This window comes from Procambarus clarkii, unplaced genomic scaffold, assembly GCF_040958095.1.
Source record: "Procambarus clarkii isolate CNS0578487 unplaced genomic scaffold, FALCON_Pclarkii_2.0 HiC_scaffold_357, whole genome shotgun sequence".
Classification (NCBI taxonomy): Eukaryota; Metazoa; Arthropoda; class Malacostraca; order Decapoda; family Cambaridae; genus Procambarus; species Procambarus clarkii.
In genome coordinates this window covers 6,406-78,494 of record NW_027189390.1, presented here as the reverse complement: position 1 = coordinate 78,494, position 72,089 = coordinate 6,406, and the positions used below count along the sequence as shown (strand labels likewise).

At 44.6% G+C, this 72,089-nt stretch overlaps 1 protein-coding gene and 1 non-coding gene across 2 annotated transcripts; one reads left to right on the top strand and one right to left on the bottom strand.

Moving 5' to 3' along the window:
• Positions 1-19,528: 19,528 nt before the first annotated feature.
• LOC138361408 (uncharacterized) lies at positions 19,529-41,160 on the bottom strand. Its single transcript, XM_069320744.1, has 9 exons — positions 41,130-41,160; positions 23,044-23,157; positions 22,793-22,921; positions 22,564-22,685; positions 21,266-22,413; positions 20,900-21,138; positions 20,575-20,752; positions 19,804-20,452; positions 19,529-19,633 (listed from the first exon to the last, which is right to left on the bottom strand). The coding sequence occupies exons 1-9, from the start codon at positions 41,158-41,160 to the stop codon at positions 19,529-19,531; spliced, it is 2,715 nt and encodes a 904-aa protein (XP_069176845.1).
• On the top strand, positions 31,439-31,557 carry LOC138361410 (5S ribosomal RNA). The gene has a single exon (XR_011226960.1). It is a non-coding gene; the product is annotated as a 5S ribosomal RNA (ribosomal RNA).
• Positions 41,161-72,089: the final 30,929 nt, after the last annotated feature.

Sequence of the window (72,089 nt, the reverse complement as noted above, 5' to 3'; positions counted from 1 at the left end):
GCATATATCCCACCCCCCTTCGGGTGCCCGCTCTCATATATCACACCCCTGTGCGGGTGCCCACCCTCATATATCCCAACGCTGGATGGGTGATCACCCTCATATATCCCACCCCGTATATGTATCCCACCCCTTTACGGGTGCCGGGCCTCATATATCCCACCCCTTGTACTGGTGCCCGCCCGCATATATCCCATCCCTGAACGGGTGCCCGCCCTTATGTATCCCACCCCTGTACGGGTGCCGGCCTGCATATATTCCTCCTCTATATGGGTGCCCGCCCGCATGTATCCCACCCCTGTTCGGGTGCCCGCTCTCATATATCCAACCCTCGTGCGGGTGCCCACCCTCATATATCCCACCTCTGGATGTGTGACCACCCTCATATATCCCACCCCATATATGTATCCCACCCCTGTACGGGTGCCTGCCCTCATATATCCCACCCCTGTACGGGTGCTCGCCCTCATATATCCCACCCCAGTACGGGTGCCCGCCCGCATAAATCCCACCCCTGTACGGGTGCCCGCCCTCATATATCCCACTCCAGTACGGGTGCCCGCTCTCATATATCCCACCTTTGTACGGGTTCCCGCCCGCATATATCCCACCCCAGTACGGTTGCCCGCTCTCATATATCCCAGCCCAGTACGGGTGCCCGCCCACATATATCCCACCCCTGTACGGGTGCCCGCCCTCATATATCCCACCCCTGTACGGGTGCCCGCCCGCATATATCCCACCCCAGTACGGTTACCCGCTCTCATATATCCCACCCCTGTACGTGTGCCCGCCCTCATATATCCCACCCCTGTACGGGTGCCCACCTGCATGTATCCCACCCTCGTACGGGTGCCCGCCTTCAAATATCCCACCCCTGTACGGGTGTCCGCCAGCATGTATCCCACCCCTGTACGGGTGCCGGCCCTCATACATCCCACCCCTGTACGGGTGCCCGCCCGCATGTATCCCACCACTGTACGGGTGCCCACTCTCCTATATCCCACCCCTGAACGGGTACCCGCCCGCATATATCCCACCCCTGTTCGGGTGCCCGCTCTCATATATCCAACCCCTGTGCGGGTGCCCACCCTCATATATCCCACCTCTGGATGGGTGACCACCCTCATATATCTCACCCCGTATATGTATCCCACCCCTTTACGGGTGCCTGGCCTCATATATCCCACCCCTTGTACTCGGGCCCGCCCACATATAACCCATCCATTGTACTGGTGCCTGCCCTCATATATCCCACACCCTTTCCGGGTTCCAGCCCTCATATATTCCAACCCTGTATGGGTGCCCGCCCTCATATATACCACCCCTGTACGGGTGCCCGCCCTCATATATACCACCCCTGTACGGGTGCCCGCCTGCATGTATCCCACCCCTGTACAGGTGCCCACCCTCATATATCCCACCCCTGTTTGGGTGCCCACCCTCATATATCCCACCCCTGTACGAGTGCCGAACCTCATATATCCCACACCTGTATCCCGCCCTCTTATATCCTACCCCCTGTATGGGTGCCCGCCATTAAATATCCCACCGCCTGTATGGGTGCCTGCCCTAATATATCCCACCACATGTACTGTGCCCGCACGTATATGTATCTCACCTCTTGTACTGGCGCCCGCCCTCATATATCCCATTCCTCTACGGGTGCCCGCCCTCATATATCCCACCCCTGTACGGGGGCCCGCCCTCATATATCCCACCCCTGTACGGGTGCCCGCCCTCATATATCCCACACCTGTTTGGGTACCCGCCCTCATATATCCCACCCCAGTATGGGTGCCCGCCCTCATATATCCCGCCCCTGTATGGGTGCCCGCCCTCATATAACCCAACCCTGAATGGGTGCTCTCCCGCATATATCCCATCCCTGAACGGGTGCCCGCCCTCATATATCCCACCCCTGTACGGGTCCTCGCCTTCATATATCCCACCCCAGAACGGGTGCCCGCCCGCATTTTATCCCACCCCTGTACGGTTGGCCGCCCTCATATATCCCACCCCAGTACGGGTGCCCGCTCTCATATATCACACCCCTGTATTGGTTCCCACCCGCATATATCTCACCCCAGTACGGTTGCCCGCTCTCATATATCCCAGCCCAGTACGGGTGCCCGCCCACATATATCCCACCCCTGTACGGGAGCTCGCCCTCATATATCCCACCTCAGTACGGGTGCCCGCCCTCATATATCCCACCCCAGTACGGTTGCCCGCTCTCTTATATCCCAGCCCAGTACGGGTGACTGCCCTCATATATCCCACCCCTGTACGTGTGCCCGCCCTCATATATCCCACCCCTGTACGGGTGCCCACCTGCATGTATCCCACCCTTGTACGGGTGCCCGCCCTCATATATCCCACCCCAGTACGGTTGCCCGCTCTCTTATATCCCAGCCCAGTACGGGTGACTGCCCGCATATATCCCTCCCCTGTACGGGTGTCCGCCCTCATATATCCCACTCTGTACGGGTGCTCGCCTGCATATAACCCACCCTTGTACAGGTGCCCGCCCGCATATATCCCACCCCTGTATGGGTGTCCCCCTCATATATTCTACCCATGTACGGGTGCCCGCCTACATATATCCCATCACTGTACCTGTGCCCGCCCTCATATATCTCACCCCTGTACGGGTGCCAGCCTGCATGTATCCCACCCCTGTACGGGTGCCCGCCCTCATATATCCCACCCCCTTTACGGGCGCCCGCTCTCATATATCCCACCCCTGTACGGGTGCCCGCCTGCATGTATCCCACCCCTGTACGGGTGCCCGCCCTCATATATCCCACCCCCTGTACGGGATGCCCGCCCTCATATATCCCACCCTTGTACGGGTGCCCGCCCTCATATATCCCACCCATGTACTGGTGCCCGGTCCTCATATATCCCACCTATGTATGGGTGTCCGCCCTCATATATCCCACCCCTGTACGCGTGCCCGCCCTCATATATACAACCCCTTTACGGGTGCCCGCCCTCGTATATCCTACCCCTGTACGGATGCCCGCCCTCATATATCCCTCCCTTGCACGTGTGCCCGCCTTCATATATCCCACCCCTGAACGGTTGCCCGACCTCATATAACCCACCCCGGTACGGATGCCCGGCCTCATATATACCACCCCTGTACGGGTGCCCGCCATCATATATACAACCCCGTTACGGGTGCCTGCCCGCATATATCCCACGCCTGTACGGGTTCCTGCCCTCATATACCCCACCCCTGTACGGATGCCCGGCCTCATATATACCACCCCTGTTCGGGTGCCCGCCGACATATATATCAACCCTGTACGGGTGCCCGCCCTCATATATCCCACCCCTGTACGTGTGCCCGCCCTCATATATCCAACCCATATGCGTGTGTCCGCCCGTATATATCCCACCCCTGTACAGGTGCCCGCCCTCATATATCGCACCCCTGTTCGGGTGCCCGCTCTCATATATCCCACCCCCTATACGGGTTCCCGCCATCATATATCCCACCCCTGTACGGGTCCCTGCCATCATATATCCGAACCCTATACATGTCCCAGCCATCATATATCCCACCAATATACGGGTGTCTGCCCATATATAGGCCACACCTGTACAGGTCCCCGCCCTAATAGATCCCACCCCTATACGAGTACCCGCCCTCATATCCCACCCCTATACGAGTACCCACCCCTCATATATCACACCCATATAGTAGTGCACGCTCTCATATATCCCATCCCTGTATGGGTGCCCGCCCTCATATGTCCCACCCCTGTACGGGTGCCTGCTCTCATATATACAACCCCTTTACGGGTTCCCGCCCTCATATATCCCACCCCTGCACGGGTGCCCGCCTTCATATATCCCACCCCTGTACGGATGCCCGGCCTCACATATACCACCCTTGTACGGGTGCCCGCCAACATACATATCACCCCTGCACGGGTGCCCGCCCTCATATATCCCACCCCTGTACGGATGCCCGGCCTCACATATACCACCCTTGTACGGGTGCCCGCCGACATACATATCACCCCTGTACGGGTGCCCGCCTGCATATGTCCCACCCCTGTACAGATGGCCGCCCTCATGTATCCCACCCCTGTACGGGCGCCCGCCTGCATGTATCCCACCCGTGTACGGGTGCCCGCCCTAATATATCGCACCCCTGTATGGATGCCCGCCTTAATATATCCCACCCCTCTACGGTGCCCGCCCATATATAGCCCACCCCGGTACGGGAACCCCCCCTCATATATCCGACCCCTGTACGGGCGCCCGCCCTCATATACCCCACCCCTATACGGGTTCCTGCTCTCATATATCCCAACCCTATACGGGTTCCAGCCCTCATATATCCCACCAATATACGGGTGCCTGCCCATATATAGCCCACACCTCTACAGGTCCCCGCCCTAATAGATCCCACCCCTATACGAGTATCCGCCCTCATATATCCAACCCGTGTACGGGTTCCCGCCCTCATATATCCAGTCCATATGGGTGACGGCCCCTAATATATCCCACCCTTGTACGGGTGGCCCCCTACATATATCACACCCCTTTACGGGTGTCCGGCCTCATATATCCCACCCCTGTACAGGTGTCTGCCCTCTTATATCCCACCCGTGTATGGGTGTCCGCCCTCATATATCCCACCCATGAACGGGTGTTCGCCCTTATATATCCTACCCCTGTACGTTTGCCCGTTTTCATATATCACACCCCTGTACGGGTGCCCGCCCACATATATGCCACCCCTTTACGGGTTTCCGCCCGCATATATCCCACCCCTTTACGGGTGCCCGCTCTCATATATCCCAACCCTAAACGGGTGCCCGCCCTCATATATCCCACTCCTGTACTGGTGCCCGCCCATATATATCCCACCACTCTACAGGTGCACGCCCTCATATATCCGACTTCTGAACGGGTGCCCGCCCTCATATATCCCACCCCTGTACAGGTCCTAGCCTTCATATATCCCACCCCTGTATGGGTGCCCGACCTCATATATCCCACCCCTGTACGGGTGCCCACCCGCATATATGCCACCCCTGTACGGGTGTCCTCCTGCATATATCCCACCCCTGTACGAGAGGCCGCCAGAATGTACCCCACCCCTGTAAGGGTGTCCGCCCTCATATATCCCACCCCTTTACGGGTGCCCTCCAACATATATCCCATCACTGTATGGGTGCCCGCCCTCATATATCCCACCCCTGTACGAATACCTGCCCTCATATATCCAGTAGTAGAAAGTGCGACGTAGACCGGCCGTTTTGGTTTTTTCCGGGGCCGGTCTACGCAACCCCGGTTTAACGAACTTAAAGTGCGACGTAGACCGGCCGTTTTGCTTTTTCCCACGGCCGGTCTATGGCGCCGGGCTATTTTCAACTTTTAGACCGGCCGTTTTGTTTTTTTCCCGGGCCGGTCTACGCACCCCTGGTTTCACGAACTTTTTTCAGGGGCCGGTCTACGCACCTTGGGTTTCACGAACTTTTTTCAAGGCTGGTCTACGCACCCCCGGTTTCACAAAGATTTTTTTCGAGGCCGGTCTACGCACCCCCCGGTTTCACGAAGTTTTTTCAATGCCGGTCATAAAATAATAAAATAAGTCTTAAAATAAGGCCTTCTGCAGTTACCTTATTTGTGAAGGTAACTGCAGAAGGAAGGAAGGAAGGAGGAAGGGGGGTCTAGGGAGGGCGGCGCATGTGGGCTGCCGCCGGTAAAGCTGAGGGAGCCACCGTGGGTAAGGCTGAGGGAGCCACCGTGGGTAAGGCTGAGGGAGCCACCGTGGGTAAGGCTGAGGGAGCCATCGTGGGCGAGGCTGAGGGAGCCACCGTGGGCGAGGCTGAGGGAGCCACCGTGGGCGAGGCTGAGGGAGCCACCGTGGGTAAGGCTGAGGGAGCCATCGTGGGCGAGGCTGAGGGAGCCACCGTGGGTAAGGCTGAGGGAGCCACCGTGGGCGAGCGAGACGCACTAGAAAGCGTCGACTGTGGTGCGGGAGGCGGAGGCATCATCCCTAATACGGCGCGAAGCGGCAACGCAATAAATGCGGATCCCAGGGGGTTCACACATAAGTGTGAACTCTTAATCTGGCTTAATACCTCAACTGTACTCTGTGCTTCATCAAAGTCGATATTCAGCTACAATAGCTCGTATTTTCGCTCATTGCTTATATTTTCTGTTATTCGTCAACCCGATCAAACCATCCTAATCTAACTTATTATATATAGCAAACAAATACATTCTACAGACCAGTTATTGTTGTTGTTTAGTGACATCGTGAAAAGCGACCTCAGGTATAGGGATAAGGTATTGCTGGCCATTAGCACATAGGTGTCATGGTATTACAGCACCTGACTGGTCAGCTATGTATTAATGCTGCCTTCAGCGTCCTACTAGCATGTGTATTTGATGTTATTATTCAAAAATGACTAGACTATCCATCCCCTACCTAACCTAATCAGAGGTTTAAGAATATACATTGTATAGGTTTCTATTATTTTATTGGTAATAAAAGTTTACATTCTAGTCTTAACAGTAAAATTGTAATGGGGAACAAGCATAATATTTCAGGTGTTGGTCATAGCAATCCCAGATCCTGGTAATTTTTTGTGAGACCTGTTCCTCTGCCACATCAAATCTGGAAGAATAAATAGAAACCATATTAGCAACACAGAATAATAATAATAATAATAATAAATCAGCAATAATATGAAAGACAGTATATAGCAAACATCTAGAAATATACTTACAGCTCAGTAATATGAGGAGTCATCACACAGCGATAGACATTTATCCTGTCCATCTATGCAAAATGTCTTTTTGCAGTTGGGCATTACAAAATTAGAATATGCAAATTGAATTATCTCCCTATCGTTCATATCATATTCCCCATATTCAAATAAAGTTTCAAATTTATGTAGTGCAGCTCTCAAGTTAAGGTTGCATAATTGATAGACGAAAAACATGGCATAGACTCTACAATAATAGGAGTCCATACTCTGTATGCGTTTTGTGAACATGTATACTCTATAATCTTCAAAATAAGAGAGGAAGTCTTGTAAATAACGTGAATGGGATTCCATCTTCACCCCAAAACTGTCCAACAGGGCGATAATGGCTCCTGAAGGTTTATTGTGTACATACACAGTCATCCAATGACCCATCATCGTTTCAGGGGATTTCTCATCTAAAGTATTTAAAATAAATACCACTGGCTCTTTATTTAATTTCTTGAAGATTCTCCGTACATCGTTCGCTAAATAACATCCGATATATATGGCTTCTTCCCCTAAATATATATTTTTCAACCCATTGTTTATTTCTAAACAATTCATGTTTCTTAGGCTCTCGTTTCACAAATAATACGTCGGTCAGCATTAATTTTCATAACCCCAGTAGTAGGACCTAACAGCAGTATAACTTTATTTCCCACTATGGCTGTATTGAATTCCAATGTAATTCTCAAATTCCCTGTCACTTCCAAGGAAACTGTATCCTTTATTTCTTCTGGTAATAAATTAAAGACCAGCAGAGTTTGACCTTTAACGAACGATTCGTAGGACAAAATATTATCTACATTAAATCCTACTGCATTCAGGACCGTATAATATAATTTCGAACATTTATGGGGGAAATCACACGCTATATTAAATAAACTCGTGCCGTTCACCAAAATATATACGTTGCTCAAGGCGGAATTGTTGAAATATAATGGGTTTAAGGTATAATCTCCAGAAATGGCTTCCATATCAATAATGGCCATGTATAATTTCTCAGGGATCACTCCACCCCAGGGCTGGTCCATAGTTAATGATTTTTGGCCCTGACCTAGAATATAGGTTTTAAATAGGGTTTTATCAAATATATACGTTACTGCTCCATTATTTTGGGCGAGTGCTCTGTTAATAGCTAGTAGCCCAGAAGGGAATGGGGTTAATCTATCTATCCATAAGCGGGCCATATTTATATTATATTTATAATTAGCAGTTGCTGTATCACTGCCAATAACCCATTTATCACTATTTAACTCCAAACGTATTCTTACATCTACGTTATCCAGTAAATATTCGCTAATAGATGCAATATCCAGCAGTAATTTAAAGCACGTATAAATGCCCTGTTCTTTCATATTAGCCATTTTCTCATCCTGATCTATCGTGGTCGTAGCAAAATACTGCGTATCAATTTTATTGGGTATCGTTAGCGCCTCTTCTTTATAAAAATGCGCTAGATGCTTAAAACCATCAATTTTACTTCTGGAAAGAGTCGTTAGCAGCTTTATATACGCCCAATAAGAAAATAAAGAATTACTTTCAACTACTTGTTCGTTGAAATACACCACCACTGTTTTAAAAAAGTGTTTGTGATAAACCATTGGCGACAGTCACTTTTTTGCCCGAATCTATTGCGGCGTCAGCTTCTGTTAATTCTATGCCCACTTCTAGGGCTAGTGATGACATATCCAGGAAATGACCAGGAATGCCAGGGATTCTAAATTCTATATACGAGTCCTTAAGTTTATTAATTCCTAAATTAACAGGTAAAATATCAATATTTTTCCTGCTGGCTATAGTGGACTCAATCATACATGCTGAATTAAGTTTGGGAAATCCATCTGTTACAGCCACTGTATAACTTTCCAAAGGGGATTGTAGCCCCGCTCCTAGTGTAGTAGTAGTATTCATGCTGGATGCTATGAAAGGAATGAATTGTAATTTATGCAAACACGTCATTATATCTCTTATTCTTCTTATTCTGTTTTGTGAAACTGCGAATAAGTGCTAATTTGGTGGCCTTAGCCTTTCTCTTAGACTTTTTCCGCCTTTTACCACCACCTAAAATCTGACGCCCTACTGCCTTCAATGATTCGATCCCATGCTTCTTCATTGACATTTTAAAATAATGTTCGCCTGTTTGCATGTCTTGCAATACATTCTGACCCATACTTAAGACGGCAGGAGCGAGGGTTCTCATTAAAAATGGCGCTGCTTTACGGGCTAAACCAGTGAGGAAACTGAATATACCACCTCCTCTTATATGACTCCTATTGAATATTCTAATATCACTCAGCCCACCTCCTTTATTTGAGGCAGGTGGGCTAATTAAGAATAATATTTAGTCTACAGACGGAGGGATGAAATTGACGCGCATTTTGTAGCTTGCAGATGAGTAATGAGGCTCGGAACTGTAATGTCCTTATTATATAGACCCAATTCGGGGTCGTATATGTAAAACAGCTGTTGTGCTTCCGCGTTTATCGAAATAAATAGGGGTCCCAATAGGATCTGTTACTGCAATACTTATACTATCCAGTACATTTGTATTTAGAGGTTTATATAGTTTCCTATTCGTGCTTTCACCACCCTGCAAAGACACTACGTCCAATATATTCACTAATAAATTTCCGTACATCGTAGGAGCAATTTTATCGCAATAAACACACAAGTAATCCATCATGCCCCTGGGTTGTGGAGGGTAGGGGCACGTGTCTGATATGGGTGTTTCATCCAAATAATTCTTGTGCACGTATATATCATAATTTTTATGCTGTTCAGTTCCTAAAACCTTGCCAATACTCGCCCCAAAAGATAGGGAAATCCTGCATATTGCTCGATTATCGTCATAATACAATACATTCTCATCGCTGCTCGCGGTATTGAACTTTACTCTATTGGAAATAGATCCATATTTAATATATGCATCAGCATATCTTGGGAAATGCGTCTTATAGACATCAGACACAAAACTCAAATCGTTCTGTGAAAATATATGGTTTTTTTCATTATTGATGGCGTATATAATTTCCTTTATGCCGCCAGCTAAAATATTAGTTTTCGGTAGAAATTTGGAATGTTTGTAACTAATTCCTTTAACATCTAGGTACATAATTCTCACGCGGATATAACTCTCCAGATCATCCGATCTTATTATGTAATATGACGAAGGCAATAATATATTCTGGAGACACATTTCGTAGGAACGTCTAGAATCCAGCACGAGTTGATTATACAGTCTGTTTTCAAAAGCACTAGGTACATTATTAGGAAATAAATCTGTATTAGAAACACTAGTAGCGTAAATAACGTGGGAATCCATTGCTGGACTAAGAATGAATAAACTATAAACAAAACAGCACATCTATTTATACACTCACCTTTAGTAAGCTAGCCAAGTTGCTCCTCCGCCAACTTTAGGGCGTTTAGTTTCTCCAGCAGCTGTAGTAGGAGCATACACCCGTTTTCTTCTTAGTACCACGTCATCATTAAATACTTGTTTACGAGATTCTGTATTCCTAAACATTTCTCGTGGAGTTGAGGTTAAAGAGATGAATAATTTAACCAGCGATAATTTTTCTCGTGGGAATACAGAGCGGTGAATTGTCATTTTAGTTAAAATATCATCAATTATGTTTATTCCAGTCACTGGCATTTGCAGATTCCCATTGACGTCCCATTGCACCATCTTGCTTTCATCAAAATAATTCAACAGCGAAGTAGCATAATCATGATCTTTAGCTTTCAATTTTAAATGTACCAAATGTACTATTGAAGGATTAGCTCGTACTGAAACTGGTGCTACTGGAGTAGTTGTTGCTGGTGTTGGAGCTAGTGATGGCGCTACTTCTGCTTTTTTTACTACTGGTACTTTAGCAGGGCCCTCATGGATGGATTTACGAGGTACTAGACAATATTCTTTCATTTTTATTTATTAAATAACCTGGAAATTAAACTAGCAGCTATGGGTAATAATATACCGAGGATACTGCCTCCTTTACCAGTCAATAAAATACGCTTTTTGTTTGAAATTGAGGGTTTCTTGCAAGCCAGCGAATGCAAGGTGTCTCTGTATTTCTTCAATTTGACTATAACTTTCTTCTTAACCGGAAGCCTATTTTACAGAAAATTGTTGAAAATCTCTGACAAGCAATGAATATGTGGTTTTTTAAACTGAGCAATCAATTTTTTAAACTGAGCAATTTTTTCCTGGCTGAGGAATTGAGTTTGCTCAGCAAGGTCACCAAGTCTCTGTACTTGTATACTAATGGCTTCTTCATATCTTCAACAAATCATCAGCATCAATCCACTGATCAAATGAAGAATCGTAGCCTTCGTACCTTACTTTATACTGTAATTTATTATTGGGTAATGTACGTTTGCGTAGGACCTTCTCAATATTAAATGCAGCTGGTAAATGGGTTAGGGTTAATTCTTCCTTATAAAACCCTCCGTCAATGGGCTTGTTATTCAAATCTTGTAAAAAATATAATGGGATAGGCTGGCTTTTATCTATACGAATAATTCTGAAAATTTCTTCCGTGTTTTGTCTAGCAAAACCTTTCTTGAATGTCGAAATTCTGTTGGAGAGAGTAATGCGAACTGTGTCCCCGACAGCTAGTAGAGAACTAAGACCTGCTTTAGGTTTGTCCTTACTTTTATACATGAGATTGAACTGTTTCTTTATATCTTGTGGACGAGATAAAGCATGAACGTCAACTGGAGTACGACCACCTAACCCTCGGTGGGGTGTTGTGTTATACGCCTTTATGATATCAGGCAATATGGGCAGATATCTCGAGGTATGGTGCGCAGTCATATATTTATAAATCTTGGTTTTTATGGTACGTATAAAGCGTTCGGCGATAGCGGCTTTTGTTTCTTGAGAAAATACGCTATATAGTTTAATATTTTTAGCTGCAAGCATTCGTTGCATATGAGAATTATAAAATTCACCTCCTCGATCTGTATTTATTTTACGTATTCCTTGGAAATATGAGGATTCCAATATGTTTTTCAGAGCCTTACTCACAGTCTGTCTATCTTTGCATATCAGAGGTGCTACTTGCGCATACCGTGAAAAAATATCGACATAGACGAGAATGTATTTAATATCATCATTGTGTTTAGCTATTAATCCCATTTCTGCTAAATCACAAGCTAAATATATACGGGGTTTAGGACTCAGCACCTTTCTTCGTTGAAATTTGCGAGGTTTTAATGCGTGCAAAGTGTAGGCTTTAGACGATTTTAAGTATTCTTTGACATCTGATAAAGTAATATCTGGCTTTATGGTTTTAGCTGCTTTATACAACCTATTGACCCCCCTAACCCTCCTGTCGATGCGGGATTATAATAAATTTTATCTAGTACGTGCTCCATCTTCAAATATAGTGATATCGGGTTGTATGGTTTTAGTTGTTTTATACATCCAATATTCCAACCCCCCTAACCTCCCCTTGTGGTTGTTGTTGTTGTTGTTGTGGGGAACACATCTGTGGTGTTTGTGTGTTACTGAGGAAGTCTTGGTTGTAGGGTTGATGTAAAGTCATGACTTGGTTACTGACTTTAATACTTAATATGATTACATGACTAGTAGCTACCAAGCTTGGCGGGCGTCCTGTACGCTCTATTGTTTACCTTCTCTCTCTCTCTGGCGTCTCAGCCGCCGCACATAGAAAACGGATGGTACCATTTTCTGTGAACATGACATCCCTCCTTTTCTTTAAAAAGAATGAATACAGGATGTCTACCATGCTTGTAGCACAAAGCAAAGTTATTGACACAAAGTAAGTTATTACCATATCAAGAGATACTGCATACATTTAACATTAATTAAGCACACAAAGAATTTAAACAACTTAATCTTTTCCACAAAGGATTTCAATGTTAAAAATACATATGCAATGTTAAACAAACATGAAAGAAACTGTACTACAAAGTTACAAAATATTGAATGAGATATCTGCATTATTCAAACAATATTAAATTTAGTTTAGCACAATAAGTAAATACTTTTCATTACATAGGAACACAATTAATCATCAAATCGTGTAGGGCGTTTAACATGACGTTTAGGACGAGAGTCCCCTAATACAATAATATCCCTTGATGAATTGTTTGTCGGGTTATAACTATTTTTTTCTTTTTCTTTTGCACGACTTTGCACTTCATCATTTTCTACACTAGTTGGAATCACTTTGAAATAAGCCATATTACGTGTTATACTATGATCTCTATTACTAGCTGTTACCATAGTTCCTTTTACACTAATCACTTTATATGGTTTTGTATCATACGTCATATCTAACTTTCCCTCTTTTTTCTTTTTAACGAGAACAGTGTCACCAACCTTTATGAACTGTTCCTTTGCACGTTGATCATGAGCAATTTTCATTTTGCCCTTGGCTAGTGCATCCTTTTGAGCGAGACGTTTATCCGTTACCTCGGCTGGCATGACGGGTAGTGCGATTCTCATAGGACGTCCAAATAAAAGTTCGCCAGGCGATTTGCCCAGTGTTCCATGTGGTGTTGCACGGTAGTTCCTGAGAAAAGCATACATAGCTTGTTTCCAGGATCGTCCTTCGGCATGAGCACAGCGTACCACTTTCATGAGAGGTTGCATGAATCTCTCAACTTCTCCATTTGCTTGAGGATGTAGTGGCATCACACGGCGGTGTTTGAATCCAATATGCTCAGCAAAGTTGACAAAGTCTTGTCCATTGAATGGCGGACCATTGTCCGTCTTGACAACTTCAGGAATGCCAAAGTTTGAAAAGATCTTGTCAAGTTTCGGGATGACAGCCTTTGCAGATGTGGAATTGATGATTTCTACTTCTGGATAACGTGAGTGATCATCAATGACTACCATCAAGTACTCTCCAGTGGGTAGTGGTCCGCAGAAGTCCATTGATACTTCCGTCCATGGTGCAGCAGGTAGTGATGAAGGTTGTAGAGGTGTTGGTCTTGAAGTATCCACTGCAGCTTGGCAAGGGACACAGGCATCATGCATATCCTTTGCTTGACGATCAATGCCAGGAAACCACACCTTTTCTCGTAGCAGCTGTTTCGTCCTAACAAGACCTTGGTGTCCTTGATGTGCAAGCTTCAGAGCACGTTGCTGGAGAACAGCTGGAATCACGATACGAGTACCTCGCAGCACAGTGTCGCGTTGTTGCGTAACACTTAATTCTGTCTGGATGCGTTCAAGTGCTTTGAATGCATCTTGGTCAACTCCTGAGGGTGGGATGCGTGGAAACTTTTTCTTAGTCAATGCATCCACTGTTGCTTGCAGAGTTGGGTCCTCTAGGGTTGCAGTACGGATTTCATCAAGAGTAAGAGCCTTAGGGACTGCATCACAGGTTACAGAGTGTACATATTCCTCGGCAACTTGCTGATGCTTGGTGATGGTGAAACTGTTGGCAGGATGTCGACTGATGTAATCAGCGGGATTGCCTGCACCCGGCTTGTATTTCACCGTAAAGTTGTATGGTTGCAGACGAAGAGCCCATCTCTCAATGCGAGCTGGTGGTTTCGACTTTGGATTATTGAAGATGGTCTCCAACGGTTTGTGGTCAGTGACTATCGTGGTGAAGGGTGCACCAAGCAGATACACATTGAAGTGTTCACAGCCCCATACAAGAGCAAGAGCTTCCTTCTCTGTCTGACTGTATCGTTGCTCAATATCTGTGAGAGAACGGCTGGCGTAGGCAATTACTACTCTGGAATCTGGTTGACCAGGTTTGTGTTGGGCTAAAACAGCACCTAATCCAACAGGACTAGCATCCACCGTTAACTCAGTGTCCATTGATGGATCAAAGTATGCAGCAGTCGCATTCTCTACTAGTGCATCTTTCACAGCATCAAATGCATTTTGCTCGATATCGCTCCAGTACCATGATGCATTTTTCTTCAGGAGCTCACGTAGAGGCTTCGTAATGGTAGCAAAATCTGGAATGAAGCGAGAACAGTAGTTTGCCATTCCCAGAAAACTATGTACTTCAGTGGACGTTGAAGGAGGTGCAGCATTCTTGATATCTGCAACTTTCTTAGGATCTGGAGACAGACCTTTGTCACTAAGTACATGTCCAAAGAATTCAATTTTATGTTGATTGAACTCACACTTTGCTCGGCTTAACGTCAGATTCTTTTCTCGTAAGAGTTGCAATGTTGCACGAAGAGCTTTGTCGTGTTCAGCTTGGGTACGGCCATAAACAATGATGTCATCAGACATGTTGTCAGCATTAGGTATGTCTTGCAATACCTGGCTGATGATGTGCTGGAATACCTCGGCAGCACTGTTGATACCAAAACTCAGGCGCTTGTACCTATACAGACCTCGATGTGTCATAAACGTTGTGATGAAGCGACTCTCATCATCAAGTTCAAGCTGATGATAGCCCTTGTTTAAATCTAACTTGCTGAATACAGTTGCACCTTTCAAGCGGTAGATCATATCATCTACAGTGGGTGTAGGATGGCGTTCACGCATTATTGCCTTGTTGGGAACACGCATGTCCACACAAATGCGTATCTCATCTGGATTCTTCGGCTTTGGTGGAGTGACAATTGGGCTTACCCATGGTGTTGGGCCTGTTACTGGTTCAATGATATCTAGTTCTATCAGCCTATCTAGTTCGGCATCGACTTTCTTGCGAGTATGGAATGGTTGTCGGCGATGTGGTTGGGCATATGGAATTACATCTGGGTTGATATGCAGATGTACTTTGCTATCAGTATAACAACCTATGGATTTAAATCGATCAAAAAATTCAGCAACAATACCATCAACATTGTTTGCAGATTCCACTGCTACAGCATTAGAAAGCTGAAGTAGCCCCAATTTGGTTGAAGTCTTGTAACTGAGTAAAGACTCCTTTGCATTCCTAACAACATGGAATGTAGTAATGAGCATTGCATTCTTTGACTTAATCTCTGCAGTGAAAGTTCCAATCACTGGCAAGGCTACCTTTGAAGCATAGGCAGTGGCTTTGCCATTATAGTTTTCAAGCTTTGGGAACTGTTTTTTAAATTTTTCATAGTGGCACTCAGCAATGGTATCAATGTTTGATCCAGTGTCAATGAGAACTTTGAGACAAATACCAGCAATGTATACACATGTCTCTGGGTTGTTTGGAAGATCATTCCATTCTGTGATTGCTTGTACTCCATAAGTATAATCACATTCACTGTCATCTGAGACTGGTTGTAATGAAATGTTGTCTTGTACATTATTAACATTCTTGATTTGAGGTGCAATATTGTGTTTACCACCTCGACCCCTATGACCTGATCCTCGTACAGTGCTTTTATTCATTGACTGTGGTTTCTTTAGTGCAGAACGACACATAGCACCAAAATGACCTAGTTTTCCACACTCATAGCACTTCTTACCTTGAGCAGGACAAACATTATCTTGGTGTGGGTAGTCTCCTCCACAATTGTAACATTTATTGTTGACACCCTCTGATGTGGGTCGTTGTGACTGCTTGAGCCTTGTTCCTTGACCCCAATTGTGACGTGGTTCTCGGCTAAATTTACTGTTAGGTTTGCCATGATATCTTCTTTGATCACGGTGTCCTCCCTGAACCTTACGTACCTCATCACTGTTAGTAACAGTGGCAGAACCGTTATTAACACTGCACTCCATGACACGAGCATCACGTGCAGCATCTTCCATTCGACGAGCCATATCCAGTATCTTGGTAAGAGAACTGTCATCATCAACAAGTTCTAGAGCTCTTCGACGAAGACGTGTAGATGTGCATGATTCAATTATTTGCTGTTTGATTTCTTTGTCAACATCAGCAAACTCACAATGGGCTGCTAAACCCTGCAGACGTGTGTGGTATTGATCCACAGTTTCATTAGAGAGTTGTTTTGCTCTCCTGAAATGCATAATTTCCATAGCAGTATTTTGCCTTGGTTTGAAATGCTCTGTTAGTTTGGCTTTGGCAGTGTCATAATCTTTGGCACCACCAGTGTCTTTCAGTGTGTCAAAGATGTCACAAACTCTATCACCTGCATAATGAAGTAGAAAGGCACGCTTTCTTTCAGCACTTTTGATGTCAGAAACTATCAACAAATTTTCAAACTTTTTAAGCCATTTGACCCACCTCTGTGACAGGTTTGTCTGGTCACAGTCAGGATCAAATGCAGGAAACTGAGGTATATTTGCCATTTTTACTGAATAAATGTAACTTATCACTTAAATGTTCCTCAGAATATTAAACACTTACTGCACTGTATATGTTAGTCAAGAATTCACTGTAATTACTTTAATTTTGCAAAGCACACAAGCATTTTAATGCAAAAGTTCACAACAGTGCACAATATAGCAGCAACTGACTTCTTACCTAGCCCTTGTGTACATGTGTTGTTCCTACTCACAGCAGCAGCACAGCAGTTGGCACAGCAGTTGGTACAGCAGCAGTTGGTACAGCAGCAGTTGGTACAGCAGTTGGTGCAGCAGTTGGTACAGCAGTCAGTTCAGTGTGATGAATTTTGTAGCACGAAGCGTCGTTTCGTAACCAAAACATCAGGTTTTGTACACATCAAAGCGTCGTTTCGTACACAACGTCGGCAGATTCCTCAGTACACAGTTTCTTCAGCACAGCTTGGGTAGCACACAGCTTGGGTAGCACACAGCTTGGGTAGCACACAGCTTGGGTAGCACACAGCTTGGGTAGCACACAGCATAGGTTAGCACATAGCATCGGTTAGCATACAGCATCGGGTATGGCGCTCACAGCTTCTCTTTCTCCTCCAGGCAGCATGCTTCTCCCTTGTGTTTGAAACTGAACAAATACCTGCGTTCACAGTTCATCCTCATCGCCAATGTGGTGTTTGTGTGTCACTGAGGAAGTCTTGGTTGTAGGGTTGATGTAAAGTCATGACTTGGTTACTGACTTTAATACTTAATATGATTACATGACTAGTAGCTACCAAGCTTGGCGGGCGTCCTGTACGCTCTATTGTTTACCTTCTCTCTCTCTGGCGTCTCAGCCGCCGCACATAGAAAACGGATGGTACCATTTTCTGTGAACATGACAACATCCTATACACCCCACCCCCCTAACCTCCCCTTGTGGTTGTTGTTTAGTACGTTCACCATTGGTATACAATTTCGTATGGATGGTCACCAACAATATTGGTGCGGAAGGTGATGCATTCAGGGGTTTTCACTCCTAAATCCACCAATAAATACCCATAAGGTTTACTGATGGCTTTCTTGTAGATATCCAAAAGCTTTTTAGAATCTTGTTTTCCAAATAACTGCCGCCCTAAAGTCTCAATTTGAGCTAAATCTCTAGATTTCACTAATATGAAATGGGAGGCGTTTAAACTTATACTTCTAGCATATTTCCCAGAGAAAAATATATTTTGGGTAATGAATATGCACGAAATAGCGAGATGTCTGCCTTTAGTGAAGATATCAGACACAATTTTTGAATTGGCAGATTCGATGAACAAGTCATCGATAATAATTAAAATAGGCGAATCGTCTTTACGTTCATCTAAAGGGTTGATAATTTCAGGTTGAGCTATTATTTTCTTGTTAATTACTGAATCGTGTAGCAATGCTTTGTAACTGCCGCCGCATATAATAATACTGGAGAATTTCAGATGGTATTTTTGTACGAGTTTAGTGCACAAATGAGATTTTCCGCCATTGGAAAATCCTGCAATGATTATTCTGCTAGGTTCATTGAAAATATCGAGTTTTTCTTCAGTGATAGGTGAACTATCCATGACTCGTGTTGGGTTTGTACTGACATAAGTATGATAAGGACATTATATTTAAACATGGGAGGTTTCATAGAAACATCAAAGTATACATTTCATATTTTTATTTTTTTGCATAGAACATTTTCAAAACATAGGTTAGGTGGGCAAGGTTTTATAAAAACATCAAAGCATACATTTCACAAAGTTTTATTTTTTATATTGAACAGAACATTTTCAACATACGTTAGGGGGAGACTGCATTTTCAGAACATCAGTGATGAGTCAGGTGCCCCACAATTTTTTCAAACATCAATGACAGGTTAGGAGGGGGGGGGGGGTAGCAATTTTCAAACACAAAAGATAGGTTAGGGGAGGTTGCAAATTTTCTATCACCAATTTCTTCAGTCACTAATTGTGAGGATACGTCTTGTTCACCAGTGCATCGCGTTTTCCCCACATGTTGAATATGGGATACAATCCACGTCTCACAGGACGTGCAGCAGCAGCAGCAGGTGCAGGTACATCCTCCTCCTCATTCTCTTCTTCATGAATTTCTGCTCGAGGTATATCAGGGTGTCCATACGCCAAAGACTGTGTAGGACTCAGTACATAACGTTTATCGTCAAAGGCAGACAATCCACGTTTTGTAGTGAGACAGGTACACATACGGCCTTTAACATTCCTAATAGATCTGGATTGGAACCGCTGCCCAATATTTAACTCTAAAGCACTTTGGAAAGCTGCATGAGTGAGTTTAGACTGATGATAAGTGGGAATTCCTTTACAACGACAGATCTGAACCTGATCTTGAGTAAGAATTGAGTACATTTTAGGCTTCAATGCGATGAGTTCCTTGATGATTTTGGCTACAACTTCCGATTTTAACAAACCCAGTTGACCTTTGCGAGTCATCGAAATAGGGATTTTCAGGAGGGAAATTACTGAAATCCATATGCTGAGATAAAGGCAGTTTATTTAATTCCTCAAAAGCATTTGGACAGGTCAGTTCAATCAAATTACGAATCTGTATCCGTATACAGCAATCTAGCTTTGTCTCCATAATGAACTTTGACGGTATTATACCAAAAATCATATAGGATCCTCTTAGCTATTTGCAAGATCTGGAACCCCAGATAGGTTGGTGTATTGACTTTAAGTGATTGTTTCTTAACTGTGCAAATGACTCTGTCTTCGCTCAATAAAATGCTCCGTTTGAAGAACGGATTGCGTGCAAGCTTTGGAATTTGTCTCGAGATGTAACTAAATAATGCTGATCACAATATTTACTCACATTTGTCAAACTCTTGTCGTAAATTGCATTTGATACCAGCTTGAAAGCTTTACCCTTAATGGCGCAAGGTGTATTTGCACGTTCACGAGCATTTGTTTCGACAAATTCCTTAAGGTACTTGCTTTGTCGGAATTCATAAACTGCATTTACCTTAGCTACTTCTAACCCTAATTTCATCAGCATCTGAAGCAAATCCAAACTGACCAAGTAATCTTTTTGAGGGAGATGTGAGGCAATTAATTTATTGTTTTTCTTGGAGAGTTTGCGATCTTCGGTATTTAAAATGTGTTTGCTATAATCGGACAGAAGATCAGTAGAAATATTAGCATGCGACAGGGTTAAAGGTAAGTCATCGGTGTATCGAGCCACCTCAGGTGCGACATGCTTGGTATCACACATGACCCAATACCCCTTATCCCCATCACAAGCAGTATTTTCCAATCCCTGTTGGAGCCAATCATTGCATTCGGCAGCAGATAATTTACGGATCCCGCCTTGAGGAAGCAGTTCTGTCATACAGGTGGCGTATAAGCCATTGAAATCTAAATAAAGAATATATTTATCAGTGCTAGAAGGATCAGCACCTGTATGCTCATTTTGTACACTTGTGTGTTGCCGAGCAACAGAGGTAAATCCGCCTCTTAGATTTCTACGCAATACATCGTACAAATGGGGATCAGAAATAGAGTCCAAGACAACTTGACTCTTAAACAAGAAAGCGTCCCATGCAAAACTAGATAACGAGACATAGTGTGTAATGTCTAACCTTACAGCTCAAGCATGGTCTTGCGCCATACAGTAAACACATCACACAATAGTCCAGTATCTACTTTTAAATAGACCTTCAAGTAATCCCCAATGATCTTGCATTCCGCTAATCTGAAGACTTCTTTAGCCTGTGTATAATCGGTCTCGCTTATGGCCTCGTGTTTTAAACTATTGAAAAAGGCTTCGGGAGGAGGAAGAGCCGGTTAATTTAATTTCTCCAAAGATGAAATGTAGTCATAACAGAAGACCTGTTTGCCTGTCTTTAATAAATGGTGGGCAGCTACAGGGACGTCATATAGCATAACTGAGGTGTAAGTGTTGGGTTTACCTTCCTTGATATGTTCTTTACCTAGTTTTTCCAGCCCACCATTCAGTAAAGCCAGACTATCCATAAACCGAAGTTTACCGATATCTACTTTCATGAACTTAAATCCATCTTTGGAGGCAATATCAATTTTGCAGTTAGGGACGTTAGACAATTCATTTAAAATTACCCCGAGGTCATAAGCCGCATTGTGAGAAAATGTATATAAATATTTATATGAATTTCTGCATAACATGTTACACCTGCGGCAATAGGCTGCAAGATAATTATTAAATTCAATAGCATGATCATGATGAAGGTGCTTGTCTTTATCTGATTTAAATGGCCTATAGCACATTTCACATGTGGTTTGCAAGTCTATAGTCTTGCCAATGTGTACGTGTCATCGATATTTTGTATAAAGGCATGGCAGATTTGATTCTCTTCCATGCTTTCTCCAAAGTATCTATGAAATGATTCACAGGGTCATCCCCCATATAAGTTAATTTATCTAACACCTCCAATTCCCTGTTGATGATAATATAAGCATATACCATAGCTTTGTGACGCTTCTCGATCATACCTTGGGGATTGGAGGGGTCCAACAAGCACTGGAAATCATAATATGCCGTGTGAGAGGGACCATAGGCACGACCGTAATTTTTGAACTTGATTTTATGACCTTCAGGGTAAAATTTCAATGTTTGTTTAACTTCGCATAACTCTTCGTGATCCCGCATCGCATCAGGTGACAAATGAATTAAACACGAATGACAAAAAATATGATTGCCTGGTGCTCTATTTGGATTGCCGCGCATATTGCGGACATACTGATTGAAATCTTTAATGACTACAAGATGCTGATCCTCTAGCATGAGCAAAGGTACTTTCGGAGCAGAATGTTCCCTGCCTTTTCTAGCTAAGCTAATGTAGTATCTATTATCTTCACGCGTAAGTACATAGATAAAAATACTTAATTTATTTATACTTTCTATTTTATTGATATTGTCATACGTTATGGGAATTTCAATATCCTCACTCCAACGGACGAATCTAAGACACCACCTGGCTGACTTGGAACGTTTTATGATATTATCTAACGTCATTCCCTGAGCTAGACATATATGTGCTGCCAGACATTGGATCAAACATATATTTTGCTCGCCTTTAGGATTGAAAACATGTCTTGAACCACGCAATCTATCTGGATTAGGCACGTATTCTCCTAGACGGATAGGATGCTGAACAGCTATAGAATTGATATAAAAACCAGAAATGCTCTGTATACCTAGACTCGAACCTTCTGTCTCGGCAAAGAACTCTTCTAACTTATTATCCAATTCAGCAATCCATTGATCTACGATAACACTGGCCTCATGCCTAGATATAGTGCGTTGTTCAGCCCTTATAGGAAACTCTCCCTCAAAATCAGGTTCATTTTCTTGATTAAGTTGTTGTAAATTGAATGTAAAATCAGGGTATATCAAGAGGGCAGGAGGGAAATTGGGATGAACAGCATCAAACAAGGATTCTATTTGCTGAATAAAATAATCACGATATATAGTCAAATAATGGGCAGGATCTCCTTGGGCATGATCTGGGATGCTATATGAATGGCGTATGTACACCCCATTGAAATTATTTATCACTTCAAGCACTTCGGGTTAAGGAGGAAGAAAAATATCTACCTGCTGCTGCTGCTGTTCCTGAGGTGGTGGCGGAGAATTGGCGATAGGCTGGCTGGCATCCATATCAGAATCTGCTTCCCAAACCAGATGCAGGGAGTCTTCTTCATCCTCCAGTTGAAAACCTATAAGTAACAAGAATAATGATTTCAATAAATAAAATTAGATATAGAGAGTTTAATAATACTGGCATTATTGAAATATGAAAATAAATAATGTGGATGTTACTTACAATTAGCACTTTCCCTGTTGTCATTATCTTCTGGTGTTGGTGAACGAGCTTGGCTCGTGCTAGGCTCTTCACCACAACCTCCACGAGGATATTCTTCCTCTACCTCCACTACCTGCTGAGTTGGCGAGCCTAAAATCATATAAATGATCATGTGAATAATAATTAAAGATCATAAGTGAGGTATTTATATAAATATATCTAACAAGAATTGGGAATAGTTTAATATTGCAGAAAAACTATATTTAACTTACTTTCGTACTGGACGCTTTGGTGCAATGACGCTTCTGAGTGCTCTGAATCAGAGCTAGTATCAGACTCGGAATCATCTAGATACATGCAAACTGGACATGCATCAGGGTTGCGACCTGTAGATTTTAATTATTCTATATAGTTATGCGTATTTTTTAAGGAATGCTGCATAGACGTATAGCTCTACAACTAATTGTAAATAATAATTCATTTTATAAATTTAGCTGCTGCAATTTATTAAATTATGTATTTTTGTTCAGAATATTTAATACAAATAATATCTGATGCTGCTGTTGTCATTTTTTTACAATAGTAACTATAAATATGCTATAACTCACAACAGATTTATGGGAAATTTCTACAGTTGTTATAACTACACTGATACTTACGGGTAGAACAAATCACTTTGGAGCACGAGGGACAAATCTTATCAAAATGTCCACGAGGTATTTTATAGCACTGCTCACAGTAAATAACACTGATGCCGAGGATTGGCGGTGAAGGTTATCCTACATTCAGCACATTTCGTCTGGCACAAATGGAGTGGTCCCAGTTTAGGAGCCTTGCAAAGTTCACAAATATACATGGTCGATTTGATAGATACGAGACAACGAAGTTCGTTAATGCACAAGTGCTGGAGCTAGTTCAGAGTGTTAGCACAGGAAGCCTGAGTTGGACTGTCCTTAGGGCTGGAGGGAGGTCCTTATAAGGTCAGCTAGCATGCTGCCAGATGTACGATTCTGCTTAAATTGCAGTACGACATTTAGGCATCTATTTTAATTTGAACTTATTAGTGCATAATGATTACAGTTGTAGATGACTAAAATGTATATTCTCAAACCTCTGATTAGGTTAGGTGGGGATGGTTAGTCCAGTCATTTTTGAATAATAATAACATCAAATACGGTACATATACAGGTAGGACGCCAAAGGTCGCATTGGTTATCTGGTGACGTCATACATAGTTGACCAATCAGGTGCTGTGATACCTTGACACTTATATGCTAATGGCCAGCAATACCTTATCCCTATACTGAGCTCGTTTTTCGCGACATCGCTAAACAACAACAACTGGTCTGTAGAATGTATTTGTTTGTTATATATAATAAGTTAGGTTAGGATGGTTTGATCGGGTTTATGGAATGAATAACGGAAAAGATAAGTAATGAGCTATTATATCTGAATATTGACTCTGATGAAGCACAGTGTACAGTTGAGGTATTAAGCCTGATTAAGAGTTCACACTTATGTGTGAACCTCCTGGGATCCGCATTTAGTACATTGGTGCCTTGCACCGCATTAGGGATGATGACGTCAGAAAAAAAGGTAACTGCAGAAGGCCTTACTTAAAAAACATGAGAGGCTTGCTTTTACTGAATGTAGTATTCTTATATATGTACACTGAATGAGTATTTTGATTCGTTATATGCTACAGCAAGGTGTGGGGAGGCATGTTGTTGAGTGAATGGGAGATGTGCATATATATTTACGTACGTGCATATATATTTATGTACGTGCATATATATTTATGCGCTATGAAGCAATATTGGATTAGTACTGAAATTGCATTGAAGTCACCAAGCCTGGCAGGAGACTGTTTTCATATAAATGACTGCTAGGGGAGGACGCGGAGATACATGATAGCTCATGCTCTGTGTTGCTTCCCCTTTTGCAATGGACGATAGTTGCAAGTAAATAGGAAATTTTAAATACAATAGGGATGATGGTATTTTACATTAGGTTTCAGGGTCAATGTTGTAACGCAAAACACACAAATCATAGACCGGCTTTTTAATCTCCTTAAACGTGCCTGTGCAGGAATGCTGAGCGGCTAGCTGGTGACATCATTGATCATTGGCAATACCTGTGCATGGGTCACTGGGGTAACGACATTTGAGTATGCAAGGGATCGGCCATTTAAACCTACCCCCAGGCAAATTGAAGACTGGCTGCCCGATGACGTAATTGACCATTGGCTATGCCTGTGCATGGGACCGGCCATGAAAGAAAATTCGAGAAAAACCTGGGGCCAATGACCGGCTTTTTAATCCCCATGATCGTGCCTGTGCAGGAACACTGCGCAGCTAGCTGGTGACGTCATTGACCATTAGCGATGCCTGTGCATGGGTCACTGGGGTAACGAAATTTGGGTGTGCCAGGGATCGGCTTTTTAATCCCCCAGGCAAGTTGATTCGAGAAAACCCAGGGTGCGTAGACCGGCTGTGGAAAAAAAGTTCGTAAAACCCAGGGTGCTTAGACCGGCTGTGGAAAAAAAGTTTGTAAAACCCAGGGTTGCGTAGACCGGCCTCGAAAAAAAGTTCGTGAAACCGGGGGTGCGTAGACCGGCCTCAAAAAAAAGTTTGTGAAACCCAGGGTGCGTAGACTGGCCTCAGAAAAAAAAGTTCGTGAAACCCAGGGTGCGTAGACCGGCCTCGAAAAAAAGTTCGTGAAACCCAGGGTGCGTAGACCGGCCTCGAAAGAAAGTTCGTGAAACCCAGGGTGCGTAGACCGGGCTCAGAAAAAAAAAGTTTGTGAAACCTAGGGTGCGTACACCGGCCTCGAAAAAAAAAGTTTGTGAAACCCAGGGTGCGTAGACCGGCCTCGAAAAAAAAAGTTTGTGAAACCCAGGGTGCGTAGAAAGGCCCCGGAAAAAAGTTAGTGAAACCAGGGGTGCGTAGACCGGTCGCGGAAAAAAGTTCGTGAAACCGGGGGTGCGTAGACCGGCTTGGGAAAAAAACAAAACGGCCGGTCTACGCCCTATTTTATAGTACTCACATAGAGGTGTCTAGAGACGAAGTGGAAAAAATGCTCAAGGAGCTAAATAAGAACAAAGCAGTTGGTCCAGATGGAGTTTCACCATGGGTTCTGAGAGAATGTGCACCTGAGCTCAGCATTCCACTTTAACTGATTTTTCCGGCATCCCTGTTTACAGGAGTTGTAGCTGATGTGTGGAAAAAGGAAAACATAGTTCCAATCTACAAATGTGGAAGCAGGGAAGACCCCCTTAATTATAGACCGGTATCATTGACAAGTGTAATAGTCAAAATATTGGAAAAATAATTAAAACTGAATGGGTAGAACACCTGGAGAGAAATGATATAATATCAGATAGACAGTATGGTTTTCGATCTGGAAAATCCTGTGTAATTTACTCAGTTTCTATGATCGAGCAACTGAGATATTACAGGAAAGAGATGGTTGGGTTGACTGCATCTATCTGGACCTAAAAAAGGCTTTCGACAGAGTTCCACATAGGAGGTTGTTCTGGAAACTGGAAAATATTGGAGGGGTGACAGGTAAGCTTCTAACATGGATGAAAAATTTTCTGACTGATAAAAAAATGAGGGCAGTGATCAGAGACAATGTATCGGACTGGAGAAATGTCACAAGTGGAGTACCACAGGGTTCAGTTCTTGCACCAGTGATGTTTATTGTCTATATAAATGATCTACCAATTGGTATACAGAATTATTTGAACATGTTTGCTGATGATGCTAAGATAATAGGAAGGATAAGAAACTTAAATGATTGTCATGCCCTTCAAGGTGACCTGGACAAAATAAGTATATGGAGCACGACTTGGCAAATGGAATTTAATGTTAATAAATGCCATGTTATGGAATGTGAAATATGAGAACGTAGACCTCACTCATCCTATATATTATGTGAGAAATCTTTAAAGAATTCTAATAAAGAAAGTGATCTTGGGGTGGTTCTAGATAGAAAACTATCCCCTGAGGACCACATAAAGAATATTGTGCGAGGAGCCTATGCCACGCTTTCTAACTTGCTTTTAAATACATGGATGGCGATATACTAAAGAATATACTTTTGTTAGGCCAAAGGTAGAATGTGCAGCGGTTGTGTGGTGCCCATATCTTAAGAACCACATCAACAAACTGGAAAAGGTGCAAAGACATGCTACTAAGTGGCTCCCAGAACTGAAGGGCAAGAGCTACAAGGAGAGATTAAAGGCATTAAATATGCCAAAACTAGAAGACAGAAGAAAAAGAGGTGATATGATAACTACATACAAAATAGTAACAGGAATTGATAAAATCGATAGGGAAGACTTCCTGAGACCTGGAACTTTAAGAACAAGAGGTCATAGATTTAAACTAGTTAAACACAGATGCCGAAGATATATAAAAAAATTCACTTTCGCGAACAGAGTGGTTGACGGTTGGATCAAGTTAGGTGAGAAGGTGGTGGAGGCCAAGACCGTCAGTAGTTTCAAAGCGTTATATGACAAAGAGTGCTGGGAAGACGGGACACCACGAGCGTAGCTTTCATCCTGTAACTACACTTAGGTAATTACACTAAGGTAAATACACACACACACACACACAGGAATAAGTATGTCAGGGTAAGAAGAGAAACAGAGAAAAGTTTTTAAAATGATATAGCAAACAAAGCCAAGACCGAACTAAAGCTACTCCACAGTCACATGAGAATTAGAACAACAGTGATAGAACAGGTACTGAAACTTAGAACAGGCGAGGACAGGTATACAGAGAATGACAGAGGTGTGTGAAGAACTCAACAAGAGGTTCCAGGAGGTCTTCACAATAGAACAAGGTGAGGTCACTGTGCTAGGAGAAAGGGCGGTAAACCAGGCGGCCTTGGAAGAATTCAAAATTACGAGAGAGGAGGTCAAGAGACACCTGCTGGATCTGGATGTTAGAAAGGCTGTTGGTCCAGATGGGATCTCAGCATGGGTACTGAAAGAGTGTGCAGAGGCACTTTGCTTGCCACTCTCCATAGTGTATAGTAAGTCACTGGAGATGGGAGACCTACCAGAAATATGGAAGATGGCGAATGTGGTCGCAATATACAAAAAGGGCGACAGGCAAGAGGCACTGAACTACAGGCTAGTGTCCTTGACTTGTATACCATGCGAGGTGATGGAGAAGATCGTGAGAAAAAACCTGGTAACAAATCTGGAGAGAAGGGACTTCGTGACAAATTGCCAACATGGGTTCAGGGAGGGTAAATCTTGCCTGACTGGCTTAATAGAATTCTACGACCAGGTGACAAAGATTAAGCAAGAAAGAGAGGGCTGGGTGGACTGCATTTTCTTGGATTGTCTGAAACCCTTTGACACAGTACCGCATAAGAGGCTGGTACATAAGCTGGAGAGACAGGCAGGTGTAGCTGGGAAGGTGCTCCAGTGGATAAGGGAGTACCTGAGCAATAGGAAGTAGAGAGTTACGGTGAGGGGTGAAACCTCCGATTGGCGTGTAGTCAACAGTGGAGTCCCACAGGGCTCTGTACTCGTTCCTATCTTGTTTCTGATATATGTAAATGATCTCTCGGAGGGTATAGATTCATTTCTCTCAATGTTTGCTGACGATGCCAAAATTATGAGAAGGATTAAGACAGAAGAGGACTGTTTGAGGCTTCAAGAAGACCTGGACAAGCTGAAGGAATGGTCGAACAAATGGTTGTTAGAGTTTAACCAAACGAAATGTAATGTAATGAAGATAGGTGTAGGGAGCAGGAGGCCAGATACAAGGTATCATCTGGGAGAGGAAATTCTTCAGGAGTCAGATAAAAAAAAAGACTTGGGGGTTGATATCATGCCAGACCTGTCCCCTGCAGCCCATATCAAGAGGATAACATCAGTGGCATATGCCAGGCTGGCCAACATAAGAACGACATTCAGAAACTTGTGTGAGGAATCATTCAGAACTTTGTATACCACATATGTTAGGCCAATCCTGGAGTATGTAGCCCCAGCATTGAGTCCATATCTAGTCAAGGATAAGACTAAACTATAAAAGGTTCAAAGGTATGCCACCAGACTAGTACCCGAGCTGAGAGGTATGAGCTACAAGGAGAGACTACGGGAATTAAACCTCACTTCGCTGGAAGACAGAAGAGTTAAGGGGGACATGATCACCATATTCAAAATTCTCAAGGGAATTGATAGGGTAGATAAAGACCGTCTATATAACACAAGGGGCACTCGCACTAAAGGACATAGGTGGAAACTGAGTGCCCAAATGAGCCACAGAGATGTTAGAAAGAACTTTTTTTAGTATCAGAGTGGTTGACAATTGGAATGCATTAGGAAGTTATGTGGTGGAGGCTGACTCCATACACAGTTTCAAGTGTAGATATGATAGAGCCCAATAGGTTCAGGAACCTGTACACATGTTAATTGACGGTTGAGAGGCGGAACCAAGGAGCTAAAGCTCAACCTCCGTGTTACGGCCCTATTAGGTCGCAACTGGTTTCTTCTCTGATGTTATTAGAGTTTGGGTATCCGGCCCCAAGTTAGTAGTGGCTTTCAAGGGGTGTGTTCTGTAACTCAAGTAAATTAAAGGGGAAGGGATACAAATGCACCGCTTTTGTATATATATTGCTACCACCACCATAAATAAATATATCACAGTCACACGCGGGGTTGCTATAACTACATTGATTATATACAGATTAGTCTTCCTCTGAAGACTCAGGACGCTCCACGGTGCTCACGATGAGTAGCCCTGGTTCTCTTCGTCGTGGCCCACGATGAATCCTCTGATTCTCTCGGTGAATCTACCCTGGACACAGGCCAGCCAAATCACAGTCCCACTGGGTGCAGCGTCGTGGAGGCCTTCAACCACAAATCCAGCCTGAAGCTGGCAGGTTCCGATCAGCTCCGCTGTGTAGGCCACTTCACGACCGATACTAGGGTTGCAAGCCCTAGGCAGGAGCCTCGTGTGATTCCGCAGATCACTCTCCTCTCTCCACACCACAGTGGGTAGTCTCTTCCACCAGCCAGCTCCCAGATAAGACGATTCCTGGTACTGCCACGTCACAGGCAGGCTAACACACTCAACAGTGTTCGTCCGGGGGTGACTTCACAGCTTCTGTAGCAAACACGTGGAGAGACTTTAGCTGCCTTGGGTAGACTGCCCCATCGTCCAATACAGCAGTCCCAGGTCGACTCTGTAATCAGACACGTCAATAGTACTAGGGACACTCTAGGGAACCTCACTTACAGGCTTAGACACAAACGTCCACCTATCCACTCCATAGATGGCGTTGCTGTCTAAGCGCCACCTCACCAGAAGTCAGCAGCGGCTATGTTACGAGCTGATCAAGACGAGAAACCAGCCCCTGTGGCCGGTATATCCCGCCCTCGCTAAATGGCATCGTCCATTTGGAGGGGGTTTCGGGAACTGACTCACTGATGGCGTGGTCGTTACAGCTCCATGCTACGACGCTGGTCTCGGGTCCGTAACACTCCGTAAGCACAACTAGGTGAGTACACACACATACACACACACACACACACACACACAAACACAGATAGGGTAGGGGCCTCATAGCCTGGTGGATAGCGCAGAGGACTCGTAATTCTGTGGCGCGGGTTCAATTCCCACACGAGGCAGAAACAAATGGGCAAAGTTTCTTTCACCCTGAATGCCCCTATTTCCCAAAGGAAATTGGTACCTATGAGTTAGTCAGCTGTCACGGGCTGCTTCCTGGGGTGTGTGTGTGTGTGTGTGGTGTGTGGGAAAAAAAGTAGTTAGTAAACAAAAGTTGATTGACAGTTGTGTATAATAGGCCGAGGTAGCAAAGCTCATCCCCATCAAACACAACAACTAGGTAACTAGGTGAACACACACGCAGGAGATCAGATACAAGGTATCATTTGGGAGATGAAAGACTTCAAGAGTCAGAGAGAGAGAAAGACCTGTGGGTTGACATCACGCCAGACTTGTCCCCTGAAGCTCACATCAGGAGCATAACATCAGCGGCATATGCCAGGTTGGCTAACATAAGAACGGCCTTTAGAAACTTGTTTAAGGAATCTTTCAGAACATTATATACCACATATGTCAGACCAATCCTGGCGTATACGGCTCCAGCATTAAGTCCATATCTAGTAGAGCATAAGACTAAACTGGAAAAGATTCAAAGGTTTGCCACCAGACTAGTACCACAACTGAGGGGTATGAGCTACGAGGAGAGACTACGCAAATTAAACCTCACCTCACTGGGAGATAGAAGAGTTAGAGAGGGACATGATCACCACATACAAGATTCTCAAAGGGATTGATAGGGTAGATAAAGACAGACTTTTTGACACAAGGGGCACATGCAATAGGGGACACAGGTGGAAATTGAGTGCCCAAATGAGCCATAGAGACGTTAGAAAGAATTGTTTCAGTGTCAGAGTAGTAGTCAAATGGAATGCATTAGGAAGTGATGTGGTGAAGGCTGACTTCATACACAACTTCAAGTGTAGATATGATAGAGCCCAATAGGCTCAGGAACCTGTACACCTGTTGATTGATGGTTGTGGGGCGGGACCAAAGAGCCAGAGCTAAACCCCCACAAGCACAATTAGGTAAGATTAGGTAAGTACACACACACACACAAGCACACACACACAAACACACACACAACGGCCATACCACGTTGAGAACACCGCTTCTCATCCGATCAGCGAAGTTAAGCAACGTTGGGTTTGGTTAGTACTTGGATGGGTGACCGCCTGGGAACACCAAATGCTGTTGGCAATAATGTTTATGGGGCCTCGTAGCCTGGGGGATAGCGCGCAGGATTCTTAATTCTGTCGCGCGGGTTCGATTCCCGCACGAGGCAGAAACAAATGGGCAAAGTTTCTTTCACCCTAAGTGCCCCTGTTACCTAGCAGTAAATAGGTACCTGGGAGTTAGTCAGCTGTCACGGGCTGCTTCCTGGGGTGTGTGTGTGTGTGGTGTGGGGAAAAAAAAAAAAAAGTAGTAAACAGTTGATTGACAGTTGAGAGGCGGGCCCAAAGAGCAAAGCTCAACCCCTACAAAACACAACTAGTAAACAACTAGTAAACACACACACACACACACACACACACACACACACAGGGTATAGATTCGTTCCTCTCAATGTTTGCCGACGATGCAAAAATTATGAGGAGGATTGAAATAGAGGATGATAGTAGGAGGCTACAAGATGACCTAGATAGACTGAGTGAATGGTCCAACAAATGGCTGTTAAAGTTCAACCCGAGTAAATGCAAAGTAATGAAACTACGCAGTGGAAACAGGAGGCCAGACACAGGATACAGAATAGGAGATGAAGTACTTAATGAAACAGAGAGAAAGATCTAGGAGTTGATATCACACCAAACCTGTCACCTGAAGCCCACATAAAAAGAGAATAACGTCTGCAGCATATGCGAGGCTGGCTAACATCAAAACGGTGTTCAGGAACCTGTGTAAGGAATCATTCAGAATCTTGTACACCACATATGTAAGACCAATCCTGGAGTATGCGGCCCCAGCATGGAGCCCGTACCTTGTCAAGCACAAGACGAAGCTGGAAAAAGTCCAAAGGTATGCTACTAGACAAGTCCCAGAACTAAGAGGCATGAGTTATGAGGAAAGGCTGCGGGAAATGCACCTTACGACACTGGAAGACAGAAGAGTAAGGGGGAACATGATCACAACCTACAAAATCCTCAGGGAAATCTACCGGGTAAAGAAGGATGAACTATTCAACACTGGAGGGACGCGAACAAGGGGACACAGGTGGAAGCTGAGTACCCAAATGAGCCACAGAGATATTAGAAAGAACTTTTTCAGTGTTAGAGTAGTTAGTAAATGGAATGCACTAGGAAGTGATGTGGTGGAGGCTGACTCCATACACAGTTTAAAATGTAGATATGATAGAGCCCAGTAGGCTCAGGAATCTGTACATCAGTTGATTGACGGTTGAGAGGCAGGACCAAAGAGCCAAAGCTCAACCCCCGCAGGCACAATTAGGTGAGTACACACACACACACACACACACAAACACACACACACACACACACTGCTCCATCCCAGCTTCCACTGCACCCCTCTTCCACTCACCCCCCAAACCCCATCCAACCATCACCCCTCCTATGCTCCTCCAGCCCACCTTTAACCCAATCACCTTGTAACCCCCTAACACCTTCTCCCTCTTCCCCTCTTCTACCCCAAAATCCCCACCTACCCCCAATTCCCCCCTCCCCTAACTAATACACCCTCTCTTCCACTCCCAGCACCCATGCTCCATTCTCCTCTCAGCCCTCTGCCCTCAATATCCTTCTCCCCCCCAACCTCTTAACCTCTATCTGACTCTCAGTCTCACTCTATTTCTCAACCCCCCTATGCCATCAGACTCTTCCTAACTTTCAGACCCATTATGCCCTTCCTACCCCTCTAGATGCCCGGACCCCATTCGCCTACCAGGCACTCCCAGGCACCACCTAGCACCCCCCAGACACCCCCACAGCCCCCACTCACCCTCCAGACACCCCCCAGTACCCCCCCAGACTCCCGGCAAAAGGGGGAACTCTGGCACCAGAGTTCCCAAGAAGAGTCTCAAGGTTTGGTACACCAATGCTGATGGGATATCCAATAAAGCAGAAGAAATAGAAGAAAGAGTTAGTGAGGCAGACCCAGACATAGTGGCAATAGTGGAAACTAAAATAAATGGCATGATCTCTGATGCAATCATTCCAGAGGGGTACCAGGTGATAAGAAAAGAAAGGACTCAGAGACAAGGAGGAGGAGTGGCACTCCTAATAAAACGGAAATGGAAGTTTGATGAGCTGGAAAATCCGGGTACCAATGAAAGCACGAACTCTGAACATGGAACTCTGACAGTGGATGGGAAGAAGATAGTAATCTTGATACTCTACAATCCCCCATCAAAAAGTAGAAGGACCAGGCAGGAGTATGAAGACAGCAACAAGGCATGTATAGATGAACTGCAGAGGGCAGCAACTAAAGCACATAGAATGAAGGCAAAGCTGCTGGTCATGAGGGACCTAAATCACGGCGAGATATATTGGGAAACGAGGAATCCGCATGGCGGGGAGGAGATCTGGGGAGCGAAGCTGGTAGACGTTATTGACAGGAATTTCCTAACACAGCATGTGAAGGAAGACACTAGGGAAAAAGGAAGGGATACGCCCAGCCTATTAGACCTCGTTTTCACCCAGAATGTAGAAGACATCGAGCATTTAGAACATGAATTACCACTAGGAGCCAGTGACCATTGTTTCCTAGTCTTTGACTATATGATAGAGCTTAAAACTGTGACCAAAGGACAAGAGGTCCGAGTAAGGAGACTTGATTACAGAAGAGGGGACTACAGGAGGATAAGGGACTACCTGGGAGAAGTGCACGGGGAGGAAGAAATTAGAGGAAAAACAGTGCAAGATATGATGAACCAAGTCATATGGAAATGCAAGGAAGCTGAAGAGAGATTTATTCCAACAGCAAAGGAAAAAAAAGCAGGAGGGAATATAATAATCCATGGTTTAATAGACAGTGTCAGGAAGCAAAAGTGAGAAGCCAGAGGGAATGGAGGAAGTACAGAAGACAAAGGACAGAGGACAACAGGATTAGATGTAACAGAGCTAGGAACGATTACATTAACATAAGACGAGTGTCGGAAAGAAATTATGAGAATGATATTGCAATCAAAGCGAAAAAGCAACCTAAATTACTACATAACCAAATAAGAAGGAAGATGTCGGTAAATGACCAAATGACAAGACTGAGGAAAACAGAAGGGGCATATACAGAAAGCGACAAGGAAATCTGCGAGGTACAGAATACAAGTTTCCATGGAGTGTTCACAACTGAGCCTGAGTGACTCCCATTGTTAGAAGAGATTACCCTAGATGAAAGACTATCAGATATAGAGGTGACAGCAGAGGAGGTAATGAAACAGTTGACAATACTGGATGCAAATAAAGCGGTTGGACCAGACAAAGTATCACCGTGGATACTAAAAGAGGCAGCGCAGGCTCTCAGCATGCCTCTGGCAATGATCTTTAATGAGTCACTTATGTGGGGGAAAATTGCCTAGTTGCTGGAAGGAGGCATATGTCGTTCAGATTTTCAAGAAAGGTGATAGGGAGGAGGCACTTAACTACAGACCCATATCACTGACAAGCATCCCCTGCAAAATACTTAAAAGAATAATTAGGCTAAGACTTGTTGGGCACCTGGAGAGCATTGGGTTTGTAAACAAGCACCAACATGGGTTCCGGACAGGGAAATCATACCTAACAAACCTTTTAGAACTCTATGACAAAGTAACAAGGATAAGGCAGGACAGAGAAGGCTGGGCAGACTGCATATTTCTTGACTGCCAAAAAGCCTTTGATACAGTACCGCACATGAGAATGCTTTACAAACTTGAGGGGCAGGCAGGAGTAAGCAGAAAGGCCCTAGCATGGGTGAGGAACTACCTAACAGGAAGGAGCCAGAGGGTAATGGTAAGGGGTGAGAAGTCGAACTGGCGAACAGTAACGAGTGGAGTACCTCAAGGATCGGTGCTGGGACCAATCTTCTTTCTAATTTACGTAAATGATATGTTTACAGGAGTGGAATCATATATGTCAATGTTTGCGGATGATGCAAAACTAATGAGAAGAATTGTGACAGATGACGATTGTAGAATCCTCCAAGTGGACATAAACAGGTTGCAGAGATGGTCAGGGAAATGGCTACTGGAGTTCAACATCAGTAAATGTAAAGTTATGGAAATGGGATCAGGTGATAGACGACCAAGGGGACAGTACACAATGAAGGGGAACTGCCTACCTGTAACGATTCGACAAAGAGACCTGGGAGTGGATGTGACACCTAATCTAACTCCTGAGGCACATATAAATAGGATAACGACAGCAGCGTACTCTACACTGGCGAAAATTAGAACTTCATTCAGAAACCTAAGTGAGGAAGCTTTTAGGGCGCTTTACACTGCCTACGTGAGACCAGTCTTAGAGTATGCCGCGCCATCATGGAGCCTCCACCTGAAGAAACACAAGGAAACTGGAGAAGGTTCAGAGGCATGCGACGAGGCTTGTCCCAGAGTTACGAGGGATGGGATATGAAGAGCGTCTGAGGGAACTGAACCTTACGACACTAGAGAAAAGAAGGGAGAGAGGAGATATGATAGGAACATATAAAATACTCAGGGGAATTGACAAAGTGGAAATAGATGAAATGTTCACACATAATAATAACAGAACGAGGGGACATGGGTGAAAACTGGAAACTCAGATGAGTCACAGAGATGTTAGGAAGTTTCCTTTTAGCGTGAGAGTAGTGGAAAAATGGAATGCACTTGGGGAACAGGTTGTAGAAGCAAACTCTATTCATACTTTTAAAATTAGGTATGATAGGGAAATGGGACAGGAGCCATTGCTGTAAACAGCCGATTGCTGGAAAGGCGGGATCCAAGAGCCAATGCTCGATCCTGCAAGCACAAATAGGTGAGTACACACACACCCATAAATACATACACCCATAAATACATACACCCATAAACACACTTTTTCTCAATCTCTCTCCCCCTTCTCCCTCCCTCCCTCTCTCCTCCCTCTCTCTCCCCCCTTCTCCCCCCATCTCTTCCCCTCACCTCTCCCCCTTCTCTGTCCCATTCCCTCCTTTCTCTCCCTCTTCTCCCTATCTCCCCCAATCCTTTCTTCTGACCTCAGTGAGAGGGTTGGATCGCCCCCACCCATCCATCTCACACACACACACACAAATATGAGGACACACAAACACACGCTCGCACAAACAGTTGCATGCACGCATGCACACACACACGTGCGTGCTCACGCACACACACACACACACATGGGCTGGTACAACAAGGATAGAGACCGTGTTATTGTGATAGTGACAGATATAGAGATAGTGTTTGCAAATGAGGCCACAAAGGAGAAGATTCTAACAAGGAAGAGCCACCTGCAAAATGTGGGAGAATTAAAAAAAGGTTTTCTCCAGAGGGACATGACGAGGGAGGAGAGAGTCATGGCTGCAGAAACAAAAAAGAAGCACAAGGCGAGAGGAGAAAACCAGGAAAACACAGCTCCCAACTCAACATCCCCAGATGTGAGGGGGGAACCCACAACCAGCAACCCAGTAACACCAGAGGGGAGGCCAACTCCATCACCCTCCTCTGCATAGAAACCTCCCCTACCCCAAACCCTCCCTGCCCCCACTCAAATGTTCAGCCACCTCTCCCTCCCCACTCCCACCCAGCTTCCCCTCCCCTGCTTTCACCATATCCCACTTCCCCCTTTCCCCACTGTCCTTCCCCCTTCATCCCATTCCCTCCCTGTCCCCCCCCCTTCACTAGAACCCCCACCCCTCACTCCAGTATCCTCTGAGAACCCGTTACCCACCCCACAACTCCCCACGCCTTGGAACAGCTACCCCCATCAGCAGAACACTCACCAAGAAAGGAACATGATAAGGGACAGAAGAAAGTGAGTCTCAATGTACACTAACATAGATGGGATTACAAATAAAACAAACAAACTTGGAGAATGGGTACTTGAAGAAAACCCAGGCATAATAATACTAACAGAAACAAAGCTAACGAAAACCATAACAAATGCAGTGTTTCCACAGGACTACTATGTTGTGAAGAAAGAGAGAGTAGGAAGAGGAGGTGGTGGTGAAGCTCTGCAAGTAAGAAAAGCCTGGGATTTTGAGGAAATGGTTATTCAGGGCTGTGAAGGTTTCGGTGACTACATAACAGGTACAATAGCAACTGGAGGACAAACAATTGTAGTTGCAGTCATATATAACCCACCACCAAATGACAGAAGACCCAGACAGGAATATGATAGAAACAACATTGCCACCAATAACATAATAGAGAGAACAGCGTCTCTCGCTAGTAGGAATGGATCTAGACTATTAATCATGGGAGATTTCAACCACATGAAGATTGATTGGGAGAACAGAGACCCGCATGGAGGACCAGATACATGGAGAGCTGAGCTGCTGGACGCGGCAACAAGAAACTTTCTAAGCCACCATATCAAGGGATCGACAAGAATGAGAGGGGAGGATTAACCAGCTATGCTTGATCTGATATTTACCCCTTAATGAGTGGAATATAAGGGAGGTTAGGATGGAAGCACCCTTGGGAATGAGTGATCATAGTGTATTGATCTTTGAGTACTTGGCAGAGCTAGGACTTATCTCCCCCCAAAAAACAACTAGAAAACAAAAAGCTGGCATACCGAAAGGGAAATTATGAGGGGATGAGAAGTTTCCTACGGGATATACCATGGGGACACAGACCTTAAAGCTAAGTCGGTACAAGACATGATGGACTATGTCACCCAAAAGTGTCAGGAGGCAGTAAACAGGTTTATCCCGGCCCAAAGGGAAAAACCCGAGAAACAAAAGAAGAATCCATAGTTTAACAGGGCATGTATGGAAGCAAAGGTACTGAACAAAAGGGTGTGGAGGAACTTCTGAAATAAAAGAACACCAGAAAGCAGAGAGAGATACCAGAGGACCAGGAATCAGTATGTTAGTGTGAGAAGGGAAGCAGAAAAAAATTATGAAAATGACTTAGCAAGCAAAGCTAAGACCGATCCAAAGCTACTCCACAGTCACATCAGGAGGAAAACAACAGTGAAAGAACAGGTAATGAAACTTAGAACAGGCAAGGACAGGTATACAGAGAATGACAAAGAGGTGTGTGAAGAACTCAACAAGAGGTTCCAGGAGGTCTTCACAACATAACATGGTGAGGTCACTGCTAGGAGAGGGGGCAGTAAACCAGGCGGCCTTGGAAGGTTCAAAATTACGAGAGATGAGGTCAAGAGACACCTGTTGGATCTGGATGTGAGAAAGGCTATTGATCCAGACAGGATCTCACCATGGGTGTTGAAAGAGTGTGCAGAGGCACTTTGCTTGCCACTCTCCATTGTGTATAGTAGGTCACTGGAGACGGGAGACCTACCAGAAAAATGGAAGGCGGCTAATGTGGTCCCAATATACAAAAAGGGTGACAGACAAGAGGCACTGAACTACAGGCCTTAACTTGTCCTTAACTTGTATACCCTCTTGAGGTTATCTTTAGATGATTTTGGGTTTTTTTTTTTAGTGTCCCCGCGGCCCGGTCCTTAACCAGGCCTCTACCCCCAGGAAGCAGCCCGTGACAGCTGACTAACACCCAGGTACCCATTTTACTGCTAGGTAACAGGGGCATAAAGTGAAAGAAACTCTGCCCATTGTTTCTCGCTGGCGCCTGGGATCGAACCCAGGACCACATGATCACAAGTCCAGCGTGCTGTCCACTTGGCCGACCGGTTCCATGCAAAGTGATGAAGAAGATCGTGAGAAAAAATCTAGTAACACATCAGGAGAAGGGACTTCGTGACAAATCGCCAACATGTGTTCAGGGAGGGTAAATCTTGCCTTACGGGCTTGATAGAATTCTACGATCAGGTGACAAAGATTAAGCAAGAAAGAGAAGGCTAGGCGGACTGCATTTTTTTGGACTGTCGGAAAGCCTTTCATACAGTCCCCCATACGGGGCTGTTCATAAGCTGGAGAGACAGGCAGGAGTAACTGGTAAAGTGCTCCAGTGGATAAGGTAATACGTAAGCAATAGGAAGCAAAGAGTTACAGTGAGGGGTGAGACCTCAGAATGGCGTGAAGTTACCTGTGGAGTCCCACAGGGCTCTGAACTCGGTCCTATACTGTTTCTGATATACGTAAACGATCTCCCGAAGGGTATAAACTCCTTTCTCTCAATGTTTGCTGATGATGCCAAACTTATGAGAAGGATTAAGACAGAGGAGGACTGCTTGAGGCTTCAAGAAGACCTAGACAAACTAAAGGAATGGTCGAACAAATGGTTGTTAGAGTTTAACACAAGCAAATGTAATGTAATAAAGATAGGGGTAGGGAGCAGGAGGCCAGTTACAAGGTATCATTTGGGAGATGAAATTCTTCAAGAGTCAGAGAGAGAGAAAGACCTGGGGTTAATATTATGCCAGACCTGTCCCCTGAAGCTCATATCAAGAGGATAACATCAGCAGCATATGTCAGGCTGGCTAACATATGAACGGCATTTAGACACTTGTGCAAGGAATCATTCAGAACTCTGTATACTACCTATGTCAGACCAATCCTGGAGTATGCAGCCCCAGCAAGGTGTCCATATCTAATCAAGCATAAGACCTAACTGGAAAAAGTTCAATGGTTTGCCACCAGACTAGTACCGGGCTGAGAGGTATGAGCTACGAGGAGAGATTACGGGAATTTAACCTTACGTCGCTAGAAGACAGAAGATTTAGTGGGGATATGATCATCACGTACAAGATTCTCATAGGAATTGACAGGGTAGATAAAGACAGGCTATTTAATTAACACAAGGGGCACACACACTAAGGGACACAGGTAGACTGGATGAAGGAAGTACTCCAGCAGATGCGGGATGAATTCAGTGAAGGACTGAGGGTAATGAGGGAGACAGTAGCCAACCTGCACAATGAACTAAGGGCAGCAAAGAAGGAGATAAGATGCCCGAAGGAGACTCCTCCACAATACCAGACACAAACCGTACCTCAGGGAGATGGGAATACCACTGTCGAGGGGACCTCCACAACTCAGCTCTCATTTGCTGAAATGCTTAAAAAGAGCCCTGAAGCTAGGTCTGCAGTTAGGGAAGTTGCCATGGAAGTGGATTCGTCTCAGGAAGCAGCTAGATGTACTAGCCGGTTGATAGAGAGAAAAAGAGCAGAAGTAGTAGTAGCAGGCATTAAAGAGCAATCAGGGACCAGCCCAAAGGAGCAGAGAAACAAGGACAAAAACACAGTTACTGAGATCGTTAAAGAGGTAAGGATGGGGGAAACTGACCAAAATATTGAAAAGGTTTTCAGGCTTGGAAAGTACAACAAGGACAGAGACCAAATGATAAAGGTGGTATTCATGAGCGAAATCACAAAAGAGGAACTGTTAGCAAGGAAGTGATGTCTAGCAAATGTACAAAAGTTCAAAAAAGCATTCCTGCAGAGGGATATGACAAGGGAAGAGAGAAAGTAGGCAGCAGACGCGAGGAAGGAGCGCAGGGAGAGAGAAAGGAATCAAAGAACCACAACCCCGAACCCTTCAATCCCAGAGGGGAGTGGGGAACCCTCCTCAAACAGTGCAACAGCCAGAGGAAGTTGGGCACCACCTCCACATTCTACCCAACAGACACCCTACATGCCCCATCCCCTGTCAGCCCCCCACTAAGTAACCACCTAGGGAACCCTCCCCCCACCCACCTCCCTCCTCCCACTCACCCCTCTCCCCAGGATCTCCCTTCTCCCCCATCCCCCAAGCCTTCCCTTCTCCCAAATGCCCTTCCGTCTCACCCACCCCAAAGCCCTCCATTCTCCCCTGCCCCACTAAACTCCCCACTCTTCCCCACCCCACCTAAGTCTTCCTCTCTCCACCACTCCCCTGAACCCTACCCTCTTCCTCACCCACTTCAGCCTTCCTTCCCCCACCCCCCAAGCACCCCCATCTCCCATATCATCTCCTCCCCCCATGCTCCCCCTCTCACCCCCCGAACTCTCCCCCTCTCACTCTCCCCCCTTTCCTCCCCCTCCCACCCACCCGCCTACCCTCCCTCTCTCCCTCACCCCAACCTACCAAGCCTTTCCTCCTCCACCTGTCTCCCCGTATCAGATCCTCCCAGCTCCCACTCACCCCAGATCCCACAGGTCCCCCCCCCCAGAGGACAATCAGAAGTCATTTTCAGGGTGATGTACTGGAACATAGATGGGATCTCAAGCAAGACAAGTGAACTAAGGGAAAGAGCACAAGAAGTGAAACCAGATGTAATCGGACTCACGGAAAAAAAACTCTGTGGAATCATAACGAATGCCGTGTTTCCGCAGGAGTACACAGTAATAAGGAAAGAGAGGGAAGGTAGGGGAGGAGGCGGAGTGGCCCTACTCATGATAATGGAATGGAGTTTTAAGGAGATGGCTATCCCGGGCTGTGAGGGGTTAAGAGACTACATAGCAGGCACTATGACAATGGGAGGACCAAGAATAGTAGTAGCAGTAATATACAACCATTCTCCAAATGACAGAAAACCCAGTCAAGAGTACAAAAACAACAACATGGCAGTTAACACTATAACTGAGAGGACAGCCTCTGCTGCCTGTAGAAATAGATCCCACCTGCTCATCATGGGGGACTTCAATCACGGAAGGATTGACTGGGAGAACAAGGAACCGCATGGAGGCGAGGATACGTGGAGAGCCAAACTACTGGAGATGGTAACCAGAAACTTTTTAACCCAGCAAGTCAGATAACCCACTAGGATGAGAGGAAATGACGAACCAGCGAGACTCGACCTGGTCTTCAATCTGAACGACTCTGACATAAGAGAAATTGGTTTTGAGGCCCCAGTAGGAATGAGCGACCACAGTGTACTGGTGTTTGAGTACCTGATTGAAGAAGGAGCCACAGCTCAACCCCCGCAAATAATACTAGCTGAGTACAGACAGACACACACATTCACACACACACACACACACACACACACACACACACACACACACACACACACACACACACACACACACACACACACACAGAGAGAGGTTGGTTGACAGAGATGGTTGGGCAGACTGCATATTTCTGGACTGCCAAAAAGCCTTTGATACAGTACCGCACATGAGACTGCTGTTCAAGCTCGAGAGGCAGGCGGGGGTGGGGGGAAAGGTCCTAGAATGGATAAGAAACTACCTAACAGGAAGGAGCCAAAGAGTTACGGTAAGGGGCGAGAAGTCGGACTGGCGAACAGTAACAAGTGGAGTACCACAAGGATCGGTGCTGGGACCAATTCTATTTCTTGTATATGTTAACGACATGTTTACAGGCGTAGAGTCCTACATGTCGATGTTTGCGGATGATGCAAAGTTGATGAGAAGAGTTGTGACAGATGAGGATTGCAGGATCCTCCAAGAGGACCTGAACAGATTGCAGAGATGGTCAGAGAAATGGCTACTAGAATTCAACACGAGCAAATGTAAAGTTATGGAAATGGGACTAGGAGATAGGAGACCAAAGGGACAGTACACAATGAAGGGGAACAGCCTACCTGTAACGACGCGTGAAAGAGACCTGGGGGTGGACGTAACACCTAATCTATCTCCTGAGGCACATATTAATAGGATAACGACAGCAGCGTACTCTACACTGGCAAAAGTTAGAACATCATTCAGAAACCTAAGTAAGGAGGCATTTAGGGCGCTTTACACTGCCTACGTAAGGCCAGTCTTAGAGTATGCCGCCTCATCATGGAGTCCCCATCTGAAGAAGCATATAATGAAACTGGAAAAGGTTCAGAGGTTTGCAACGAGACTCGTCCCAGAGCTACGAGGGATGGGGTATGAAGAGCGCCTGAGGGAACTGTGCCTTACGACACTAGAAAGAAGAAGGGAGAGGGGGGACATGATAGGAACGTATAAGATACTCAGAGGAATTGACAGAGTGGACATAGACGAAATGTTCACACGGAATAGTAACAGAACGAGAGGACATGGATGGAAGCTTGAAACTCAGATGAGTCACAGAGATGTGAGGAAGTTTTCTTTTAGCGTGAGAGTAGTGGGGAAATGGAATGCACTTCAGGAACAGGTTGTGGAAGCAAATACTATTCATAATTTTAAAACCAGGTATGATAGGGAAATGGGACAGGAGTCATAGCTGTAAACAACCGATGCTCGAAAGGCGGGATCCAAGAGTCAATGCTCGATCCTGCAAGCACATATAGGTGAGTACATATAGGTGAGTACACACACACACACACACGCACACACACACACACACAGTGTTTGAGTACCTGATTGAAGAAGGGTTATTGAACACAAGGAGGGATACGGAAACCAAAAGGTTAGCATACCGAAAAGGAAACTATGAGGAGATAAGACAATTCCTAACAGAAATAGCATGGGAAACAGTTCAGGGGAAAGACAGCCCAAGACTTGTTGGACTACATCACGCAGAAGTGCAAGGACGCAGCAAACAAGTTTGTCCCAGTCCAAAACGAAAACAGTGAATTGAAGATGAGAAACCCATTGTTTAATCAAAGATGTAGGCTAGTTAAGCAGCAAAGTAAAAGGCATGAATAAACTATAGGAATAACAGGACACTGGAGAGCAGAGAAAGATTCCAGAATGCCAGGAATGAATATGTCAGGATGAGAAGAGAGGTAGAAAGACAATTCGAAAATGACATCGCAAGCAAGGCAAAGACTCAGCCTAAATTGTTGCATAGTGTCATGTGGGGGTGGGTGGTCCGGGGCTCTGCTAACACTCGGCTGCTAGGGGCTCAAAGGCCCAAATACTCAGCCCCTCCGACTCCCTGGATTCACCGGAGTCTCCTTGGTCACACAAGAGAGGACCAACAATGCCCACCTCCGCAGGTCTTTGCTTCCACCACAAAGGGGTGCCACTGATTCACCCTGGAAGCCCTTCAGTCAAACACGGGGAAACTGCTGTTAACAGTTCCGGCCTAGACCCGTGGGGGAGTGAAGGAAGACTCAGGCTTACCTATAACCATAACCTCCCTGAGTCTTGCCTGCCAGACAAAAAAGGTTTCAGGAACTCCTTTCCCGCCTGTCTTCTCTATCTTCCTCTTAGCAAGGTCACCAGCTGGGTTATTATATCTGCACCCCAGCAATGCAGTTCAGTGGGTGTATTATATATTGTTTGTAGCCAGAAATGTATGCTCATAGAGAAATATCATAAATGGAGGCACACTCAAACACAGTAATAAAATGTGTGAGTTTACTGATGCAAATTACATGAAAACACACACACAATCACAAGTAATACATGAATATGGAATATGGATAATGAGTCTGGAGATCGTCAGCCTCTTCTTCCACGACCTCCAACCCTCCTTCAACTGGGCAGAAAGACAGGAGTCTCACACTCTCACAGGAGGGCCTCTTCACCACGTCGGCGCCTCTTCTTCACTGTCCTGCCATCCATACACACTGTCCTCTCTGACAGTCCTGGACTCAAGCTGCCTTGCAGCCTATTCTACTATTAAAGTAATAAAGTCTTGCTGCCACATACACAAGTAAATATTGTGGCCTAACTAGCCTACTCATACAAGGGGTAATGGGAGGGAAAATGATCTACCTTACATTCTTGGCTCACGACGCCTGTCCCTCGATGGTGTGAGGTTCCCACGCTTCCTTGGGTCGATCCTTGACGATCCAGGACGTTCCACAGGTCCTCAGGTGTCGTGGAGCCTTCGCGTCGTCGCCGTTCCAATCCCTGAGATTCAGCTGCCCCAATCCTGGTTCATCGATGGGCGCTGAGCTAATCACTATTTTCCCCACACTCGCCTCTCCCACAAGGCGTTGCTCCTTGTCCTAGGCACGGTGTCGTCCTTCCAAGATTCTCAGTGGATGTGACCCCAGTCACAGCTAGGCCTGCCCGCCCACCTTCCAGACCTCAACGTCCAGCCAGCGGCGCCGCCCAGCATCGTCGCAGACTATTTTCCAAATTTGGCACTTCTCTGCTCACTGAACTTGGTTCCTCTTTTGCTTCCCAGAAGTGCTGGGTCTCCAATAACTATGATGGGCTGCGATGGCCAGCTCAATCCACTGAACAAGGCTTGCAGAGCCTCCAATCCTTGAGAGCAGACCGAGGCGCGTCCTGTCGCTTCCAAGGTCAGAACAACTCTGACGTTGGCGCCGCCCGGGGCACTCGGTGACGTCATGGCGGGCCCTGATTTGTCGCCCGCGACCTACGTCGACCAATCCGCGATCGGCTAATGTCCCTTCCAAAAGGTCATATCTGCCGTAGGGGATACTGTTTCATTTTATAACAGGGCGCCAATTTTCCTTTATTTACAACTTATAATATAACTTCCTTCCCTTAACTGGCAGCCGGTCTGGTCGCCACATATATCATTAGACTCCCTGAACCTCAGAGAATCAGTAGGGAGAGCTGATATGACTCTTTAAGCCGCCAAACGAAAGAAATAGGAGAGGGCACCGTAACAATAGCCACATCAAGAGAAAAACAACAGTAAAGGAACAGGTTATGAAATTAAGGATAGGGGCGGAAGGATTCACTACAAACGAGAAGGAAGTGTGTGAGGAACTGAATAAGAAATTCCAGGAGGTCTTCACCTTAGAGCAAGGAGAAATTCCAGAGATAAGAGAGGGAATAGCTAATCAGGAACCACTGGAAGGGTTTGAGATTACCAGCAGGGAAGTAAGGAAGTGTTTACTAGAGTTGGATGTGACAAAGGCTATAGGCCTAGATGGAATCTCCCCTTGGATACTAAAGGAAGGAGCAGAAGAACTGTGCCTACCACTCTCCATAGTGTATAACAAATCACTGGCAACAGGGGAACAGCCAGAAATTTGGAAAGCAGCTAATGTAGTCCCAATATACAAGAAAGGGGATAGACAGGAGGCACTGAATTACAGGCCGGTGTCCCTAACCTGCATACCATGCAAGCAGATGGAGAAGATTGTGCGAAGAAAGCTAGTGGAGCATCTGGAGCGAAAGAACTTTGTAACACAGCATCAACATGGGTTCAAGGATGCAGGTCCTGCCTCACAGGGTTACTTGAATTCTACGACCAGGCAACAAAAATAAGGCAAGAAAGAGAAGGGTGGGCAGACTGCATATTTTTGGATTGTCAGAAAGCCTTTGATACAGTGCCACACAAGAGGCTAGTGAAAAAGCTGGAGTGAAAGGGAAGGTACTCCATTGGATAAAGGAGTACCTAAGCATTAGGAGACAACGAGTCAGTGTGAGGGGTGAGGTCTCAGATTGGCGAGACGCAACAAGTGGAGTCCTGCAGGGGTCAGTCCATGGACCTATACTGTTTCTGATATATGTAAATGATCTCCCAGAGAGTATAGAATCGTGTATCTCAATGTTTGCCGATGATGCAAAAATTATGAGGAGGATTGAAACTGAGGATAATAGTAGGAGGCTACAAGATGACCTAGACAGACTGAGTGAATGGTCCAACAAATGGCTGTTGAAGTTCAACCCGAGTAAATGCAAAGTAATGAAACTCGGCAGTGGAAACAGGAGGCCAGACACACGATACAGAATAGGAGATGAAGTACTTAATGAAACGGACAGAGAGAAAGATCAAGGAGTTGATATCACACCAAACCTGTCTCCTGAAGCCCATATAAAAAAGAATAACGTCTGCGGCATATGCGAGGCTGGCTAACATCAGAATAGCGTTCAGGAACCTGTGTAAGGAATCATTCGGAATCTTGTACACCACATATGTAAGACCAATCCTGGAGTATGCGGCCCCAGCAAGGAGCCCGTACCTTGTCAAGCACAAGACGAAGCTGGAAAAAGTCCAAAGGTATGCTACTAGACTAGTCCCAGAACTAAGAGGCATGAGTTATAAGGAAAGGTTGTGGGAAATGCACCTAATGACACTGTAGGACAGAAGAGTAAGGGGAGACATGATCACAACCTACAATATCCTCAGGAGAATCGACCGGGTAAACAAGGGCAAACTACTCAATACTGGTGGGATGCGAACAAGGGGACACAGGTGGAAACTGAGTACCCAAATGAGCCACAGAGACGTTAGAAGGACCTTTTTCAGTGTCAGAGTAGTTAACGGATGGAATGTATTAGGCAGTGAAGTGGTGGAGGCTGACTCCATACACAGTTTAAAATGTAGATATGATAGAGCCCAGTAGGCTCAGGAATCTGTACAACAGTTGATTGTCAGTTGAGAGGCGGGACCAAAGAGCCAAAGCTCAACCCCCGCAAGCACAAATAGGTGAGTACAAATAGGTGAGTACAGGTGGAAATTGAGTGCCCAAATGAGCCACAGAGATATTAGAAAGAATTTTTTTTTGTGTCAGAGTAGTTGAAATGGAATGCACTAGGCAGTGATGTGGTGGAGGCTGACTCCATACACAGTTTCAAGTGTAGATATGATTGAGCCCAATAGGCTCAGGAACCTGTACACCTGTTGATTGACAGTTGAGAGATGGGACCAAAGAGCCAGAGCTCAACCCCCACAAGCACAAATAGGTGAGCACACACACACACACACACACGCACACACACACACACACACACACACACACACACACACACACACACACACACACACACACACACACACACACACACACACACACACACACACACACACACACACACACACACACACACACACACGCACACACATTGGATTGGAGAACTGGAATTGTAAACAAACATGGCAGAGAGCAGACGTAACACAATGGGAGGAGGAGGACAAGATTTCTCGCTTGAAGAGGCACTCATTCAAATGTTGAGTGAAATCAGGGTGGAACTACAGGTAATGAGGGAAAAGGTAGCTAACCTGCAGGATGAGCTAATTGTGGCAAGGAAGGAGATTAAAAGCTTGAAAGAGAATCCCCAATATCAGCTACGTACCAGTCCTCAGGAAGATGGTAATGAGGAGCAAATAGGGGCCACTCCAAGGGTGAGGAGAGATATGGACAAAGCCACAGTCAAAGAGATCCTTGAAGGAGTACGGATGGAGGGGGAAGAATTGAATATATAAAAGGTTTTCAGGCTTGGCCGGTACAACAAGGACAAAGATCAATTGATAAAAGGGATTTTCAAAGGCGAGGACACAAAAGAGGAAATTTTAGCAAAGAAGAGCAGCCTACTCATGTGCAGAAGTACAAAAAGGTATTCCTGCAGAGGGATATGACTAGGAAGGAGGGACAGAGGGCAGCAGCAGCAAGGAAGGAGTGCAAGGAAAGGGAAAGGAATCAGGGAACCACAACCCAGAACCCTACGATCCCAGAAGGGAGTGGGGATCCCTCCATAGTCAATTCAACAGCCCCAGTGGGAGGAGGATCACACCCTTCTCCAAACATATAGAAGCTCTACCTGCCCCCAGCCCCTATGCTCCTCCCCCCCACCCTAATCCCTCCCTTATCCCCCACCCCCCTATCCCCTCCCTCCTCTCCCACCCCCTAAGCCCTCCCTTCTCCCCCCAAGCCTTCTTTTCATCCCCTCTTCCCCAAGCCCTTCTCCCACACCCCCCAATCCCTCCTTTCTCCCCCACCCTCTCAAGTTCTCCCTCCCCCCCTTCCCCTAACAACCTCCCATTTCTCCCTATCCCCCGAAACCCTCCCTTCTCCTCCACCTCTCCAAGCCATCACTTCGCCCCTACCCTATCCAAACCAGATCCTCCCAGCCCCACCCCCCACAACCCAGGTCCCCTCCCCTCTCAGCCCCCCTCACAACCTAAGGCCTCCCTTTTCCCCCCTCCCCATCCCCCTCCATGTTTACCGTCTGCAGTGGAAGCAACAGAAACTGGGGATGGACAGAAAAGAGTCAGCTTCAAGGTGATGTACATGAACATAGACGGGATTACAAGCAAGGCGAGTGAATTTAGGGAAAGAGCACAAGACATAAACCCAGATGTAACTGGAATCACGAAAACAAAACTCTCAGGAATCATAACAAACGTGGTGTTCCCCAGGATTACACTGTAATAAGGAAAGCGAGGGAGGGAAGGGGAGGAGGCGGAGTGGTCTTACTCGTGAGAAAGGAATGGAGTTTCAAGGAGATGGTTATCCCAGGCTGTGAAGGGTTTAGAGACTACATAGCAGGCACCATGACGATGGGAGGACCCAGAGTAGTTGTAGCGGTGATATATAACCCACCACCAAATGACAGAAGATCCAGGCAAGAGTATGACAGAGACAACATGGCAGTTAATAATATAATTTAGAGGGCAGCCTCTGCTGCCTATAGAAATCGATCCCATCTGCTCATCATGTGGGACTTCAATCATGGAAGGATAGGCTGGGAGAACAAGGAACCACACGGAGGAGAGCATACATGGAGAGCCAAACTAGTGGAGGTGACGACTAGAAACTTTCTAAGCAAACATGTCAGGGAACCCACTAGGATGAGGGAAACGATGAACCAGCGAGACTCTACCTAGTCTTCATTCTGAATGACTCCGACATAAGGGAAATTGACTTCGAGGCCCCAGTAGGAATGAGCGATCACAGTGTACTGACCTTTGAGTATCTGGTCGAAGAAGGGCTAAAGTACTCTAGAAAGGGAACTGAAAGCAAAAGGCTGGCATTCCGTAAGGGAAATTACGAGGATATAAGAAAATTCCTAACGGATGTTACATGGGAAGCAAAGCTAAGGGAAAAGACGGCCCAAGACATAATGGAATACATCACACAGAAGTGCAAGGAGGCAGCAGAAAAGTTTATCCCGGCCCAAAAGGTAATAACTGAAACGCAGATTAGAAACTAATGGTCTAATCAGAGATGTAAGCTAGCTAAGCAACAGAGTAAAAGAGCATGGAGAAACTAAAAATAACAGGACCCTTGAGAGCAGAGAAGGTTACCAGAGAGCCAGGAATGAATACATCAGGGTGAGAAGAGATTCAAAAGGGCAATATGAAAACGATGTAGCAAGCAAGGCTCAGACCCAACCCAAATTGCTGGACAGCTATATCAGGAGAAAGACAACAGTGAAGGAACAGGTAATGAAACTGAGGATAGGGGCAGACAGATTCACTACAAAGGACAAAGACGTGTGCGAGGAACTCAATATGAAATTCCAGGAAGGCTTCACATTAAAGCAAGGAGAAGTTCCAGAGATAGGAGATGGAATAAATAACCAGGCACCACTAGAGGAATTTGAGTTTACCAGTGAGGATGTAAGGAAGCTCTTGCTAGAGTTGGATGTGACAAAGGCTATAGGTCCGGATGGAGTATCACTATGGATACTAAAGAAAGGGGCAGAAGCACTGTGCCTGCCAGGGTCCATGGTGTTTTCAAATCACTGGTAACAGGTTAACTGCCAGAAATTTGGAAGGCGGCAAACGTGGTCCCGATATTCAAGAAGGGTTTTATACGTTTTTGCCCGAAACGCTGCACGTACTAGTGGCTTTTCAAGATTGTAATTACCATATTATGTATCCTCACAATCCCAATGTACCTCCTTGTATATGCATAAATAAATAAATAAATAAATAAATAAATAAGGGGGATAGACAGGAGGCACTGAACTACAGGCCAGTGTCCCTAACTTGCATACCATGCAAGCTAATGGAGAAAATTGTGCGAAAAAAGCTAGTCGAGCATCTGGAGTGAAGAAACTTTGTGTCACAAGACTAACATGGTTTCAGGGATGGCAAGTCATGCCTAACAGGATTAATTGATTTCTACAATCAGGCTACAAGAATCAGGCAAGAAAGAGAGGGGTGGGCAGACTGCATATTTTTGGATTGCTGGAAAGTCTTTGACACAGTGCCGCACCAGAGACTAGTGCGAAAACTGGAGATGCGGGCAGGAGTGAAAGGGAAGGTACTCTATTGGATAAGGGAGTACCTGAGTAACAGAAGACAGCGAGTCACTGTGCAGGGCGAGGTATCAGATTGGTAAGATGTTACCAGTGGGGTACCGCAGGGTTCTGTCCTTATACCCATACTGTTTCTTATATATGTAAATGATCTTCCAGATGGAATAGACTCATTCCTCTCATTGTTTGCTGAGGATGCAAAAATTATGTGGAGGATTAAGACGGAGGAAGACAGTATGAGACTACAAGATGACCTAGACAGACTGCATGAATTGTCCAACAAATGTCTACTAAAGTTCAACCCGAGTAAATGTAAGGTAATGTAACTAGATAGTGGAAAAAGGAGGCCAGACACAGGATACAGAATGGGAGATGAAGTCCTTCATGAAAAGGACAGTGAGAAGGATCTAGGAGTTGAAATCAGACCAACCCTGTCTCCTGAAGCCCACATTAAAAGAATAACATCTGCGGCGTATGCAAGACTAGCTAACATCAGAACTGCCTTCAGGAACCTGTTTAAGGAATCATTCAGAACCTTGTTTACACACATGTAAGACCAATCCTGGAGTATGCAGCCCCAGCATGGAGTCCGTAGTCAAGGCGAAGCTTGAAAAAGTTCAGAGATATGCCACTAGGCTAATCCCAGAACTAAGAGGCATGAGTTACGAAGAAACGCCGCGTGAAATGCACCTCACGACACTAGAAGACAGAAGAGTAAGGGGAGACATGATCACTACCTACAAAATTCTCAGAGGAATTGACAAGGTAGATAAAGAAAAACTATTTTCGCGTACCACCCGTGTTTAACACGGGTGGTACGCGAACAAGGGAACACAGGTGGAAACTGAGTACCCAAATGAGCCACAGGGACGTTAGAAAGAACGTTTTCAGTGTCAGAGTAGTTAACAGATGGAATGCATTAGGCAGTGATGTGGTGGAGGCTGACCCCATACACAGTTTCATATATAGATGTGATAGAACCCAATAAGCTCAGAAATCTGTACATCAGTTGGTTGGCAGTTAAGAGGCAGGACCAAAGAGCCAGAGCTCAACCCCCGCAAGCACAATTAGGTGAGTACACAGAGTCAACAAACGACGCCATCTCTCCCTTCCTCCTCATAAAGATTCCTCCTCCCATCATACTGCGCTCATCGCTAATTCTCACCACAATCCGATTTTCAGAATCCCGGTCACTAAATCCTCTAAATGAATATTTTTCAACAAGTTTATTTTGTAATGGAACATGAGAAGTTGTTTGAAGATTCACAGATGGACGAAACAATGACAGTGTGCTGTGGCTAGCTCTGTAAACATCTTGAACAGCATTGTGTTCACTCATATCTGAACATTGTACACAGTCTTTATCACAGTCAGGCCCTTCTGTAATACTATCATGGCTAAATAATGTCAATTACATATATATTTTGACATTTTTAGACGATGCTGTGGTCACAAGGTGAACAGCAGTGCTGTTGGCTCATGCTGTGTGCGCTTGCCTTGGTTGCTCACTCAAAACGGAGACCTTCACACCCGTGAATGTTGCCCACGATTTTTTTAAATAGTGTCTGTTTACTAGAGCAGTAATATATGTATATATATTAATATATACTATAATATATAATTAAGTATATAATATATGTAAGACCAGGTTTGGTCTTACATATATGGTATACAAGGTTCTGAAGGAATCCTTACACAGGTTTCTGAAAGCAGTTCTGATGTTAGCCTGCCTCGCATAGGCCGCTGATGATATTCTTTTGATGTGGGCTTCAGGAGACAGGTTTTTAGTGATATCAACTCCTATATCTTACTCTGTCCGTTTCGTGAAAGACTTCATCTCCCATTCGGTATCCAGTGTCTCGCCTTCTAGTTCCTCCTCCTCCTCCTAGTTTCATTACCTTACATTTACTTGGGTTGAACTTTAGTAGCCACTTGTTGGACCATTCCTTCAGCTTGTCTAGGTCATCTTGAAGCCTAATACTATTTTCATCTGTCATGATCCTTCTCATAATATTTGCATCATCAGAAAACATTGAGAGGAATAAGGCAATTCCTTTTTGGAGAGCATTTACGTATATCAGAAACAGTATAGGTCCAAGGACTAAGCCCTGTGGGACTCCACTGGTGACTCCCCGCCACTCCGAGACCTCACCCCTCACAGTACGTGCTGTGTCCTGTTGTTTTGGTACTTCCTTATCCAGTGGAGTACCTTCCCTTTCACTCCTGCCTGCATCTTCAGTTTGTGCACTTGTCTCTTTTGTGGTAATGTGTCAAAGGCTTTCTGGCCGTCCAGAAATATGCAGTCTACCCAGCCCTCACTCTCTTGCATAATTTTTGTTGCCTGGTCATAGAACTAAATTAAACCTGTTAGGCATGATTTGCATCTCTGAACCCATGCTTATCTTGTGTTACAAAGTCCTTTTACTCCAGATGATCTACTAGGTTTTTTCTCACAATCTTCTCCATCATCTTGCATGGAAAACAAGTTAGGGACACAGGCCTGTTGTTCAATGTCGCCTACCTGTTACCCTTCTTGTATATTGGGACTACATTTTTTTGGTTTAATTGCTTGTAACATATAGTATGTACATGTATTGATGTATACTGGATCAGTTCTACCGATGTGCACCATTTGATATGGCTTCCTAAACCCCAGTGGATGATATGGCTTCCTAAACCCCACTGGATGATATGGCTTCCTAAACCCCACTGGATGATATGGCTTCCTAAACCCCACTGGATGATATGGCTTCCTAAACCCCACTGGATGATATGGCTTCCTAAACCCCACTGGATGATATGGCTTCCTAAACCCCAGTGGATGATATGGCTTCCTAAACCCCACTGGATGATATGGCTTCCTAAACCCCACTGGATGATATGGCTTCCTAAACCCCACTGGATGATATGGCTTCCTAAACCCCACTGGATGATATGGCTTCCTAAACCCCAGTGGATGATATGGCTTCCTAAACCCCACTGGATGATATGGCTTCCTAAACCCCACTGGATGATATGGCTTCCTAAACCCCACTGGATGATATGGCTTCCTAAACCCCACTGGATGATATGGCTTCCTAAACCCCACTGGATGATATGGCTTCCTAAACCCCACTGGATGATATGGCTTCCTAAACCCCACTGGATGATATGGCTTCCTAAACCCCACTGGATGATATGGCTTCCTAAACCCCACTGGATGATATGGCTTCCTAAACCCCACTGGATGATATGGCTTCCTAAACCCCACTGGATGATATGGCTTCCTAAACCCCACTGGATGATATGGCTTCCTAAACCCCACTGGATGATATGGCTTCCTAAACCCCACTGGATGATATGGCTTCCTAAACCCCACTGGATGATATGGCTTCCTAAACCCCACTGGATGATATGGCTTCCTAAACCCCACTGGATGATATGGCTTCCTAAACCCCACTGGATGATATGGCTTCCTAAACCCCACTGGATGATATGGCTTCCTGAACCCACTAATGATATTTTGTGACACCACCATTCTGTAATATTTTTTTATAAGCATGCTTGAGCTAGTTTACGACTGCACTAGGATAGAACCTAAGGACAGCTAGTTCAGAGAGGTGGTGCTGTACAGTGCATGATGATAATGATTCCCAAGAGTTGGAGTAAAGATTGTTTAAGGTGAAATAGTATGAGTTGTAGAGAACTTAGTTTTTGTTTTTTTGCTTATTTCCGGTGCCCTATGTTATAGGCCCCAGTAAACTGGTTGTTTTTATTTATTTTGTGTATTTTTCCCCTAGACTTAATTGAAGGCTTGGTGGTAATATATAGTTTTTGACCAAATTATTATTATTACGAGCGATGCTGTGGAGTATGTGGGCATGACAGAGAGAAAAATTGGGTTCCTGTCTGTGATGATTGTTGATAAGTAAAATGATTACCTGCTATTCAGAATCATTATCATGCCAATCCTTTGCTCAAGATCATTCCTGTTGAAATCCTAGGGTTAGGATTATTTTTGTTACTGTATAACTCCATTGCAGTTTTCTATTTGAACACGATCGTGAGTGACATCCTTTTGTTTTTATGTGACACGGAGGTGACAAGTTGACAAGATGGTGCAAGAAGTTAAAGATTTTGCAGAATCCATTAGTGTAGAAAATTGAGATCTTGACTAAGTCGTTTCTTATTTGTATGGGTAAGGTCCTAGAGATAGAAGTTGGACCTAGAATGACTAAAAATAAATTGTTGAGAACCATATTTTTACATCTGATAGAAGATGGTATGTTAGATGACGAGGTGTTATAGGCATACCCTGATGAGACTGAGAATGCAGCTAGTATCAGAAGGCAGGAACTAGAACTTCAGTTTAGACAAACTGAGCTCGAGAAATTTAATTGTGAAGAAAACACTAAGCTAAGTTAGAAGTAGCTAGACTCAGGGGAGAAGCTGAGTTAGAGGCAGCTAGACTCAGGGAAGAAGAAGAAGAAACAAAGCAGTTGTTAATTAAACAGCAGATGGCTGAGGGCCCAGATTTGGCTAGAAGAGAAGAAGCTCGAAGCCGCAGCATCTGCTGGAAGTAAGGGCTCTTCAGGTATTGGTATTTATTTTTCTAGAGGGTTTGAACTACCCAAGTTTAATGAGAAGGACCCCGAATTATTTTTCCTGCACTCTGCAAAGTTAGCTATTAGTCTGAAATGGCCAGAGGTCTCTTGGTTGGCCATAATGCAACGAAAGTTGAAAGGGAAAGCCCAGGACATTTTCGCTTCATTACCATTTGAAGATAGTTTTCACTACCCCACAGTAAAGAAAAGGATATTGCAAGCGTACGAAGCCAATGCAGAGGCACTACGACAAACGTTAGATGTTTAAAGCGCACACCTGATCAATCAGTCACAGATTTTGCTCGTGAAAAATGTCTATCTTTGACAAGTGGCTAAATAGTATGAACATGCAAGATTTTGTCTCTCTTAAACAGCTTATGCTGATAGAAGAATTATTGTCTTGTCTGCCTGATAAATTGACTATGGTGTTAGCTGCAGGCAAGCGTTTGTATAAGGATGATCATGAATTAGCTATACTGGCGGAGGAACATGAGACTGTTAATAAGATACCATACTGTAATTATAATATGGCACATAAAGCATTCACTTTTAGGCAGTAGTAGTAGTAGGCATCCGTCAATCCCGTAAGGTTATGGAGTTGTGCCCTGGGTGTCTAATTGTTGTAGTGTAGTTGGATGCAGCGACTGCTGTGGCTGTGAAGACTAACCCGAGAATGACAGTCCCGACTGCAGCGAGCGCAGATAAACGCCAAACGGGCGCGTCTGACAGTGGTCGAGACTTCCTCTGAAGTCTATTTGCCTCCGCCTGCCTCTTAAGTTCATCCTCGAATTGCTGGAGTCCCTTCTGTACTTTGCATCTCCTGGCCGATCTGTCCGCAGCTGCTGCATCACAAGTGTTGATGTCGATGTTCATCTGCTTGAGGTCGCGTTCAGGCATCTTTGAAACGCAGCTAGGTCTTCCGGTGGGTCTCCTTCCTGATGCCAGTTCTCCATACAAGAGGTCCATCGGTATGCGGCTATCGACCATGCGTGTGACATGTCCCAGCCATCGCATGCGTCTCTGCTTCAGGAGAATGAACATTGAAGGGACTCTTGTTCTCTCGAGTACTGTGTTGTTGGTGACATGGTCTTTCACGTGATGTCAAGGATGCGTCTCAGGTTCCGCATGTGAAAGATATTGAGCCGTCTCTCCTGGCGAGAGCGCAGGGTCCAGGATTCCGAGCCGTAGAGAAGTGTACTCACCACACATGCCATGTAGACTTGTGCCTTGGTGTGCACTGTCAGTTTGGCATTTTCCCAAACGCTCTTTGTGAGCCTGGCCAGTATTGTTGCGGCCTTTCCGATACGTCTGTTGAGTTCAGTGTCCAGGGAAAGGGTGTCTGAGATTGTGGAGCCCAGGTACACAAACTCGTGAACTGCCTCCAGCACATAGTCTGCTATATTTATACAAGGTAGCTCATTGACATCTTGTATCATCACCTGTGTCTTCTTCAGGGTGATTGTCAAGCCGAATGCGGAACAAGGCTGCGGCAAAGCGGTTGAGTAGCTGCTGCAGGCCTTCTGCTGTGTGTGTGGTGATCGCTGCGTCGTCGGCGAAGAGGAACTTCTTGAGGATTCGCATCTGTACTTTTCTCTGTGCTCGATGTCTGGATAGTTTATAGAGCTTTCCATCAGATCTTGTACGAAGATAGATGCCTTCTGTGGTTGTTCCAAAGGCATGCTTGACGAGGATCGCGAAGAAGATGCCGAACAGGGTTGGAGCGACAACACACCCCTGTTTAACACCACTGTTGATGTTGAATGGTTCAAAAGTTGACACGTCGTACACGACTGTCCCCTTCATGTCTTTGTGGTACGATTGTATCATGCTGAGTAGGATGGGTGGACAGCCAATTTTGGCCAAAATCTTGAAGAGTCCGTCCCCACTCACGAGGTCGAAGACCTTTGTAAGGTCAATGAAGGCAATGTACAAGGCTTTTCTCTGCTCCTTGCACTTTTCTTGAAGCTATCTCAGGGAGAACACCATGTCAGTGGTCGGCCTCTCTGCTCGGAAACCGCACTGTGACTCGGGTACACTCTTTCGGCAAGAATCTGAACTTGTATTCCTTGTTTATATTTTACCCTTGGTTTTATTGTGCTCTTTGTGCGCTTTTGTCATTACTGAGGCTTTTGGCACGCCCCATCTGGATAGTGCTGCTTTGTTTGTGTGTGTGTGTTCTTATGAGTTTTATGTTATTCTTTGTTTTCACTTTTCTGTTATGTTGATCTGTGTTACGTGTTATGTGTTGTTGTTATTTTGCGTTCTTTGTTCTTCTGTGCTTTCCTGTTATATGGTTACTGTATGCTGTAATTGCTCTGTTTTAAAAATAAAAAGAAAAAAAACAAAAGAGCTTCAAACGATTTTTTGTGGGGCATTGTGCATTCATCCAAAACAATAAGTTTACATTTCTGCAATACTTTTCCCATACCGGATGCAATGGAAATGTTGCACATGGAAGTTTCACTGAATTACATTTTTAATGGAGATTTCAAAGTCGAAGTAGCAGGTCTTCCACCTGGTACCAATGTCGCAGAAAATCGGGACGACGCAAGAGCTAAGGTTATGCCATTTTGGGATCAAAATGCTGCCAGAATCAATCTAATTAGGAAAGTTTTACCAGTTCTTCCTGGCACATCTCAAAAGATTTCTCCAAGCCCGTTATTGAAAGTTTGAATTATTTGATTATTAATGCCTTTTCGCTCAAGCGTTAGCCTAGGAATAATTGATTAAACATACGACAACAGATCACCCGTGTTGTAATTTTGTTCACGACGTCACTCTACGTCGAACGAAGCATCAGCAGATCGATTCGATGATGGCATTTACAATTGATTGAGAACTTTGTTCGCGATTTCTAAGCACAAGTCTTCAATCATTATCAACGCTCCGTTCAAGATTTTTTCTGTAAAATCCATGTTCATATTTGAATTTTCTTTGCGTATTCAAATACCACATTCAAGAATAGTAAAAATGTGGAATAACAGACGTTTCTTAGAGGGTACACTACCCTACACTCACTCCTCACCCACCTCCCTCACTGTCGGCGCACCACCTCGTCGATCACCAAACTACCACTTCAAACCAACAGCCTGGCTGCGCCACCAGAGGGTGCAGACGTCGAGCTCTGGCTGTCAGTGGTCGTCTGCTGTTGCTGAGTGGAGGTTGCTGTGGGGGGGCGTGTGGAGCTCCCGCTGGTCGGGGCCCCACCTGCCAGTATGGGAGGGGCTGGTACTAGCCGTATTAGAAGAATAGACACAGTGCGGCTAGATTTTTCTGCTGTTGTGGACTGGCCCGTTGTAGAAGTTGCCCTCCTCGACGTCCTCAGTTTTGACGTGCCCGAGCTCCTGGGCCTAGAGAAGTTGTCGTCCACCCGTGTTGTGTCATTCGCCAAGTCACATGTATACTGGGAGTTTGTGGCTCGTTGGAATGGCCGCACGCTTCCACTTCTGGCATCGGCTGTGTCTGTTGAGATCTCGGATCCCTGGGGGCCCTTAACGTTTGTGGGTATTCACATCGGTGACCTTCCCCGAGGCGGACCTCATGGCTTTGTTTACGCGGTTTGGGTCGGTGGTGAAGCACTGGTTCAACACTTTGAGTTTGGGCCGTCTGAAGGGGGTCCGGCTGGGTTCACGCACGCTTGTCATGCGGCTCACAAGCCCTATACCGTCCAGGGTCTCGTATCATGGGCTGTCTCTGGACTTTCTATCTGGGGCAGACCCGAACGTGTTTCCGGTGTGGTGCTGAGGGCCACGTCGTGGCCAGTTGTGACGCTCCTCATACAGAAGGGGCTTCTTCAGTTTTCCTAGAGGATGATTTTCCTCGCTTATCTGTGCGTGTGGACTCCCCGGCGGATTCTCGCTCTGTGCAAGTGCCTGGTGTGGATCCCGCGGCGGTTCTGGATGTCAGTACGTCTGGCCCGGATGTGCCTGCCCCGCCGGTGGGCTCGGGGGACCTGGGGGCGCCTGTTTCGAACTTTCATCGTTCGGTGCCTGTGGAGGTGCATCCGCGTCCGATGGCCTAGGGGGCTGCTGTAGGGGTGGTGCCTGCGTCTCCTGCTGGAGGCCATGTGCTTCCCGGGGCTGACGGTGCGGTGGTGTGTGTGTCTCCACCCACGTCCTCTGCCTCGTCGCCTCTGGGAGTTGACTCGTTGACAAGTACCTCTTCTATTCTGCATATTCCGTCGTCCTCCCTGGATACCTCATGCGTGCTGCCGTCTTCCCTTCCGCCTGTTGTATCTCTTCCTTCTCCGACTCCAGTCTCCGTTACTGGTGGTGGCTTTCTGCCCCGTGTTGTTGAGGCTGCTGTTCTGCGTGAATGTGCTGCCCCGATTTTGGGGCCGCCTGTCGATGGTTCTTCTGGGACACCGCTTGTTGGGGGTGACAGCTCCAACTATCAGCAGCCTCTTTTTAAGCGCCGTCGCTCGGCTCGGGGTGCGTCACCTCGCCGGTCGTGGGCAGAGGAGCGTGATGCAATGGAGGATGATGATGTGGATGATGCTGTGTTACCTCCTGTGGTGCCTTCTGAGTTGGATGCTGTGCCTCCTGCTGGTGGCTCCCCTCAGTGGGCTGTTGCCCCTGGTAAGAGCGACCTTGTGGTGGTGTTGACGAAGGATGTGAAGCGGGGGGGGCCCTCTGCTCCTGTTTCGGTTGGTGGGGGCTCTGGGGCCCCTGCGGAGCCACCCTCCGCGGGTCTCGGTGCAGTTCCTGACTCCGAACGGTGTGCACGCCCTAGTGGGCGGGCCGGTGTGCAGCCTGCCGTGCAGTCAGATGTGCTTCCCAGTATGCGCCCGTGTGTCCAGCGTCCTCGGGGGAAACCCGTTCCTTTTGTCCTCTCGATCGGCGAGGTGCTCGACGGATCTACAGCAACTGCGACTTTTAAGTGTACTGACTTGGTACGTCCTGTTCCCTGGTGCCCTTCTACCATCTGGGTTCCACAAGCGCAGTGTTTTGTCTCGGGAGTGCCAAATTCGATGCCTCGGCCTACTGCAGCTCCTGGGTGTCCAATTCCTGAAAGTGACCAACTTGTTTGGGAGGCTAATTGTTTACAGTTTCTTGCTCGGGAGTACCCGGAGAAGTATGAGTGATTGGTTTATTGGTGTGTTTGGTTTCTGTCTGTGTTGTGCGTGATGTTTCCCTGGTGCCTGCGTGCACAGGTGGGTGTCCTTGTCTGTGCGTGTGGGTGTTTGGTGTTATTTCTTTCGTGTCGTTGCGCTCGCCCTGTGTATTGTGTTGGGGTGGCGGGCGGTGTGGTTGTATATGTCGCTTGTGTGCGTGTGTTTATTATCTTGTCCTTGTGGCATTGCTTTATTAGGTGTGCGGCATTGTTGTGTTTATGTTATCTCTGTATTTCCCTGTTTATTTCTTTACATGTTTTTTGTTTTTATTTTTTGTTGTTTCCTGTAGCTCTGTACTTCTGCCTCTGTGTCGGTGGTTTATGAGGCCTGTTGTTGTTATGTACTAATCTGCACCTGAGTTTGGGTTGTTGGGTTGGGCTTGTTTTGCGTTTACTGTCTGTATTTCTGTACTTCGTTTTTTTTGTGGATGTGGCTGTTTTATGTTATTTATGTCGTGTTATTTATTTGTAACGTACTGTTTTTTGTTTGTTTGTGTGTGTGTGTGTGTGTGTGTGTGTGTGTACCCTCCAGTGCTCATTTCGGGGTTTTCTCATTGTGCCATATTTTATGTGTTTTATTTCTTGGTTTTTGTTGTGTATGTTTAGTTTGCATCCGTGTTTCCGTACTTTGTTATGTTTGTCCTGTATGTATGTATGTATGTTTGTTTTCTATTGTCTGGTTTGTATATTGAGTATTTCTTTTATGAAACTAAAATTTTGTATATGTGTGAGTGTCTGGTTTATTCTGTGTATATTTGTTGTGTCTTTCCATGTCCGTAATGCGTCCGTTTGTTGTATGTCCATTATTATGTTTCATTTTGTATTCGGACTAATGTCCCTGGAGTTTCTAGGGTCTTGTACTGCAATGTTCTCTTTTCTGCCTGTGTTTCTGCTTGTGTTTCTGTTTATGTTTTGTTGTAATGTTCTTGTTCTTCAGTTGTATAATGTATAATGTGCTATACTTTGTATATTCCTTTTATAAAAAAAAAAAAAACTTCAAACCAACACTCTCCCCATTGGTGAATCGGCGACTTCACACGACTGCAGCGCCATCTGCATCGCCTATATATAGTCTTGCACGAGCAGTTGGCCTTAGAATATTCTTGTGCTCTTGAGCTGACACTAATAGTGAAGATGAGGACTACGACCGTGCGCACCATCTGGCCAGGTGGCACTCTTGAGTGCCAACTGGGCAGGTGGTGTGCAGGTGACTAGTCCCAAAGGGTTTGGGGGGATTTTCCCGGAAGTTTGGCGCGTGTCGGACGCATGTGAGCGTCCGGTGTTAGGGTATGTGGTCAGGAAAGATGGGAGGTCATGTTGTTGGGGTGTAGGAGAGTATGTGGGCTATGTGGTAGAGTACGAAATACAAGGATAAGAGTGGAATATAAGGAAAGAGCAGTTAAATATGTATGTGTGTTTGCCGTAGACTTAATCCTGTGTGTAGATAATAGTAAGTAAGCTATGTAGAGGCTGAGTGTAGGTGAGAGGGGTCCCAACATAGTCTGTTATGTTGTTTGGGGTGGGGGAGGGGTGAGGGAGGGGAGAGGATAACATTGACGTCCATTAGCTTCCCCCTACAGGAAACCGTAAGTGTTGAGGGGGGGTAAGAGAGAGCAGCAGCCTCTTGCGGAAGTGGTCCATTTGCTTTAATGGTTTTTCGATGTCTTCACCCCACCATGGCTCTCCCTCCACTGCGGATTCGTTAAGGAGGGGGCGAGGTTCATACTTCCCCCAGCAGGGGCCCTCACCAGCAGACCCTCACCTGCCAACCATCAATCACTCACACCCCTCATCCCCTCCTCTCCCCATACCATCAACCATTGTTCTGTGCAAAGCCTTTAGTATTATTCCTGTTAATATGTGTAAGCTATATCGTAACGTGACCAACATGGCAACAGCATCATCATTCTTTGCCCAAATAGCATTTTTTTTAAGAGCAATAAACGAGGGAAAAGTAAACACATTATATATAAATTTATTTCTTTTATTAAACACTTAAGCGATTTACAACGATAATAATAATAATAATAATAATAATAATAATAATAATAATAATAAGACTTCTTCTTGCTGGTTTAGCTAGCAGACAGATGGGGAAAGGCTTTCATTCAGTCCATCAAAAGGGTTTAGGTAGTAGACAGACCGATTGGGAGTCATTCATCCACTCCAACAAACCTTCCAGGCACGCTAGGCAACCAGTCAATCTGTAGAAAGGGGAAAAGGTTATAAGTTTTTTTGTTGTCAATGTTGTAAACATAAATACAGTCATTATTATGTTCATCATTCAATCCTAACATAAAGTATTACTCACCGCACGATCATCCTAGCCAACTTCGTCACACAGCGTTTCACACTCAGCATCAGTACCATTTAAGCAGAATGTTTGCTTACACACAGGCATTTTCATCTGAGCATAACTGAATTTCAACACTTTTTCATCATTCTTGCGAAATTGACCATATTTAAATGCTTCATCAAAGTGAAGCAGGGCCGCCTCTAAGCCTAGTCTGCAAAAATGATAGGCAAAATAAACAGCGTAATTCCCACAGAAGTAACTATTCAAGGATTGAATCCTTTTCTTCATAATATATAGGGTATAGTCTTGGAAGTATGACATAATCTCTTCGAAATATCTTGAATAAGATCCTATTGCAGGATTGGCATAGCTGTCTAGTATAACTATCTCGCTTATACCTTCATCCTTATTTACATAGAATGTTATCCAATGCCCCATTTTATTACGAGAACCAGACTCCAGAGTGTTGATTATGAACACCACAGGTCTTTTTTTATGTATTTTTGTCAGTATTTTCCTTACGTCATCAGCTAGGAAACATCCTAGATAGTCTACCTTATCACCTAAATTACTTCTGATAGCCTCATTTATTTCCAAACAATTCATATTAGTATTTTATCCTCGCGTATCGCAAATAACGCGACGATCCGCGTTAATGCTGATCACACCTGTTGTAGACCCATAAACTAGAATGACTTTATTTCTAGCCACACCGTGTTTAAATTCCAAAGCGATCCGCAGATTACCACTTTTTTCAATCGGGATGGTGTCATCTATATCTTCAGGTTGTAAATTAAAGGCCAGTATGGTTCCACCATTCACATATGTGTCATAAGATAATATATTGTCTTTATCGAAGCCTAAGGCTTGTAATGCAGTGTAATACAACTTGGCGCAGTTATGATAGATAGATTGTTGCCGCCGAAGGCGGCTTGTTTATTGTGCACCCCATACTCATCCTGTGAGCGGTAGCGCAAAAGCATTACAGAGGGCACAAAAGGTCTTTATCAGACCTCATCTTAGATTATTACATAAACAATTTCTTCAATCCTTCACACCTTATAGATACAATGTCAGCTAGTTACAGAGAAAGTGCTATTACAAGAGCTACATATTTACAGTAAGTCATCACACATTAATGGTAGGTCTTATCGTTAATACATAATAGTTTGGCCAATGGGGATATTACAGAGTCATAGGGGAGCTTCTGTTTATTATTAGTCCTCACAATACACTACTTGTTTCTGAATCTCATATGTCGTTCATCTACTGGAAGCAAAATGTGGGTACAGTGCAAGGATTTCAGGTAATTTATCCATGGTAATAAGATAGGTTGCCATATCATACAGAGTGAGCTTAGATTCATCTCTAAAAGGCTCAATTTTACAACAATCCAAGATAAAGTGTTCGAGTGTGTGTCCCTGCCTTATTCCACACACTTTACACTTTACTTCATCTAGATCCCAATACAAGCCGAACTGCCAGAGATACTTGTAGCCAAGTCTTATACGAGCTGTGACAACATCTGTTAGTCTACTGACTTTGTTACTTGCCCCATACACATGTTTTACTTCACACATTTCATTGTGATGAACAATGGACCTACTAGTTCCAGTTTGCACTGTTCTACTTTCCTCAAATCCATCTAGGAGTTCTCGTCTAATGACACTTTTAAGGGACCTATTTGATAACTCAAGATTCCATTCAATACTGTCTTTATTTACTGCAGCCTTAGCAAGGGCGTCAACTTTGTCATGTTCCTGCATGCCAATGTGAGAAGGAATCCACAACATTTTTATATTTACCCTCTTGCTAAGTATTCTTACATATCTACGTGTAGCTTCCAAGACAAACACGTTATTACTTGATTGCAAACTGTTTATTGCTCGTAGTGAGGAAAGGGAATTGGAAATAATTAAGCTGTCTACTTCAGTGTTGTCAATAATTTCGAGTGCTACCAGTATCGCTACCAACTCGGCCTGCATTGTGGACGCCCAGTTACTAATTCGGATATTTCTTTGAATTGTGCTGCCATCGGGCTGATGAGCAATAACAGCACTTCCTGCCCTCCCTGTAGCTGTATTGAGTGATCCGTCAGTGTATATGGTCTGTGCAATGTTGTTTTCAGCTTGTATATTGTGAATGTGCTCTATGGTGCTTAATTTAGCAGAAAGCTGAGCATGAGGGTTGCTTGTGATTAGTTTCTTGGTGGGGTATGCAGGGGTCAGGATGTCAAAAGGTACTATCTGCCAGGGTGGAAGGAAGTGCTGTACTCTTTCATCTGTATATACATCGTGCAGTCCCATCATTTTAATATGAGTGGCAGTTCTTTGAATCCATTTAGACTCGCTAGTTCCATTTCGTATGTGTTCTAACAGTGCAACTGACACAATGTTGTTTTTGTTATCACGCAGCAGCTTTAGTCCCATCATAAGATTAATTTCAAATATTCTATCTCGAATCCTAAGTATATTTAATTCTTTCCGCATGTTGAGAACTTTGGTAGTTATAGGACAGCCAAGTATAATTCTGAGTGCTTCATTTTGCATTTTTTCCAGTCTATCAATACTTTTGCCATTCTGCAGGACCAAAGCTGGTGCATGATAGTCTATCAGAGACCTTATATACGCTAAATACATCATTCTTGCTATTCTAATATTAATACCATATTTCGGGCTGTACCCCACTACAGTTCTGAGAGCCTTGAGTCTGTCTCTACATTGTTGATGTAACTTATTGACTGCAGTTGAGGTACAAGGGACAGAGACTCCAAGGTATTTGAAAGAAGAGACATAGTCTATTGGTATGTTGTCTATCTTAAGTTTCGTGGTCCACTTTTGCGGTTGCCAATTTGTCTGTTAAATACCTTAGTTTTAGCAGCGTTAATTACAAGACCAAGGCTCTCACAAGCTGTATGTATACAATTTAAGACTGTTTGCATTTCGCGGTGGGTTTTAGTATGCACAAGGATGTCATCTGCATAGCTGATAGTGATGTTTGCCGGACTAGTTGGGATTGATTTTAGTAAAGCATTAATTAGAACATTAAACAAGGTAGAACTAAGTACTCCTCCTTGTGGGGTGCCTAGTTGCATTACTTTAGTTTCACTCTTGTAGCCTTGGAACAGTGCAGAGGACTTCCGGTTGGTAAGATAGCCTCATATCCAGTGTAATAAATGTCCCCCTATATCCATTCTCGCTAATTCATACATAATCACTTCCATATTAGCAATATCAAAGGCATTTTATAAATCAAGAAATGTTGTGTACTTGTGCCTTTTATCTCCATGAACAGTAAGAAAGGTTGTGATACAGTTGTGTACACTTTTACCATGTGTGAAACCATTGATATCAGGTGACATGTGCTCTTTAACTCTATACAATAATCTATTAAGCACCATTCTCTCAAAGGTTTTGCACATGCAACTGGTCAGTGAGATGGGACGGAAAGCATCAGGTTGTCCAGGCTTTGGTACAGGTACCGTAAGGCTGGTGGTCCATGATACAGGCAACTGCCCAGTGACATAGCTGGCATTAAACAATTCTTATAATGGGTTACCGGGTACACGATGTAGGATTCTTAGAATATCATAGGTGATACCGTCCTCACCAGGAGCAGTGTTCCTGCCCCTGGAGAGGGCTGCATCCAATTCATAATCTGTATATGGAACATCACATTCATCATGTTGCTTGCTCAACATGAAATTTATGAGAGCATTTCTGTCTGTGGACCTCTCCCGCAATTTCTCCCTAGTGCTAGCTGGTAACATTCCAAGGCTGGAAACCTGAGCCCATTTTGCAATAAACTGATTGGCTTTCTGTAGCGGGTTTGGTTGTGAAACTTGTCTACTATTTTTACAATAATTTTGTTTATGCCTTTCCAGGCTTTGCCCAGGGGAGTATGCAGGTTAAGTCCACTAACAAAACCCTCCCATTTATTTTGTCTCAGTTCAGTCATTCTCTCCCTTGCCGCTGCAAGCGCGGCCTGAAACAGTTTTAACATTTGAGGAGTTCTAAGGTTCTTATATGCTTTACCTGACTGTCTAGCAATTGATTTAAGCTCTTTCAGTTTAGCATCATCATAGTACTGGTTGTGTCTGACCTGTTTACCAGTACTTCTTTTTGTTTGGCGTAACTCACTATTTTTGATGGCCTCACAGGTATTATTTATGAGGGAAGTCGCACCCAATATTGACAATATTAGTGCTATTCTGTGATATTAATACTTTACTAAGCTCGCAGTTTTCCAAATAAAGCGGGTTACGATTATATGCACCAGACACTGCCTCAATATCAAGGATGATCATATATAAATGTTCTGGTATAACAGTCCCCCACGGCTGGTCCATTGTTATCGAGCGCTGACCTGTGCCCAATATATACGTTTTGTATAAAGTTTTATTAAAAGTATACGTAATAGGAGAGTTGTTCTGCACCATGGCTTTATTAACGGCTACTAATCCTTCGGGGTATGGCAATACCCGATCCACCCATAGACGTGTAGACTTGATATTGTATTTAAAATTAGCGTGTTCATTATCGCTGAGTATAAGCCATTTATCAGGTTGAAGTTCGAGCCGCACCCTGATGTCCACATTATCCAAAACGTATTCACTAACTGATGTGACATCCAGCATTAGTTTAAAACAAGTATTCACGCCGGGGGAGCCGGTCGGCCGAGCGGACAGCACGCTGGATTTGTGATCCTGTGGTCCTGGGTTCGATCCCAGGCGCCGGCGAGAAAAAATGGGCAGAATTTCTTTCACCCTATGCCCCTGTTACCTAGCAGTAAAATAGGTACCTGGGAGTTAGTCAGCTGTCACGGGCTGCTTCCTGGGGGTGGAGGCCTGGTCGAGGACCGGGCCGCGGGGACACTAAAGCCCCGAAATCATCTCAAGATAACTCAAGATAACGCCACTCGTTTTCATGTCAGTCATCCGTTGCTTCTCACCAGCCGAGGCGTTAGTGAAATAACCAGCTTCAATTTTACCAGGATCGACTCGGTTAAAAAACTGTGACAGTTTATCATAGCGGTTAGCCTTACACCCAGAAATCGTAGATAATAACTTTACGTATGACCAGAATGAGAATAATGAGCTGGTTTCAACTACTGTTTCGTTTAAATACACAATAGAGGATTTGAATAGAGTTTGCGATAATCCATTCACCAACGAAACGTTTTTAGCGTCTCCTAAAGGCGTTATTCCATCTTCTTCGGTTAGATCAATAGACAACTCCAAAGCTATAGATGATAAATCCACCAGTTGACCATTCACTCCCTTGATGATGAATTCCAGATAAGTGTCTGTAAACTTATTATTGACCCCAGAATTCACAGGTAATACATCCACAGTTTGTCTGCTGGCAATTGTTGATTCTACCAATCGAGGGGAAAATACTTTAGGAAAGGCTTCACTAACAGCAGCTGTATAATGCTCTAATGGCACCTGGAGGCCCAGAGCGTTATATCCGGCCATGTTCGCGCTTTAGACAACACCAACCGAGTGAGAAGTTATGACAACACATCATTATATTTCGCTTTAGTAAAACCTTTGATGTTTACTAATTTTTTTGTTTGTTTATTCTTTTTCTGCACTCTTCCGCCCATCATTTGCTTCCCCACTCCTTTCAATGTTTCAATTCCGCGTTTCTTAAGAGATTGTTTGAAAGTTTGTTTGTCATTATTAATGTCGTCTAGTACGTTCTGCCCCAAGCTAAGCGCAGCCGGGGCCAGAGTCCTCATGATAAAGGGCGCTGCTCAACGCGCTATCCCGCTTAAAAAAGAAAATATTCCTCCTCCTCGCGTATAACGTCTACTGCTGTTGAAAATCCATATATCATCAGTCCCCCCACCTCTAGGAGGGGTTAACAGAATGTATAATTCCTCAACAGAGGGGGGAATAAAGTGGACACGCATTTCTCCGCTTGTTTCAGACGAATGAGGAGTGTCGGGAAAGCATTGGTGTTATATACCTCCTGCAACGGGGCGTACATGCAAGACTGCTATGGTACACCCACGTTCATCAAAATGTATTGAGTTACCATCTTGATCCCTAATAGTGATGCTGACGCTGTCTATCATGTTAGTGTTAAGACGCACATATAGTTTTTTATTGTTGCTGTTATCACTTCCATTTAGGGAGATTACATCCAAAATATTTACAGACTGGTTTCCATATCTAGTAGAAGAGATTTTATCGCAATAAACACACAGAATATCAACTCCTCCTCTAGGCATTGGCGGGAATAGACATGTGTTAACTACACTCGAGGCATACTGACGTTTTGCGAATATGTCATATTCTTTTTCTGGAACTACGGCCAACACTTTCCCAAAAGCGGTTCCAAATGATAATGTAACTCTACTGATGTTTTTATGCCCCGTTGCAGAGCTAATATTCTCCTCACTAATCACAGTAGTGAACTTGTTTCGATTGGAGGAAGAATCATATTTAATAAAATGCGTTCCATATTTAGCTGAAAATTGTTTTAATGACTTTCCTAAAAAACTCAGTTAGCATTACTTGAAAATATAGCCTCTATTTCTGTATTAATCGTGGTATTAATTTCTTTTATAGTTCCAGCTAAAACATCAGATGATAATAAATGCTTTGAATGCATGTATTTCCCCTCACCCACTTTCTCATACGTAACGCCTACACGTATATATATGCCTCAGGATTATCACGCTTAATAACGTAATGGGAAGTGGGGAGGAGTAATTTTTGTAGACACATTTCATAACTCCTCCTGGGATCTAATTCTAGCTGGTTAAACAATCGATTTTGGAAAGATGCGGGGATGTTATTGGGGAATAAATGCGTATCTGATACGCTGGTGGCGTATATCACGTGAGTGTCCATCGCTCTATCTCCTTAGACTGCTTTTTGCCTAGTAAAGCCAGCTACACATTACATGCACATTTATATACACTCACCTGTTAATATACGATCCAGGAAGCTTTCCTTTACTGTGAGGATCAATCTTTGCAGTTGCCTTTCTCTTAACAGATGGAGCCTCATACACTTGACTGCTTGCCGTAGTATTACGGAATAAATCTCGTGATGTAGATGTTAGTGTGAAAAACAGTTGAGCAATGGGGAGTTTTTCCGGTAAAAAAACAGATTTAAGCACAGTCATTTTATGTATAATGTCGTTAATTATATGTATGCCAGATACTGGAGCCAATACATTTCCATTCAGATCCCAACGAACGATTCCAGTAGCATCATAATGGTTTAGCAAGGATCTTGCATATTCATGATCTCGCACTTTCAACTTCAAATCTATTAAATGTTTTATGGAAGGGTTGGTATGCAGCTGAGGAGGAGGAGGTGGTTTGACAGTAAGATGTTGAGCAACAGCTTTCACAGTGGGGTAAGCAGGGCTGTGTGCAGCTTTCCGGTTGTCCACTATTTTACGCGGTACGAGATAAAAGGCTTTCATTTTACTTTACTTACTGAACAACCGTGTAATTAAACTAGCTGCAATTGGTAAAATAATGGATAAAATACTGCCTCCTCGTTTGCTGGTTAATATCCGTTTCTTAGTTGACACAGAAGGTTTCTTACAGGCTAGTGACCGAATAAGCAATTTATATTTTTTCAACTTTTTAACGACCTTGTCAGGCACGGGCAATTTTTTTTTTAAAGTTATTAAAAATTTCTGATAAACAATTTATATGTGGTTTCTTCAATTTTCAATCAACTGCTTTCTCGAGGAATACTGAAGTTTTGATAATAGTTGGATCAATTCCTTGTATTTATAAACTAAGGGCTTCTTCATTATAAATGTAATATCTCAGCAGCATCAATCCATTGATCGAATGATCGATCATAACCTGCGTACCGAACTTTATACTGGAGTTTGCCAGAGACTCTGCGTTGTCCTAATACTTTCTCAATATTAAAGGTTTGAGGCAAATGTGATGGTGTTAATTCTTGTTTATAGAAGCCACCATCAATTTCTTCCCCATTCAGATCTTTTAGAAAGTATAAAGGGATGTGTTGTCTCCGATCAATACGTGTAACTGTAAAGATCTCTCGGGTGTTCTGCTGCTTAAACCCTTTCTTAAACTTGGAAATGCGATCAGATAGAGTGATGCGTACTGTATCACCAACACTCAATCGTGGAATGACAGTTCTCTTTGACTTGCTCGGGCTTTTATACATTAAATCAAATTGTTTGGCGTGTTCGCTGGGCGAGGATAGAGCGTGCACCTCCGTGGGTGTCTTCCCCTTCAATCCTCTGTGTGGGGTTAAATTATATGTTTTCACAATATCCGGTAGAGCCTGCATGTATTTTAAAGTGTTGTGCGCCGTCATAAACTTGTAAAGTTTACCTTTTAAAGTACGTATGAACCGCTCAGCGATTGAAGCTTTAGTCTCCTGAGAAAATACACTATATAACTGTACTTTCCTTGCTGCCAGCATTTTTTTCATAGTGGCGTTATAAAATTCTCCACCTCGATCAGAATTAATTTTGCGCACTCCCTGAGAATGAGGTGAATCTAGAATTAAAGCCAGAGCTTTACTGGTACTTTTCCCGTCCTTGGCGCGTAAGGGTACTACTTGGGCGTACCTGGAGAAAATATCTACACATACGAGTAAATATTTCACTCCGTCATTATGTTTGTCCAATAAACTCATCTCGGCCAAGTCTATAGCTTGAAATAGTCGTGGTTTAGGGCTTAACACCCGACGCCGAGGGAATTTATGTGGTTGTAAATAATGCAACGTATAGGAGTCAGAGCTTTTCAGATAGTCCTTTACATCGGCAAGAGTTATACTAGAGTTAATTAATTTGGCGGCCTTATACAATCTCTGTACCCCTCCAAGCCTCCCGCTAGATGAGGGGTCGTTATATACTCGTTCTAGTACATCTTTCTTGCTCACCATTGGTAAACTAT

Bases quoted from the DNA above. Each gene is read 5' to 3' on its own strand.
- LOC138361408 (XM_069320744.1), bottom strand. From the start codon at position 41,160: ATGGGGGAGAAGGGAGATCCTGGGGAGAGGG. The intron at 22,414-22,563 runs GTAGATATTTTT...TATTTTATTCAG, and splicing joins AGGAACAGCAGCAGCAGCAG to CAAATAGAATCCTTGTTTGA. The intron at 20,753-20,899 runs GTAAACCCAACA...CTCCTCCCGAAG, and splicing joins TAAAGAACATATCAAGGAAG to CCTTTTTCAATAGTTTAAAA.